Source organism: Stegostoma tigrinum, chromosome 31, assembly GCF_030684315.1.
Source record: "Stegostoma tigrinum isolate sSteTig4 chromosome 31, sSteTig4.hap1, whole genome shotgun sequence".
Classification (NCBI taxonomy): domain Eukaryota; kingdom Metazoa; phylum Chordata; class Chondrichthyes; order Orectolobiformes; family Stegostomatidae; genus Stegostoma; species Stegostoma tigrinum.
Genome location: NC_081384.1, coordinates 17,854,550 through 17,926,638, shown reverse-complemented (window position 1 = coordinate 17,926,638; position 72,089 = coordinate 17,854,550).

Below are 72,089 nucleotides of genomic sequence, written 5' to 3'. Positions count from 1 at the left end.
AAAAGCACAGAAGGCTAAGGAGCTGAATGGCATACACCTTTTCCTATTTCTTATGGTCTTAACTGACCAATATGAAGTTCCTGTTGGACTGAAATAAATGTGGAGCTGGAGGAATACTACAGCCCAAGCTTCAGATTTTCTGAAGAAGGGTTTTGACCTGAAACATCAACTTTCCTGCTCCTCTAATGCTGCCTAGTTGTTGTGTTCTTCCAGGTCCTCACTTTGCTATTTCTGACTCCAGCATCTGCAGTTCTTGCTATCCCTGTCAGTCTGATCTTTTCAGGACTCATATCAATTTGTTATTTCCAGTACAAGAAACCTTTTCCCACATTTAAAAGGGAACGGGAAGCTTTTCCTACTTCATTTTTGATGCTGACAGAACTTCAGTAATGATACAATGTCAAATAGAAGAGAACTATAATGAAACAAGTGCTTAAGGAGAGATCAAGTGTTAAGATGCAGCTGACAGAATAATCTCAACTAATACTATTCGCCTCTTGGAAACTAAAATTAGATTAAAGGAAATGTAATGCATCATATTTTCTTGTGGCATCTAATCATCTAAAAAATATTGATTTTGATCAATCCTTTCTGCAAACCTGACCTGAATTTATCAATTTGATACACCTAATTTTGAACATTGCTCGGAGTCATGGTACAACTGATGAAAGATATTGGTAAAACAGCTTTTAAGACATGACAGATGCAAACATTCAACACATTAAGATTTTTCATTGCATTCATAGGCTGAGATGTTACTGGCATTTCTCCCTCGTCCTCAATTATCCTTACTTGTCCTTGAACTGCTGCAGCCTGATATGGTATGGAAAATTCACCGGTCTATTAGATTGGTTGCTCCAGGATTTAAATGCAGCAATACTAAAATAACAGCAATATATTTCTAAGCATTCCACATGATGAGGAAAGCTGAAGTTGGTTTTGGCCCAATGCACCTGCTGTCCTTTTTCTTCTTGGTGGAGGGCAATGCTTGGAAAGTGATGTGACAGAAGCTTTATTGAGTTGCTGGACTGCATCTTGAAGGTGGTATTGCTGCCATTGCGTACACTGGTGGCAGAGGCACTAAATAATTGACATAGCGTACCAGGTGTTAAGGAAGCACGCTGAATCTTCCTGGATACTGTTCAACTTTTTGAGTGTTACCGTAAATGAATCACTTCAGACATCATCTTCCTGTCTGCTGCCTTGTAAATGGTGGAGAGGCTTTGGTAAGTTACAAAGTTAATTTCTCACCGTAGAATACCCAACCTCTGACATGCTCTTGTAGCCGTGTTATTTATGTGACTAGTATAGTTTCATGCTAATGCCCAGGATGTTGGTGGTGGGAATTCAACAATGACTATCCCATTGAATATCAAGCAGAATTGGTTAAATTCTGTCTTGAATACTGTAACTGGCTTGTGTTGTCATGAGGCTTGTGCCTCGGGATTCTATTCTGCGTGCTGGAGAGGTAGCTATTCTGATTTCTGTTGGTATTTTGTGGTTTGTAAGTAGTTTGCTCATAAGACATTCCCTCCATACCAGGGATCAACCCAGTGGCCCTTCTCAGGGCTGCCTCCAATGAAATGATATCATTCCCTCTAGAATATTGCTCACAGTATTCCAGGTGTGGTCTCACCAGCACACTGACCATTTGCAGGAAGACTTCCCTACTTTTGTACTCCAAATCCCTTTCAGTAAGAGCCAACATTCCAATTCTGTGTAGCTGAACTATGTTATCTTAAAATGGTCTAATCCGATTGCTATTTCTTTAATTTACCTGTAATCTCTCTGCACAATACTACAAGGAGAGGATGCTGATATGTCTTCCCTCCTCGTAGTGATAATTTTGTGCTAAGTTGACTCCTTAGAGCCACCTCAGGACAAATGGAAACATGAGGAACATTTCAGTCAAACAAAGAAGTATGATGCTGGAGATCTGAAACAAAAACAGAAATCACTGGTGAAACTCATCAGATCTGGCAACATCTCTGGTGACATAACAGAGTAAATGTTTCAAGTCTGGTGATTCTTTATCAGTTGTCAAGTTTTGCCAGCAGTTTCTATTTTTGTTTATATTGGGAGATATTTTGCATTATAATTTTGCCACTGGATGACCATTCTTGAATTTTAAAGTTCTCTGAGAATTGAGCTTGGAGTTTAGATTGTTTTGAGATTTGTTTTATAATATTCCTGTGATTTGAGATTTTCCTTTAAAGGTCCTATATAAATACAAGTTGTTATTAAAATAATTTTTTTTGTATAAAGCCAATATTACAGCTTATCTTCAGTAACAATTGTGTTTAGATTTAATGTATTTACAACAAGTAGAAATATAAAAAGAAAGTCATGCATTTATTTAGAATCTTTTACAACAGCTGAACACAATAAAGCACTTTAAAACCAACTAAGTGCATTTAAAGTACGTCCACTAGTATAATGCAGGAAAGAGCTGCAAATTTGTAAACCCTGATGAACACCACGGTGATAATGATTAGATAATCTGCTATTTGATGTTGATTGAGGGATAAATAAATTATCGAGCAGGCAGATAGGACATTGGTTTAAAGTTTCACTAGATAGACAGCATCTTCTACAGTACAATACTGTCTCAGCACTGTGCTGGAATCAGGTCTTGTTTTTGTTTTGCTCTCATGTCCTGGAGTAGGAACTCAGAATATCATGATTCAGATAAGCAAGCCAGTTACTGAGCCATGACTAACCCTAACGCATTCAATCAAAACTGAACATTGGAATAACTATCAGATGTGTTATGGTGCTGAAGGAAGTTATCTGGTCCATAATGCCTGTACTGGCTTGTCATAACTGTTCCTCCATCAGTTCTGAAGAAGGGTCAATGAACTCAAAATGTTAACTTTTTTCTCTCTCCCAGACCTGCTAAGTTTCTCCAGTTTGCCTCGTCGGGTATTGCAAGCATTTTTACCTCATGCTCCACTTGTCTATGAGTTGCCCTGTAATTCATGACCTGAAGCAACTCACTTAAAATTGTTGTGATGTCATTGAATGAAATGTCTACATACAAATGTGTCATGATACTTTTTGAACACATATTAGAACTGGACCTTGTATGATGCTGTAGTTCCAACAGGGCGGCAGAGAATAACAACAGTCCGAATATATAAACAGGAGAGGGTTGCGCAAGAAAATTGTAGCCTTGATGCAACAATAAAAATAAATTATAATGCAAAAATGCCAGCAGAAAACATGTTAAATCATTACTTGAGAGAAATCCTTTTCTAGTTAGTACATACTTATTTTCAGGATATGGTACAGTAATTTCATTCACCATGCCTGCAAATGGAAAGTGTCAATGCCCATATTTGGATATCAAATGATCTGAATGATTATTAAGACAAGCATTGAGAGCTTTTGATTTGATAATAACAAATTACAATGTCTTCAATGCAGCAAATAGGTTTTTTCCCTTAAGTACTAGTACGTGAGATAATTTTGTAATGTATTCCAAAGATGCTGGTATTTCTGGGAATTGTAGGTTGACAATCCTACAGTGATTAACAATTGAAGACGGAGGTATAACAATAGGTATGCTAAAGTACAGCACTGCTACTTTAGCAAGAAAGAAGATAGTTACAAATTTGACAACAGACATCATTCAATTAGAATCATGCTGCACCTTCATATTAGCCTAGTCCCTTTCTGATTGCTGAATATCATTCTATCACATTCTTATTGATTAAATAGTCGTGGCACATAGACATGGCACATTTATTACACAACTGAACATTGGTTTCTACTGGGATTTTGAAAAAGACAGGACTCAAGATTTAGTTTGATCCCCATGTCAAATGCCTTCTTTGGTTTTTAAGGATTCTAGAGGGGCTTGTTTAATATAAAAATTAATAAGTAAGCAGTGCTTAAAGCACAATTTATTCTGAAAGAGTACTTACCTCTGTTCCTGCATAATCTTTGTCCCTGTTGCTTTCCATGAAACAAAAGCTCATATGACTCTGGTCTTCTGCAGTAGAAGCTGAAGTTGTGTCAACTACTTACTTTTCTCATTTTGCGGTTACAATTGCCAGCAATCCAATTTATCACAGCAGTTAAAATGACTTACTGCAGAAATTTCCCATCCCTGGAATGGTCTGGGCAATGGGAGGAAAGATGGGGAAAAAAACAATAGGATTGAAACAAGCTGATTCTTAACATAGAGAAAAAATGTGATTTTCTTCTCAAGTCTTAATTGGTTAATTCAGAATTTCACTGAGTGGTGAATACCCTATTTCCATGTATTTACATCTCATTAAAATCTTAACTCACCTTGTTTCCATACACTTCCAATTCTCTTCTAGTGAAATCAGGCAGCGCAAAATCCTGACTTGTCACTCTGGAGAGGTAATAGGAACTTCAGATGCTGGACAAGCTGAGATAACAAGGTGTAGAGCTGGATGAACGCAGCAGCCAAGCAGCATCAGCAGAGCAGGAAAGCTGACGCTTCGGGGCCCAGACCCTTCTTCAGAAATGAAGGGGAGCGGAAGGGGGTTCTGAAATAAATAGGGAGAGAGGAAGAGGCAGATAGAAGATGGATAGAGGAGAAGTTAGGTGGAGAGGAGACAGACAGGTCAAAAGGCTGGGATGGAGTCAGTAAAGGTGAGTGTAGGTGGGGAGTTAGGGAGGGCATAGGTCAGTCCAGGGAGGAAGGACAGGTCAAGGGGGTGGGATGAGTCTAGTAGGTATCAGATGGGGATGAGGCTTGAGGTGGGAGGAGGGGATAGGTGGGAGAAAGGACAGGTTAGGAAGGCAGGGACAAGCTGAGCAGGTTTTGGGATGCGGTAGGGGGAGGGGAGATTTTGAAGCTTGTGAGGCCCACATTGGGGTGTAAGGTCCCCAAGTGAAATATGAGGTGCTGTTCCTGAAACCTTCGGGTTGTATCGTTTTGTACTGAAGGAGGCCCAGGATGGACATGCCATCTGGAGAATGGGACGGGGAGTTGAAATGGTTTGTGACTGGGAGGTGCAGTTGTTTAGTGCGAACCGAGACCGGGAGAGGTGCACTAGGAGAGGTACCTGGTGGCTATAAGTTTGTAAGTGCTTGCCCCAGTCGTTATGCAACTGGTTCTTCCACGCTCCATGGTCACCATCATCCACAACCCTCCATCCACGTCAAATGGCATCGACAATTCACCAGCCTCACCAAACATCATCACACTTGCTCTTGAATAAAGTCAGATGCTGGCTCAGCCCTTCAGTGCTTCACTTTGGAACTTAGGGAGCCCTATGATTTATTGCTTCTACCAGTTCCCTCTGTATGAAGGGACACATATCCATATCCCATGCATCTTTTCTGGTTCTTACCTTGCTTGCCTAGTGCTCACTCACTTTGCACTTACTTGGAGGCGTCTGCCCACTTCTTGCTTTCTTAGCACACAGTCACTGACTTCAGTGCATGAACTTACAGGCTGCCAGCCTGAGTGGCTCACATTGCTTTGTTGCACAGAGGGAAAGACAGACAGTGGAGAGTGCTGATCTATCATTCAGACAAGGGGTGGACAGGTTGCTGTGCACACCATACTCCGTCAATGTCAGATGTGTGGCAGCATGTGTGATAGGTGGAAGTCAAAGGTGAGCAGTCCTCAGTGCAATGAAGAGGGATTACAATCAGTCAGGTTGTACCACCACTGTCAGTCAAGGGGCTCAAATAATTATACTTCACGCAGTTGGCTGTCAGGAGTTTTGACTACTTAATACTGTATGGAGTTCAGTTGACATTTGTAGCCTGTTGAAAGTGAAAACAACCAACTCATCCCTCTGCAACCTGACTGAGAAATACTTTTGAAAGTCTGGTGTGAGCGTAAAGTAAAGTATAGCCATTCACCTAAGAAGTTTCTGAAAGACATTTTCTCTACATTTCCCGAATGAATCATTCTGAAAAGAATGTGTTGAACTTCAATATGTAGATGACAATGTCACCTCTGCAGTCTCAAAAGAGAATCTTCAAGCCTCACCTTATGCCAAACCAAAAAACATCTGGAACACTTTAATTTTTTCCTCCTCATGAATGATCAGATATTTATCACAGAGTCATACAGCATAGAAATACACCATTCCTCCCAATGCCATAAAAATTTAATTCAAATTTCACCAACTGTTATAATGGGAATTGATCTGATTTGATTTATTGTTGTCACATGTAACTAAGCGCAGTGAAAAGTTCTGTCTCACAATCAGTACAGGTAGATTAAAACATTGAAGGACGTAGGGTGTTTAGACAGAGCGACACATACAAGATTACAACTGCTCAGGTGATACACAAAGCAAGATCAACATTAGATTTGAAATTAGAGAGGTCCATTTTGCAGCCTAATAATAGCAAAGAAGAAGCTGTTCTTGAACCTGATGATATGTATGTTCAAGCTTCTGTAGCTTCTGCCTGACGGAAGAGGTTGGAAGAGAGTATTACTGGGGTGGGAGGGGTCTTGATGATGTTGGCAGCCTTCCGCGGCAAGGAGGGACATGTAAATGGCGTCCATGGATGGTAGGTTGGCTTTTGTCAGGGTCGGGCTGTGCAAATAACTTTCTGTAGATCCCTACAGTCTTGGGCAGAGGAGTTGCCGTAGCAGACCATTATGCAGCCAGACAATGCTTTCAATGGTGCATCTGTAAAAGTTGGCGAGGATTTAAAACCATTTAACCTTGGACTGCTGGAGTACTAACTCAGACACCATCTCCTCCTCAAGGATTTGATTTAAACTTTTTAATGAAGTTGTTCTTGCAGAGAAAATTTCTTTATATTTTCTTCAAATGTGTGTGTTAGGTTACTTAGGTCACATTTCAAGCAGAGTTATTTAGTTTTGTATCTCTGGTGAATAAATCTTTTTTTAATAATAAATTAATAGATATTTTGTCCTTGAGGAGCTCCAGTTGATGGATTTGTATTCGGAAATGGACAGATTAATGTATATTATTGGTCATGTTGAGAAATGGGGAAAACATTTTTTCTAATATATGTTGTGGCTGGTGGAGTAGTGAGACAACAGGGAGACAGAATGTTCCCTCAGGTTCTGTCATAACATTACATTGAAATTTTCTTCCCACCTATCCAATAGATCTTTGGATATTATGTTTCTGAGGCTGGTTGCAAGTTCAAAAAAATGCGAGGCCCATTTTATTCTGGGAAGAGTGAACTAGAAACCTGGGCAGATATAACGTGGGGTGAGATAATGGGAACTGCAAATGCTGGAGAATCCAAGATAATAAAGTGTGAAGCTGGATGAACACAGCAGGCCAAGCAGCATCTCAGGAGCACAAAAGCTGACGTTTCAGGCCTAGACCCTTCATCAGAGAGGGGGATGGGGTGAGGGTCCTGGAATAAATAGGGAGAGAGGGGGAGGCGGACCGAAGATGGAGAGAAAAGAAGATAGGTGGAGAGGAGAGTATAGATGGGGAGGTAGGGAGGGGATAGGTCAGTCCAGGGAAGACAGACAGGTCAAGGAGGTGGGATGAGGTTAGTAGGTAGGAAATTGAGGTGTGGCTTGGGGTGGGAGGAAGGGATGGGTGAGAGGAAGAACAGGTTAGGGAGGCAGAGACAGGCTGGGCTGGTTTTGGGATGCAGTGGTGGGAGGGGAAGAGCTGGGCTGGTTGTGTGATGCAGTGGGGGGAGAGGAGGAACTGGGCTGGTTTTGGGATGCGGTGGGGGAAAGAGAGATTTTGAAGCTGGTGAAGTCCACATTGATACCATAGGGCTGCAGGGTTCCCACGCGGAATATGAGTTGCTGTATCAATGGTATCAATGTGGACTTCGCCAGCTTCAAAATCTCCCCTTCTCCCACTGCATCCCAAAATCAGCCCAGTTCCTCCTCTCCCCCCACTGCATCACACAACCAGCCCAGTTCGTCCCCTCACCCCACTGCATCCCAAAACCAGCCCAGCCTGTCTCTGCCTCCCTAATCTGTTCTTCCTCTCACCCATCCCTTCCTCCCACCCCAAGCCGCACCTCCATTTCCTACCTACTAACCTCATCTCACCTCCTTGACCTGTCCATCTTCCGTGGACTGACCTATCCCCTCCCTACCTCCCCACCTATACTCTCCTCTCCACCTATCTTCTTTTCTCTCCATCTTCGGTCCGCTTCCCCCTCTCTCCCTATTTATTCCAGAACCCTCACCCCATCCCCCTCTCTGATGAAGGGTCTAGGCCCGAAACGCCAGCTTTTGTGCTCCTGAGATGCTGCTTGGCCTGCTGTGTTCATCCAGCTTCACACTTTGTTATCTCAGATATAACGTGGTTTAGGTATGGTCCACTTGTTCAGAGCTGGAAAAGAGTGGTAAATAGAGCATTTAAAACAGGCTGCATTATCCCTAGGCAAGGAAGAGCAAAATGGATTGCCACTAAATGACAACGACTGGAAAATTTTTGCATTTTAATGTCAAGGAAGGGTGGAGTTCCTTGTGTCTACAATGATCAACGTCATGAAATAGCTTGATAATACTCACTGACTTGCTCCTGTGAAGATTGCCTGATTGGGCAAAGCACCTAAGAAAGCCCAGTGCTGGAAGAATTGTACCACAGCGGAAATCAAAGTTTTTTAAAGAGGAGGAAAGCAAAGAAAAAAAAATCATCAAAAGAAGAAATGTGTTTACAAGGAAGTGGTTATGAAAGGTCAGTGGCTGGTTGCTGTGGGATTTTAACTTATAAAAGCAAGCATCAACTTCTAAAGAGTTGCATGTTTCATTAATATCACATCCTCACTCTATATATTGGACTCCCTGGGAAAATTGTGGCTGATGGAAATAGAACAGCTTCTGCAGTTTTTGTTCATAAATATTTAAAATGATTGCTTTAGCTGTATATTCCTCAAACACCAACAGAAAAGTTATCATGTGTGCCAGATGTAAACTGAGGCCTATTTAATACAAACCCTGATGAACAGTTTCTTCTTCACCTTAGAGAGCCCCATCAAAGAGTAAAAAGGAGATGGAAGGAGATGCAAGCTGAATACAGAACACCCTAACCAAAATATCCTCCAGCAACAGACATACTTGTTGGAGAATTGTATATTGCAGGCCAGTGATCTGCACAAAAGGAAAATTTAGAAACAAATATTTAAGGTTTGCAATGCAACTGAGAATCATACAAAGCTAATAAAACCTATCGTGAGCAATGTAATGTGGAATTAATGGTAAATGTACATATTGTACAAGTGAATGGATATTGATATTGCTCAGGATGCCTAAATATGTTCCCCATGAAATTATCAGTGGGATCAAAGGCTGCACACATTGAGCATGAATGTTTAACTGGCATGATTAGCATTATGCCACTGAAATAAATATAATGCGTGTCAATTTCTACCCTGCAGCATATGCCAGTAATGAGACAGGACGCACAATTGGTTGCATTTTGTGGGAAACATCACAGCCATGCCCATTTAATTGCAGGAGAGGCCAGATGTCAGTCTTTTGGGGGAAACTTGCTTACTTACAGTGGAACATCAATTAGGCTCATTACTGAACCATTTTACACCAATTATCACTGATTCCACCAGAATCTTTTTGGTGGCTCTGGGATTAAATAAGATTGGCACTGCATTGCTGTGCCTCTTGAAGGCTACTCAGGAAACCTGGTCAGTAAAATTGCATCAGAGATAATGGGAACTACAGATGCTGGGGAATCCGAGATAACAAAGTGTGGAGCATCCTCTTCTATCCATCTTCGATCTGCCTCCCCCTCTCTCTCTATTTATTTCAAAACCCTCTCCCAATCCCCCTTTTCTGATGAAGGGTCTAGGCCCGAAATGTCAGCTTTTGTGCTCCTAAGATACTGCTTGGCCTGCTGTGTTCATCCAGCTCTACACTTTGTTATCTCAGTAAAATTACAGCTTGCCTCTACATTCTACATTTGGGAAGAGGCCCATTTCTCAAAGGAATACTGAGCTCGAGGGAAGGATCTGGCATCAGGAATGGGGTGGTCGGGTTGACTTTGCCTTGGAACCTCCCACCCCTCCTCCACCCTCCCCCATTTTTCCTTTCTCTGTGCCCCCTCACCATGATGGCCTGAGCTTAGGGAACCCAAAACTACCTCTGGTGAGGAAGCTAAAGCACGCCTGGCAGCAGCTTCTGGTTCTGGTAATGCCATTTGCAATGGAGAGCATCTAATCCGTAGAGTCACCGCAGTGCAGAAGCAGGTCTTTCGGCCCATTGAATCCACACCGACCCTCCGATGCGCAACCTACCCAAACCCACCTTCCAACTCTACCCCTGTAACCCTGCATTTCCCATGGCTAGCTCATCTAGCCTGAACATGCCTGGGCTCTATGGGCAATTTAGCACAGCTAATCCACCTAACCTGCACATCTTTGGACTGTGAGGGGAAACCGGAACACCCAGACAAAATCCACACAGACATGGGGAAAATGTGTAAACTCCATTCAGACAGGTGCGCAAGGCTGAAATTGAACCTGGGACCCTGGTGCTGAGCTAATAACTGACCAGTGCCTTCAGTTCTCATTGGATGCAGTTTAGAGTCATGAGTCATAGAGATGTATGGCATGGAAATAGGCCATGGAATACAGGGACATCTAACCATTGGGGTATGGACCTGGCTCTTTGGTAGAAGACAGAGGGTGGCAGTGGAGAGTTGCTTTTTAGGTTGGAGGCCTGTGACCAGCAGTGTACCACAAGGGTCGGTGCTCGGTCCACTGCTTTTTGTCATTTATATAAATGATTTGAATATGAACATGAGCGGCATGGTTAGTAAGTTTGCAGATGACACCAAAATTGAAGGTGTAGTGCACAGCAAAGAAGGTTACCTTAGCGTGCAATGGCACCTTGTTCAGATGGGCCAGAGGGCAAAGAAGTCGCAGATGGAATTTAGTTGCAATAAATGTGAGGTGCTACATTTTGGAGAGGCAAATCGGGGCAGGACTGATACACTTAAAGTCTTAGGAGTGTTGCTGAACAAAGAGATCTTGGGATGCAAGTACAAGTTCCTTGAAAGTAGAGCCACAGGTAGATAGGTTAGTGAAGTTTGCATTTAGTACGCCTGCCTTTACTAGGCAATGCATCAAGTGTAGGAGTTGGGAGGTTATGTTGAGGCTGGATAGGACATTGGTTAGACCACTTTTGGAATACTGTGTGCAATTCTGGTCTTCCTGCTATTGGGTGGATGTTCTGAAATTTACAAGGGATGTTGCCAGGGTTGGTGGGTGTCAATTATAGAGAGAGGTTGAATAGCCTGGGGCTATTTTCCCTGCAGGCTGAGGTATGACATTGGAGAAGCTTATAAAATCATGAAAGGCATGGATAGGGTAAATAGTCAAGAGCTTTTTCTCAGAGTAGAGGAGTCCAAAACTGGAGATTTTAGGTTTACGGTGAGAGGGGAAAAAGGGACCTAAGGGGCAAATTATTCATGCAATGGGTGGGGTCTGTATGGGATGAGCTGCCAGAGGAAGTGGTGGAGACTGGTATGATTACAACATTTAAAAGGCATCTAGATGGATATAAGAAGAGGAGGGGTTTAGAGGGCTATGGGCCAAATACTGGCAAAATTTCTGCCCTAAATGCTCAGGAAGCCACCCCGCTGACTGGGTTAAGGACCAGCTTAACAGTTCCTTAATTTGACCAGGATTCCCCCCCTCAGAAGTGACCCAGCTTTGCCACGAATATTTCACGTGGTGGGCTGGACCTGTATCAGTTACGTTAATTTCCATTTATTATTGCATGTTATTTATACTCTATTACTGCAGGTCAGTGATAACTTTAAAAAATTTGTTGTCAGCTTTTGTTGGCCATCTCTAATTGCTTTGAGCTATGTGACTTGCTTCGCTGATTGTGGGGCAGGCTCGAGGGGTCAGATGGCTTACTCCTGCTCCTAGTTCTTATGTTCTTATGATTAAGAAGGTGGTTAAGAGTCAATACGGCTGTGTATTTGGAGTCACATGTCAGCCAGACCAGATAAGGATGGCAGATTTCCTTCGTGAGGATATTAGTGAAGGAATTAGATGGGATTTTACAACAATCCTGTCATTTCATAATTACTACTAATGATATGTGCATTTAGCAAAACCATCCTATCAATTGTGCGGGTTATATTTCTCAGTAAACTCGAATACAATAAATCTCCAAATGGCAAATGTGATAGACTTTGTATGCCTAGTGTGAGATGGATGTACAGTGCATGTTTTCTACCGCACAAAGTAATTCTTGATTTAATTATTTTTAATTTTTTTTGTGGATAAGAACATTTGCAAAAGACTAAAACACAGAGTGCAAGACCTGATTGTGTTTCAAATGCATTTATTTAATAATTACAAATTTTCCCAATTTCTGTTGAGCCTGGATCATTTGCCTGGCTTCTGGATTACATGTCCAGTATCATTAGCATTATGCTGCTGCCCCTGCACGTCTTACCTAAATGATTCAGTGGGGAAGTTAGCTGAATTGAATTTTTAAAAATATATTCAGTGAGTCATTTCTTGTCTGCAAGTCTTGTTTCTGATGGCCAGACTTCAGTACTTCCAAATATTGCAGGGGGGCAAAGAGAGAGTCTATGATTTACACCCGGGGAGATAAATGCATAAATCAAGATAAAACAATTTTTAAAAACTTAAGTCATCTGTCTCATACAATGTCTAAGAATAGCGGTAATATAATGACCAGCTCAATTGTGTGAATTGCAGAGCTACCCATTGTGCAACATTGCCAAACCAGTTTCCTGTTTTGTTTACAAACTTGGCTTCATCATTGCGTCATTACCATATTGGACTGAGATGTGTAATGATCATTTGGCAACATGCAGAGAACCAAAGTGCAATGAACTTCGTCTTGACCTAAATTGGGATGATTAAAGCATTGCTAAATGCTTACTGACTCTATTGAAATTAATGCAAAACATATTTATTTTTAAATCTAGTGTGAGCTATAGTGCAAACTATTTCATTCGACAATTGTTCAAAAGAAACTAAATTATATTGAATCACAAACAGTGGACATAAAGCCATTGACCGGAACTTTTCATGGAGGTAGAGGCCTTTTTCCACCAGCTGATAAAACGAGAGCTAAGCCTTCTCTCATTTGACTGGGGCACCATGGCAGGATTTCACAGAGGCCACTCTGCTGATTTCTTGTGAACGTGGCTTCCACCATGAATTTCAGAAGTTAAAGTTGCCATAGCACCACCAGGAGGAAGGCTACTAGTCAGACTGCAGTCAGTCCCCCGTGAGGAGTCGTTGAGGAGGCCAGTTCGGGGAACTTTAGCTGGGAGCTGTTAGGCAGACTCCAGTGAATGGATGTAATTGGGAGCCTGCTTCATGGTGCAGCTGGGGTGGGGTGTGTGGCTGAGGGGTGTGGTTAGCAGATGAGAATCAAAACATTTGGACCATTTCTTGAGGAATAAGGGGAGGTTATGCCTGACAAACCTGTTATAATTCTTTGAAGGGGTAACAAGTAGGTTAGACCAGGGAAACACCGTGGATGTTATCTATCTAGACTTCCAAAAGGCCTTTGATACGGTGCCTCACGGGAGGCTGCTGAGTAAGGTGAGGGCCAATGGTGTTTGAGGTGAGCTACTGACATGGATTGAGGATTGGCTGTCTGACTGAAGGCAGAGGGTTGGGATAAAAGGCTCTTTTTCGGAATGGCAACTGGTGGCAAGTGGTGTCCCGCAGCTGTTCACTTTATGAATTAATGATCTGGATGAAGGGACTGGGGGCATTCTGGCGAAGTTTGCCAATGATACGAAGTTAGGGGGACAGGCAGGTAGTACTGAGGAGGTGGGGAGGCTGCAGAAAGATTTAGATAGTTTAGGAGAGTGGTCCAGGCAATGGCTGATGAAATTCAACGTGAGCCAATGCGAAGTCTTGAACTTTGGGAAAAAGAATACAGGGACAGACTATTTTCTAAACGGTGAGAAAATTCATAAAGCTGAGGTACAAAGGGATCTGGGAGTGCTAGTCCAAGATTCTCTAAAGGTTAACTTGCAGGTTGAGTCTGTGATTAAGAAAGCGAATGTAATGTTGTCACTTAACTCAAGAGGGTTGGAATATAAAAGCAGCGATGTGCTTCTGAGACTTTATAAAGTTCTAGTTAGGCCCCGTTTAGAATACTGTGTCCACTTTTGGGCCCCTCACCTCAGGAAGGACATACTGGCGCTGGAGCGTGTTCAGTGGAGATTCACACGGATGATCCCTGGAATGGTAGGCCTAACATACGATGAACGGCTGAGGATCCTGGGATTGTATTAATTAGAGTTTAGAAGGCTGAGGGGAGATCTAATAGAATCATACAAGATAAATGCATGGCTTAGAAAGGGTGGACGCTGGGAGGTTGTTTCTGTTAGGTGCGGAGACTAGGACCCGTGGGCACAGCCTTAGAATTAGAGTGGGTAAATTTAGAATGGAAATGAGGAGACATTTCTTCAGCCAGAGAGTGGTGGGCCTGTGGAATTCATTGCCATGGACCGCAGTGGAGGCCGGGATGTTAAATGTCTTCAAGGCAGAGATTGATAATTTCTTGATCTTGGAAGGAATTAAAGGCTGCGGGGAGAGTGCTGGTAAGTGGAGTTGAAATGCCCATCAACTATAATTAAATGGCAGAGTGGACTAGATGGGCTGAATGGCCTTACTTCCACTCCTATGTCTTATGGTCTTATGGAATAGCTTCTGTTGGAAATTGAATGCCTGAACAAGGTGGCCTCGCTCACACCACCTGGAGCCAATGGCTTATCATGAAGACCACTCTTGGTGTGATCATAATGTGGCCATTAACGAGTCATTGAAAGGCCTCAACTGGCTCAAGAGTGAGTGGGCTGCCAACACCCTACACTTCCATCTGGGAGGTTCTTGTGGCACGGTGACAATATTCTGACTTTGAAGCTTGACAACCTGGTTTCAGGCATATAAAACATTATTGAGCTGGTTGATGAGAGAAAATAGCTTCCCTACTGCTGGTAAAATCTCAGTAAGCCCTACTATTACTATTTGATTTAATGGCCCCCTCCCTTTCCCCCCATCTTCCAAATCACCTATCTGCTGTTTTTGGAGGTGGGGTAAAATTACAAAAATATGTGTTGCAACTCTGTAAATGCAGCTCTAAAGTTTATGGGAATTCTCCTAGTGCTGAATTTCATAGAGCTTGCCACCTCCTCTCTAACGCAAGATTTGACTGGCACCTGAAGCACCAAAAAATGCTTAAGAAAGTGATTTGCACTGAGACTGGAAACAAAATCAGAAATTGTTGGAAAAACTCAGCAGATTTGCCAGCATTTGTGGAGAGAATGCAAAGTTAACATTTCGGGTCCAGTGACCCTTCTTTGGAACTGATGCAGACACGAAACATTAACTCTGCTTTCTCTCCACAGATACTACCAGTCGTGCTGAGTTTTTCAGCAATTTCTGTTTTCCAGCATTGGCAGTTCTTTGGTGTTTTTGACCACTGAGGCTGGGGCGACTGAGCCTCAATGGGAGGAAGGCCTATAAGAGTTTCCAGCTGGTCTGATTAGTTTAACAAGTCAATAGTCTCAGCAGTGCTAGAACTGTGATGTGGGCACTCCTGGAATAGCAAGCAGACCCCAAGCAGAAGAGATGATGCTGGAGATATACTAGACTGGCCTTTATTGGCAGAATGGGATTGGGCACCATAGAAGTGAGCGAGAAGTGTTTTGGAGGCCATGGAGGAGGAAACAAGGTGGAGTGGTGAGGGTAAGATCATTAGGCATGCCTCTGATGTCTAAAGGGCATCTCCTCTCATTTTTACATTTCTAAAAACATTTTTTTAGAAAAACAGCCTGTATCCTCTTGTGGGCTTGCCCAGTCAACCAGATTATGGCATGGACAGCATGAAACATAAGCATATCTGTTGGTAACATCTTGAAGAAAGCTTACAAAGAAAAAATTTGCAAGATGATGCAAGAACCAAGAGGATGCATCTGTCGAAAACTATAGAACAAACTGGATAAATAAAAGATGGCCAGCAATGGATCCAGTAAGATGAAACGTTGCTGAGAGATTGCGTGTGTGAGACTTGTGATATAGAGTTGCTGAAGCAGTAGTATAGGTGCATATGAAAGGAAGCTAGACAAACGTGGGTGGCACGGTGGCTCAGTGGTTAGCACTGCAGCCTCACAGCACCAGGGACCCAGGTTTGATTTCAGCCTCAGGCAACTGTCTGTGCAGAGTTTGCACATTCTCCCCATGTCTGCGTGGGTTTCCTCCGGGTGCTTCGGTTTCCTCCCACAGTCCAAAGATGTGCAGGCTGGGTGGATCGGCCATGCTAAATTGTCCATAGTGTCCAGGAGTGTCTGGGCGGGATGCTTCAAGGGGTGGTGTGGACTTGTTGGGCCGAAGGGCCTGTTTCCACACTGTAGGGAATCTAATCTAATCTAATCTAATTCTAATTATAAATGCAGCTGTGCCTCCGATTTCAGCTTCTGCCCAGACACCCATCAAGTTATGGGGATAGGGTTGGGGTTGGCTGGACATGTTTTGCTGCTTGTCATGCTTTACATGAACCCTGCAAGAAATACACCTGGAGAGGGGTAGGTGTGTAAAATCCAGCCCCTTGCCTCCCACAATGCCTTTAGTGGGACATTGATTGAACCCACTAGTAAATGGGCAAAGTCAACGTGCTACCACAGAAAGGCCAATCCTGCTAAATGTGATGTCCATGGGATGTTAGAACATAGAACATAGAACAGTACAGCACAGAACAGGCCCTTCAGCCCACAATGTTGTGCCGACCATTGATCCTCATGGATGCACCCTCAAATTTCTGTGACCATATGCATGTCCAGCAGTCTCTTAAATGACCCCAATGACCTTGCTTCCACAACTGCTGCTGGCAACGCATTCCATGCTCTCACAACTCTCACAATGTTAAATGCCAATTTCTTAATGTGATCATTGTGATGCTTGAATTGCAGAACAAAAATAATGTTTGACATTAATTTCCATTGAGTCCACAGCTCAGAAACAGACATTTGTTTCTGCTGGCCCATGTCAGTATTTACGTTCTACACAAGCATTCTTCCCTCCCTTTCCACCATGTCATTAAACCAAATCAGCATAACCTTCCCCTTTCATGCACTGAGCTCCCTTTCAGTTAAAGGAATTAATCTGTCTTTGTGGTAACACTAGCATCAATTTCACCCCAAGCTAATGTTTGCTGATCATAATTATTTTTTAACGAGGCATGTGTGTGTGTGTGTGTTTGTGTATGTGTGTGTGTGTGTGTGTGTGTGTGTGTGTGTGTGTGTGTTTGTGTGTGTGTGTGTGTGTGTGTGTGTGTGTGTGTGTGTGTGTGTGTGTGCGCGCCTGTTTCACCCTTGGTATTGGTTCCTGTAAAATATTGAACCCTACCATTTTTTATCGTCACTAGAAGGATTTAAGTCCCTCTCTCAGAAAATTGCACAAGCAGTGATTGCCCTTCAAGTGGCCAGCAATCACACTTAAACCTTGGTAATAAGTATCATAAGATAGCTAACACCAGAGATCATAGCAAATACGTCAAATCTGTTATCATGATACATGGATCCCTGCTACAAACAAATGTAAGACATTGCCCCATGTTGGTTCTTTCTTAACCTGCTACAGACTAGCATATCAGCCATGTCCTTCAGGATTCTGTCTGCCTGAACTGTGATAGTGCTAGTGAGCCAGCTTGGTGGTGAACACTGAAGTTCCACTTATTCTGAACAAGAATACACAACAGTCACCTGAAAACTCATTTTTAGTGTGGAAACAACGCATCTCTAACCATGAGGGGGCACCTAAGAAGAAGATAAAGTAATGTGAAGTTGTGGGTTTAGGCGGTGCTGCCAAAGCTGCTTTGGGGAGTTACTGTAGCATCTTGTGGATGGTAAATTCTGCAGTCTTGTTGGATCAGTGATGTGCCACACAATGTCCATCTCTCACTAGAACTTTCAGTACAAAATAACTCAAAGTCTGATCTCCCTCAAAACATAACATAAGTCAGGCATATGATGGGAAACACTCCACTTGCCTGGATGAGGGTGCCAATTGTACTCAAGAAACTTAAGGCCATCCTGGAAAAGGCAGCCTGCTTAATCAGCACCCTATCCAACTCTTTGGACACATACTGTTTCTATCATTGATCCAACAAAGCTACGGTATTTGCCTTCTACAAGATGCACTACAATAATCAGGGGAGGCAATGGCCTAATGGTGTTATCATTGGACTGTTAATCCAGAATCATAACCATGAATCCATTGTCAATTGTCAGGAAAAACCTAATTCACTAATGTCCTTTCGGGAAGGAAAGTGTCATCCTGAACTCATTTGGCCAGAGTTGTGGGTACGTGGAATGCGCTGCTGGCAGTGGTAGTGGAGTCAGATATATTAGAGACATTTAAGCAACTGTTGGGTCGGCACATGGAGCACAGTAATTTGTAGCATATGCAGGGTAGTTTGATCTTAGTAGGATAATAGGTCGGCACAACATTGTGAGCCGAAGGGCCTGTACTGTGCTGTACTGTTCTATATTCTACGTTCTATGTTGTATTTTCCATGGCCAAAATGTGACTCCAGACTCACAGTGATTGGGGATGGGGAATAAATGCTGATACTAGCCAGTAACCCCTCATCCCATGAATGAATAAAAAAACCCCCAAGACTACTTTGACAGCATCTCCCAAACCCATGACTTCTGTTACATAGTAAGGGAAAAGCAAAGGGCACATTGAAGATCACAATCCTCCAACTGATATTTCATCCTAATGTGTGAGTACAGTGCTGCTCTTTCATGGCCAGGTCAAAATCCCCACTAACAGCACCTTGGGTGTGCCTAAACACACATACTGTAACTTTGTAAGACAGCTCACCACCAACCTCTCAAGACCAAATACAAAAGGGCAATAAACGGTTTCCTTGCCAGCAATCCCCACATCCTATCAATAAATAAAAATCCTGAGACCCTCCAGTTTTATTCAAATAACTGGAGAGAAATATAAAAATAAAGCCAAGTCTTCACATGAGAAAACATTTTTGCATTCACACATCCCACAGTCACTCTACAGGACAGATAGCTTGTGGCAGAGAAATATTCAATGAAAGGCACCAAGTTCAGTTTTTAATTAAACTTTGGCAAACTTATGCTGTGACAGCATTCGCAGTTTTGATGAAAAAGGATGCTCTTAACAACAAAGCTGGATATGAAAAAATCTTTTCTGAAAGCAATCTTTTTACCTTGTTAAATTAAAACTTATGTTCCATTTCATAACTATTTTGCATGTCCGTTTGTTGGAATAGAAGGACCTTTCTTGTGTGGTGCAAGCCCTGACTTGTATTTAGTTTTGAACAAATTACATATTGACAGCTCTGAGGCTATTCTTACATAATGGTGTTGACAGCTTACTAATTCAATGTTGTAACTGTTTGACACAGTATGGGTTAACATAATAAATAAAATATCTTTGATACAGTAAACGATTCTTAAAAGGAAATTCATTGCTTACTGAGATCCCTGTGCTATGAGAATTGCAGATTTATGAATGTACAGAGTTGTGGCTTAATGATTGGAGTGGAAAATCCCAAACTGGCAGGGGTTAGAACATAGAACATAGAACAATACAGCGCAGAACAGGCCCTTCGGCCCTCGATGTTGCACCGACCTGTGAACTAATCTAAGCCCCTCCCCCTACACTATCCCATCATCATCCATATGCTTATCCAAGGACTGTTTAAATGCCCCTAATGTGGCTGAGTTAACTACATCGGCAGGCAGGGCGTTCGACACCCTTACCACTCTCTGAATAAAGAACCTGCCTCTGACATCTGTCTTAAATCTATCACCCCTCAATTTGTAGCTATGCCCCCTTGTTCAAGCTGAAGTCACCATCCTCGGAAAAAGACTCTCACTGTCCACCCTATCTAATCCTCTGATCATCTTGTATGTCTCTATTAAATCCCCTCTTAGCCTTCTTCTCTCCAATGAGAACAGACCAAAGTCCCTCAACCTTTCTTCATAGGGCCTGCGCTCCAGACCAGGCAACATCCTGGTAAATCTCCTCTGCACCTTTTCCAATGTTTCCGCATCCTGCCTGTAATGGGGCGACCAGAACTGCATGCAATGTTCCAAATGAGGCCGCACTAGCATTTTGTACAGCTGCAGCATGACATCACGGCTCCAGAACTCAATCCCTCTACCAATAAAACCTAACACACCGTAAGCCTTCTTAACAGCACTATCAACCTGGGAGGCAACTTTCAGGGATCTATGTACATGGACACCAAGATCCCTCTGCACAGCCACACGACGAAGAATCTTTCCATTGACCTGGTATTCTGCCTTCCTATTGTTCCTCCCAAAGTGATTCACCTCACATTTATCCATATTAAACTCCATTTGCCAACTTTTGGCCCAATTCTGCAATTTATCCAAGTCTCCCTGTAACCTGCAACATTCTTCCACACTGTCCACCACTCCACTGATTTTAGTGTCATCTGCAAACTTACTAACTCATCCACCTATGCCTGCGTCCAAGTCATTTATAAAAATGACAAAACAGCAGTGGTCCCAAAACAGATCCTTGAGGCACACCACTAGTAACCGGACTCCAGGCTGAATATTTTCCATCAACTACCACTCGTTCCTTCTCACAGAAAGCCAGCTTCTAATCCAAACTGCTAAATCTCCCTCAGTACCATGCCTCTGTATTTTCTCCAATAGCCTACCATGTGGAACCTTATCAAAGGCTTTACTGAAGACCGTGTACACCACATCAACTGTCTTTCCCTCATCCACATGCTTGGTCACATAGGTTACACATCTGTGAGACTGATCTACTTTAATTTGGGTGCTCCCAAATAATTGTCAAATAGTCAGGTCTTTGCTTATCTGTACATTTGGATCTGCTATCATTATCCTAGGTAAAGAAGAACCCCATCTCCCAACTTAATCTTACATAAAATCAAGAAAAGGAGATATGTAAATATTAGGCTGTAGATTCTGTTGTGAAAGTAACAGGCAGTAGGCACCGAATGCATGTAGTACCATCTAACCTCCCTGGTCTTCCTCAGCTGTCACCGAGAAATTGAGATTGTTATTGATAGCAGTGCAGATATAAAGACATCAGAATGGTTTCAAGAATATCTCCTGAGAACCCAAGAAACAGCATGTGGAATGTTTGTGGTATTAATCCTGTTGCTAAGCCTTTTTAACATGCAACCCTGACTAGTTTCCCATATTCCAATGTCCAAAAAGCTGAGGTTAACCTAAGCTCTCATGTCTGCATCTTAACTGAGTCTCCGTGCTGGCTGACCTATATTGGATCCTAGTTAGGCATCATCTTGTCTTTAATTTCAGTCCCTTATTGGCAAATCCTTTAATAGACTTTGTTCCTTCCTACCTCTATAACCCCCAACAGCACAATCTTTTGAGATACATTCACTTCTCTAATTTTGCCTTTTGGTGTTTCCCCAATTTTAATTACTGCTCCATTGAGGACTATGCCCTCAGTTGGCCACACCCAAGGTCTGAAATAGCATTTGTTAGTCTAACTTCCCCTTGAACTGAGTGAAGGGGCAGCTAAGAGTCAACCACTTTGTGGGTCTGGAGTCATGTGTGGGCCAGACCAGGTAAGGCAGGTAAAGGCAGACCAGGTAAAGCAGATTTTCTTCCTTAAAGGACATCAATTAACCTGATGGGTTGAAACTAAACTTTTAATTCCAGAAGTGACTCAGTGAGATTTGAACTCATGTCCCTGGATGGGTCTCTGGATTACTAGTCTAATGGCACACTACTTCACCACCAGTTTTCTTCAATTATGTTGGCTAATTTCTTAGACTTGCATGTTTCCCTGTTTTATCTAAAGTTCCCAAGTGTTGATATTTTGAACATTTTGAAAATGTGATCCATATTGGCCAAAGATTTTGCATAAAACCTCAGTTTGGTTAACACATCAACTCATTGTTTAGTAAGTGTGAGGAGCTGCGCTGTTTTGGACACCTTTCGAGATGTGGTAATCTGGTCTGCTGAGTTCACAACAAGCACCTTGCTAATGTTAAAAGGAAACAATATGCCATTGACCTAAAATGGTAAGTTGCTAATAATGCCTCATTACAAAGGGGAAGACTCCTTGAAATTGATTTCAAAAATACTTTTTGAAATAATATCGCTTATGTGTCTGCCTTTGTTCCAATGTCAAGTTATGTCTGACAGTAACAAAATGCATTGAAGGAGCTCTAGAAAGATAAAATGTTGTTATTCACAGGAATTGAGTAGTTAAGTCACCACAGAGATATTCCCATGGATGCATGTTTATTTTGTGTTGGACTTTTGATGTTGGACAGTGAGCAATGTCCAAGTGAGCCACTTGGGAAAAAAAATGACCGTGTTACTCTGGATCCCAACTCTAGCTGGAAATTTCCTATTGACATTGTAAAGGACCTACCATTTTAAAAAATAATCATTCACTAGGCCAACATTTAATACTCTAATGGGTCTGGAGAAGATGGTGATGAACTGCCTTCTTGGAGTGAAATTGGTTTAGGTTGATCTAAAGTGCCAGGAAGGAGGAACCTCTAGCATTTTAACCAGTAGACACTGAAAGACTGGTGATATATTTGCAAGGCAGGATGGTGAGTGGATTGGAAGGGAGCATGCGAGTGGTGGTTTTCTCTTGTAGTTGCTGCCCTTGTCCTTCTAAATATTAGTGGTCAAGGGTTTGAAAAGTGCTATTGAAGGAGTGTTGGTGAATTTCATCAATGCATCTAGTAGATAGTGACCACTACTGTTGCTGAAAATCATAAATGCAGGGAGTGAATATTTGTGGATGAGTAGCAAAGTGAGCAGGTTGCTTTGTCCTCGATGCTGTCAATCTTCTTGAGTATTGCTAAAGTTGCACATATCCAGGCAAGTGGAGAGAGAGTTTCCATCACATTCCTGACATGTGCCTTGTAGATTGTGGGCAGGTGTGTGTTACTTGCTGCAAGGTTCCTCACCTCTGACCTGTTCTTGTAGCTACTATATTTATATAGCTGGTCCAGTTCAGTTTCTGGTCAATGGTAATCCTCAAGACGTTGAGAGTGGGGTATTAATTGATGGTAATCCATTAAATGTCAAGGAAGATGGTTTGATCTTTCTTGTTGGAGATGGTCATTTTCTTGCACTTATGTGACACAAATGCTACTTGCCACTGGTTAACCCAAACTTGGGCATTGCTGAAGTCTTGCTGCCTTTGGACAAGTTCTGTTTTAGTATGTGAGGAGTTACGAACAGTGATGTTCATTATGCAATTATCAGCAAACATCCTCACTTCTGAATATATGATGAAGGGCAACTCATTCAAACAGCTGAAGTTGGTAGCCTTATAAGGCCAGCTGTACAGGAGGGCAAGATAGAAGCTGGGAGGAAGGGCAGGGCTCCCTCCAAGAGAAATTCCCACTTCCTGGGCTCTTAATAGATCAGTCAATAGATCGTTGCTGGTACATCTGATTCTGACAATTCTGAATGACTGACAATAGCAATGCAGCTTTAATTTTCCTTGGTGAAATGTTGTATTGTTAATTTATTCACAAAGAAGGTTACCAATTGAAGGTAGTGGCCATTCATACAGTCAAGATGTGTATATGCATCTTTTCTCATGAATAGCTTTGGAACTGTTGCATTCGATGCTGATCCATAAGGAAACTGGGCACTGAACTGTTTACATTTTAAACAATCCGACTTTTAATACAGCAATCTACAGAACTCATTCAGTGCATCTACAGGATTCCAAACAGAAAACAATGACGATTAATGGCAAAGACACATCCCTTTCATTTAATAGTATGAGCTGCAGTAGGGTATGTTTGATGTCCAATGTGAACACTAGTGTCTGGGTGGATTAGTGCGTGGTAGGGGATACACGGTAAATGGAGACAGTGACACGTGGGTGAATTAGAAGTGTTGAAAGGTAGTAGTTGGGTAGCGTAGCAGGTGGCCAGAGTGGATGAGGTGGGTTCTGAGTAGTTGGATTAGGAATAGAATCAAATTTGGGGTCCATTCAGGTGAGGTTGAGGGCAGTTAGGCAGTGGAGGTAGTTGATCCTAATAGAAGGGGCAATGGGCATGACTGGGTAGACATGGGTTAGAGTTCTACTGTCAAGTCCCACATGCATCTTGGGTTATAAGCCCAGTCTCTGGATCATTGTGGAAGTATACTTTTCTGTTTCACATTGGTATTCTTGTGATTGTCCTAATGATTGCAAGATAATAATCCTCAATAAAGTTACGATGGTTGAGGAACTAGAGAAGCCAATATTTCACTTTGTATTCCTGACCTTATGATAAGACTAGGATGATGCCCTTCAGGTTGGACCATCACAAATACCCAAGAGAAGAATAGAGAGAAAATCTTGGCTATCTCTTCTCATCAGGTACAAAAACGAAGTTGTTGGAAAAGTCCAGCAGGTCGGTCATCATCTGTGAAGGAAAAAACAGAGTTAACATTTCAGATCTGGTGACCCTTCCTCAGAACTTCACTTCTGGTACTGTCTTGAGGACACAGTCAGAGCCATTTTTTTAAACATCTTCAATGTTATTAGAGGACCTCTTTTCCCTTTGCTTCAGACCACTTCTTATTTCTGGCATAGGCTCCCTCCCCAGCTGCACCTGTGGGCTATCTCTGTTGGGCAGAGATCAGTCTGGCAATGGGCCAAAGTAATTGCTATGGATGAAAACTAAGTTTTCATGTTTTTGATTCCTTGAACCTGAATTCAGGGAATCAAAATCATACCAGCTCTATGCCAGCTCTTGAATAGATCTGTTGTGCCAAATACCTGAACGTATATGAAATAAGTTCAACAAGCCAGTGTGATGGCATTTCATAGTCCAGCTAGTGTGAGCAAAGAAAATATTTTGGTCTGTGTTGTTTTTACTTATATCTGTTGACTCCTCTGGGAAGCAATTGGACCAGACAACTGACAAGTAATATTCTGAATTTTTTTTTTTCCTTTTCAGACCCAACCAGAGTTGATTTACAAACACCAAGCATTGACCTTTTGTTATTTTTGACAGATTTTGTTTGATCAATGCAATGCTGTCCCAAAGATGATAATTTCCAACAGTTACTAGAAAAGTGCATGGATCCATTTAAAATACCTTCTCCTTTACTTAAACTGATTTAAAAACAAATCATTTTATTTATATAATCATTTGAACAGATGAGAATGAGGCACATTGAACAGAATAGGAATCAATCTGAAATTGGAGTTTTCAAGTGGAGGGGAGTTGGCAATTTTAACTTTTGGACATGATATGGCTTTTTGAGCAGACAATGGTGTCTAAGGATTTTTGCAGAGAGATTTGGCTGATTACAATGGATGGGCCTCATTCAATATTTCCTTGTCTCTTTCCTGTGTGTGACCTGTCTATTGCTATGTCTGGGCCCTTTAAGATTACCATGAGGTTGCACCTGTCTGCATCTTATATGACCTGCAGTGCACAACCTGCTATTTCTCATTCCTAATGTTTGTGTGGCCATGCACCTGGGCAGCTCTGAGGGATGTTTGGTCTCAATAGTGGGAAACTCACTAGCTCCCTGTCCATGAGAGCTAGGAAATTATTATGAAGGATATGTCCTATTTGTGGAGCAGTGGAAGGATTTTGAACACACACACACACACAATTGCTTGCCCCAGCTAAAAACCCACATTGTATTTAAAATTCTTTGCAGATGAAAATGACACTAGATAGTAATTTACTTTGACTGATAATCTACGATCTGTCAATTCCTTTCAAGAAGTAGAAAGCAATGGACCAAATGTTGCAGATTTGAATTATTTGGCTCACTGATTCCATTCCCTTGACTGGCACAAAGAGGCAGGTTGTTAGTGTTTTATTTGTCCCCAAAATGAGCGTGTCAGTGCATATCTACATCATCACTAAATTTTCTCATTTTCGCATTTTATGCCATTAATATTAAGTAGCAAAAATATGAATTAAGCATGGGAAAAATAATACTGCCACACCAAATGTACCCGTCATCCTATTTAATGTGAAAAATATGTTGCTGTCCAAAATCTACACGGTCTTGCTCAAGCCCTGTTGGGTGCTATGATTGATGTTCCCTGGAGGAAGTCAATCTTTTCATGGAGGAGGAAAAAAGCAAAGAGTGCAGTCTAAAAGATGAACCCATTCGCTGTGAAGACATGATTTAGTCAGCGGCATGTACAATCAGTGATGCTGAGTTGCAGAATTGCTTTGTCTCAGTGGGTTTGGGAGGGGGAGACTGGTCTTTGGACATGATAGCTTCTTAAGTCCAGTGGGAATGACTAACTTGAGCTTACAGTTATAATGGAATCTATTACACCACATTTGGCAGTGTGAGTGGCTGGTACCCACATCGGGGACCCTGACTTTCTTTTACTCCTCTTCATTTAATTCTTCTGCAAATGATATTTGGCACCTTTCTCTTCCTTGTGACTTGAATCCTTATTGTGATGGAATATTGGACAGAAGGCAGAATACTAAATATTGCCATATTGAAGTATTGAGTGATACTTTCAGATCTGCCTTGGCACGTGAAGTGCATTTTGAGCACAGTTGGAGTTCAGACTACTGTTTTTCCCTTATTTATAGGTATCAGTGATGGTGTTCTTCGTATGCCATCATGCAACTTGAAGAGGGAGTCATTTGCTTCTTGGAGCACTCTTTAGGCTCGCCTGCAGAACCAAAGAACTCCAGGCATTTAGACGCCGAGCCAGTAAAGTCACGGCAGTTTCTGGGAATACTGACTACACACCAGTCATCTGAAGCAATGCCCCAGCACTGTAGGGAGAAGTTTAACTACCTTCAACACTTGGTCAGCAGAGGTGCCACCATCTTCTCTCTCTGATACCTCATACCCACTTTAGTTCTGCTACAGGGTCTGCCTCCAACAAGGTTTATACTCTACCACTCTGACTGTTTCCTGCCATATCACCCATTCTGACCTGCAATACCACTAACCCTGCATGCCTCTGGGCTGTCTACTCACTTGCTTGGCACATTCCCACATCTGCACCAAGAGTAAAAGCCATGCCACTTATTTTCATCTCTCGTAATAACTGCCTCCCTCATTCCATGAAGAATACACCCCATAAAAAGGCAGAAAGTGTCAGACAGGTGGTGTGTAGTCCATCATTTGATTCCTCACCCTCTAATGGGAAAGAATCCTTAATCTGACCCAAGAAGGCCCTGGACTAAAATCAAATCATCCATGACTTTTTGAATGGCAGAACGGGTTTGAAAGGGCAAGTGGCCTACTTCTGTTCCTTGTTCATTTGTTCAAATGTTTGGTATCAGAGGTTGCCGGTGACTTACTGTGTCAGAAACTCCGGAACCAAAGCTATCCGCCCGGACATGGCTGAGACCTGCTGACAGCAACACAAGGCTCCTGGCTTGGAAATTGTCATGGGAATTCCATAGTAATTTGAGCTTGGCCAAGGGGCAAAGAACAGCAAGGCAATGCAAGACATGGATCCTGTGGACATCCAGGTAGGCTCAGGGTGAGTGAACCTTATGACAGCAGTGAATAACCCTGAGACGCAGCTTGGTCCAGTTCTTGAGCTGGGTGCATGTTCCTGCTGCAGCCTTACAATGATATTTGCTGGTGCAGGCTAATGTGCAGCAGCATTAAAGCACAGATACATTTTGTGTGAGACTGCAGTGGCATCATGAGGTTTTTTAGACCTGACACCTGTCAGATGCCAATGTCTGAGGATGTGGGGTGCGTTTGGCTGTTGCCCATGGAGTGTTGCCCTTAGACGTTTGTGCCCAGTTTCTAATGTGGAGGTTATTTGGAGCAAGCAGCAAGCTGAAACCGTCAAGCACCTGTTCTGGTATCCATGTCGGATTGTTCTAATGGCTATTTTGTTTGGAAAGTTTGGTAATGCTACAGGTGGAATATTAATCAGGCAAGCTAGGACGTTAACAAGAATCTTTACAAATGATAATCACTGCCAATTGTTAACTCACTGCTACCCAACAACAATCTCGCCACGTCTTTTATGAAAAACACATAAAATGGAGTGAAATGCTCTCGATGTTGTGATGTACCTTACCAAACATCTCTTCCAATTCTCATGCTCATGCCCCACAGCCCATATCGCTCAGACCCCTAAAGATTCCCTTTCATGTTTCCGTCAGGCATCTCTTCCACTTCTAAATACAAGTGGACATAAACTTAGACTATTCAATCCTTCTTCATAAGACAACCCACCCTTCTGATATTTGTCTGAGCTGCATCCAACACATTTACATCTTTCCTTCAATAAGGAGACCTACACAGTACTCCAGATAGACTTACAAATCCCTTTGTATAAGTGAAGCATAATCTCTTTGGTCTTCACTTTTCCTCGCATAAACACCAACATTCTTTTGGATTACCCAATTACTCGCTGTATCTACATACAGTTTACAACTGATACACTAGGATACTCAGATCTCTCTGCACCTCAGAGCTCAGTAATCTCTCCCCATTTAGATAATTTTTTTAAATTCTTCCTGCCAAAATGGATAATTTCACATTTTCACACATTTCCCTACATTTGTCGGGTCTCTGTCCATTCATTTAATGAATACATCCTTTGTGACCTCATTATGTCCTTCACACAATAGCAACTTTGACCCGACTATAACCCATCCGCTGCTGAAATCGTCATCCATATCTTGTCTACCCTGAGACGTGATTTCTTCAATGCATTGTTGGCTTGCATTCTACACTCAGCAAATTTAAAGTCATCTAAACTCTATTGCCCCCATGGTCTGATTTTTGCATTAGTCCCCTTTACCTACCTCACCTGACCTCGCGATGGTTTTACATCACACTTCCTTCCAAATTTGCATATTACACATTGAACTTGGCTTCTTTTCAAATTTGAGATTTGACTTGTCCAAATGCAATTACAAAGTGCTTTGAAAGGTGTCTTATTTCTATGTAATAATCATTTACAGTAAAAGGTATGACTTGAAGGGTTGATTGTTCATTGTTCATTGTTCCAGTGTAAAATTTCCAACAAAACAGCATGCCATCACATTAATTGCTTTTTAATGGTTCATCTTTAAAATGAATAAAAGCTTTATTCTAATCAGAATCCATAAATTGAAAATTAAAGTTGGTGTAATTCGAAAGAGTTGTGCACCTAATGAGATCTCCAGTTCTTCTGTGCTTTTTCTCTTCAAATTAGAGTCATAATTAGTGTGCATTATTTGAAGTAATATTTCAAAGTGTCAGTGAATGCACAAAACTTAATCTGCACATACAGTAATGAAGCTCGCCATTTTAATTGCTGAGATGCTACCCCTTTCACATCCTGTTGCAGATGCCTGAGGATATTCGATTGGAAGATTCACTGCATCATTACTTTTGACAATAACATTCTATATAATTCTCATGTGGTCAATCTGCAGAAAGGTTTGAATTATTGGACCCATTAGAGTTATAGAGAGTCATAGACTCATACAGCCGAGAAACAAGCACTTCAGCCCTATGCTGACCACCAAACACCAATTTACACTATTTCTATTTATTTGCACTTGGTCCATAGCATAATATATCCTGGCATTTTAAGTGTCCATCCAAATTCTTCTGAAATGGGTGACTTTCTTTTCCCCCAGATCTCCTCTAAACCACTTTACTCCTCACCTCAAATCATATTCCATCTGTGACCTAGCCAATGTTTTATAATATTGTAACAAGACTTCCGTGCTCCTATATTCTACGCCCTGGCTAATGAAGATAAGCATCCTATATGCCTTTTTCACCATCCTGTCTACCTGTACTGGCACCTTCGGACATCTGTGGACTTGGACTCCAAGGTCTCCTTGTTCTTCAGTATTCCTGAGGAAACCTACCGCGTAAAATATTGGCAAAGCTCTGTACATTCAAACAATGAAGGCTGCCAGTTTAAGTGGGACAAAGTAACCATAGTAGCCCAGGTCAAACATAGACATGTGCGGGAATTCCTAGACGCATGGTTCTCTACCCATACTTCAATCAACAAACAGATAGAAGTAGACCCCATATATAGCCTGTACAGATCAAAACTGGAAATGACAGTACTCACCATAACGGACTGGACAGTATAAATTCCAAGCAGAGTAGAATAACATTGCTTCATTGGAGGCTCCACTGATGATGTCATCCAGCACGGTGAAAAAATGTCTGATCAAAAACAAGCCAGCTCGGCAAGGAAGTCAACATCCTCAAACCTACCATTCATTGTGTATGAATCTTCCTTTATAGACCTCCCAAAATCACCCCATACCTATCAGGGTTAAATTTAACCTGCCATTGCTCTGCCCAATTTACAAGCTCATCAACATCAGATGTAGCCATTCTTCTCAATTTCAACAATACTACCAATTTTTGTGCCATCTGCAAATTTACTAATTATGCCTTCTAAATTCACATCCAAATTGTTCACGTACATAACAGCAGCAAGGGTCCCAGCACCGATCTCTGTCGTGTGTAGCTGGTCTTCCAAACACAAAACATTCCTGTCACCATCACCCTTTGCCTCATATTTGCAAGCCACTTTTAGATCCAGTTTGCTAACTTGCTGTGGATCCCATGATCTCTTAAACTTTGGACTAGTCTTCCATGTGGGACTTTATCAAAGGCCTTACTGAAGTCTACATAAAATACATTGACTGTACTATCCTCATCAATATATTTCATTACATTTCAAAAACTCAAGCCAATTAGTCAGACAGGATCTCCATCCGACAAATCCATGATGATTATACCTGATCAATTGCTGCATATTCAAATGTTGATTAATCCTGTCCCTCAGAATTTTTTCTAATAATTTCCCTTCCACTGATGTCAGACTAATCGGTCTGCAGTTAGTTGATTTATCTTTGCTGCTCCTGAAAAAAGGAACTTCAGTCATGTGGCACTTCACCTGTGGCTAGTGGAGTGTTAAATAAATCCACCAGGTACCCAACAATCTCCTCCCCTACCTCCCATGGCAGCCTGAGATACTTCTCATCAAGCCCTTTGGATTTATGCAGCTTTACGGCCACTAAAATATTTAACACCTCCTCTTTATTAATCATAATGTGTTGTGGAACCTCACCATACCAAGTGAAATCCCCAACTTCAATGTCCTCTCTGAATACAGACGAGAAGTGTTTATTTAAGACCCCATCCACACCTACTGGCTCCACACACTGGTTGCCCCTTTGGTTTCCAATAGGGCCCACTCTTTTACTGGTAATCCTATTGCTCTTAATATACTTAGCAAATGCTTTTGGGTTTCCCTTGATTCTATCTGCCAAAGATATCTGATGGCCCTAGTTTACCCTCCTAATTTCTTTTTTAAGCCACTCCATACTCTCTATACTTTTGAAGGGCCTCCTATGTTTTCGTGCACTGAACCTAACTATTTTTTTAGTTTTATCTTTTTTCATTATCAATCTCTGAATATCCCTTGACATTAAGTGTTCCCTGGGCCTGGTATTTTTGCCTTTCAATGTTAAAGGAAAATGCTGGCTCTGAATTCTCACAACAATATTTTTATAAAACTCCCACCTTCTAAATGTAGACTTAACTATAAGTAACCGCTCCCACTCTGTTTGTTATATCTTGTCTCATGACATTGAAATTGGCCTTCCCCCCAATTTAGACACTTAATTTCTGCACTGCCCTAATCCCTTTCCATAATAACTTTGATACTTATGGAACTGTGGTCACTATCCCCAAAAATGCTTGTTTACTGAAACTACAACCACTTCACCGGCTTCATTCACTATGAATAGGTAAGCAATGCTGCTTCTCCAGTGGGACTATCTGCATACTAGCACGCAAAATAATTCTCTCTTGGATGCACTTTAAAAATTCCACCCCATTTGATCCTTTCACATCAAGGAAATCCCAATTAAAGTTAGCAAAATTGAGATCCCTACAACTATATCGCTGTTTCTTTCACATAGTTTGGTGATTGCCTACATATATTTACAAATAATGCTGGAAATACTCACGTGAGACACTAGCTACAGTCAGAGAAAAGGAGGTAATAGAAGGAATCTTGTCAAGACAACCGGGTCTTACCTAATGGTTAGGCTGAACCAAAACCTGAGAAGGGTTCAGTCTGTGAGAACAGCTGAAGAGAGCAGTTGACTTTTCTTGATTGACATCTTTATGAACATATTCATTTCGTGCTTTTACATAATGATGTTGTTTTTGTCATCTTTCAGCCATCCTTGTGACCCAGAAATGTGGTGTTTGATATTTCCTTCTTGTGCCCTTTTTAAGTCTACAAACAAACTTATAACTTCAGCTAAACTAAGAGCCAGAGCAAAATGCCCCACTGTGATTATAAGGTTACTAACGTATGGCAACAATAATATATCTCCTTCACTGTGCTCAGTAACACTTCATTGCTAATACAAATGTTTATAATTATTGACACTGACTACTTTTAAATATTTTCAGTGTTTTCAGTAGACAAACCCTAAACGGATATTCTTCTATTTTAGGGAATGGTAAAACAATCTGTGTTAATATAGTGCATAAAAGATAACGGCATAAGCTCTTCCAATCACTAAAATCACTAACATGTCATACAATGTTTCTGGGAAAATATTCCAACTACTGCTATAAAATAAATGGGCAACAAGAATTTACCTGCAGCTCTTTATAGCTTTTTTTAAAAGCATGGAATCCCTACAGATGGGAAGTCAGCCATTCAGCTCATCAAGTCCACACCAGCAGACCAAAGACCATCCACCCAGACTCACCTCATCCCCATAACCCCTCATTTCCCATGGCTAGCCCACTTAGTCTGAACGTTCCTGGACACGATGGGCAATTTAGCATGGGCAATCCACTAAACCTGCACATAGAGCCATAGAGTCATAGAAATGTACAGAATGGAAACGGAGATAACGAAGTGTGGAGCTGGATGAACACAGCAGGCCAAGCAGCATCTCAGGTGAACAAAAGCTGATGTTTTGGGCCTAGACCTCAAATGGGCCCCAGCTATGCCTGCCTCTTTGTAGGTTACGTGGAACAGTCCCTCTTCCGCACCTACACAGGCCCCAAACCCCACCTCTTCCTCCAGTACATTGATGACTGTATCGGCGCCGCCTCTTGCACCCCAAAGGAGCTCGAACAGTTCATCCACTTCACCAACACCTTCCACCCCAACCTTCAGTTCACCTGGGCCATCTCCAGCACATCCCTCACCTTCCTGGACCTCTCAGTCTCCATCTCAGGCAACCAGCTTGTAACCGATGTCCATTTCAAGCCCACCGACTCCCACAGCTACCTAGAATACACCTCCTCCCACCCACCCTCCTGCAAAAATTCCATCCCTTATTCCCAATTCCTCCGCCTCCGCCGCATCTGCTCCCACGATAAGACATTTCACTCCTGCACATCCCAGATGTCCAAGTTCTTTAAGGACCGCAACTTTCCCCCCACAGTCATCGAGAACGCCCTTGACCACGTCTCCCGTATTTCCCGCAACACATCCCTCACACCCCGCCCCCGCCACAACCGCCCTAAGAGGATCCCCCTCGTTCTCACACACCACCCTACCAACCTCCGGATACAACGCATCATCCTCCGACACTTTCGCCATTTACAATCCGACCCCACCACCCAAGACATTTTTCCATCCCCACCCCTGTCTGCTTTCCGGAGAGACCACTTTCTCCGTGACTCCCTTGTTCGCTCCACACTGTCCTCCAACCCCACCACACCCGGCACCTTCCCCTGCAACCGCAGGAAATGCTACACTTGCCCCCACACCTCCTCCCTCACCCCTATCCCAGGCCCCAAGATGACATTCCACATTAAGCAGAGGTTCACCTGCACATCTGCCAATGCGGTATACTGCATCCACTGTACCCGGTGTGGCTTCCTCTACATTGGGGAAACCAAGCGGGGGCTTGGGGACCGCTTTGCAGAACACCTCCGCTCGGTTCGCAACAAACAACTGCACCTCCCAGTCGCAAACCATTTCCACTCCCCCTCCCATTCTCTAGACGACGTGTCCATCATGGGCCTCCTGCACTGCCACAATGATGCCACCCGAAGGTTGCAGGAACAGCAACTCATATTCCGCCTGGGAATCCTGCAGCCATATCGTATCAATGTGGACTTCACCAGTTTCAAAATCTCCCCTTCCCCTATTGCATCCCTAAACCAGCCCAGTTCGTCCCCTCCCCCCACTGCACCACACAACCAGCCCAGCTCTTCCCCCCCACCCACTGCATCCCAAAACCAGTCCAACCTGTCTCTGCCTCCCTAACCGGTTCTTCCTCTCACCCATCCCTTCCCCCACCCGAAGCCGCACCCCCATCTACCTACTAACCTCATCCCACCTCCTTGACCTGTCCGTCTTCCCTGGACTGACCTATCCCCTCCCTACCTCCCCACCTATACTCTCTCCACCTATCTTCTTTACTCTCCATCTTCGGTCCGCCTCCCCCTCTCTCCCTATTTATTCCAGTTCCCTCTCCCCATCCCCCTCTCTGATGAAGGGTCTAGGCCCGAAACGTCAGCTTTTGTGCTCATGAGATGCTGCTTGGCCTGCTGTGTTCATCCAGCCTCACATTCTATTATCTTGGAATTCTCCAGCATCTGCAGTTCCTATTATCTCTCCCACACTTTGTTATCTTGGATTCTCTGGCATCTGCAGTTCCCACTATCACTGAATGGAAACAGACCCTTCTGTTCAAATTGCCCATGCTGACCTGATATCCTAAATTAATCTAGACCCATTTGCCAGCATTTGGCCCATATTCCTCTAAACCATTCTTATTCGTATACCCACTGAGATGCCTTTCAAAGGTTGTAATTAAACCAGCATCCACCACCTGCTCTGGCAGCTCATTCCATGTGCACACTATGCGCTTTGTGAAAAAGTTGGCCCTTAGGTTCCTTTTAAATTGCCCCCTCTTACCTTAACCCTATGCCCTCTAGTTTTGGACTCCCCCACCCCGAGGAAAAGACCTTGACTATTCATCCTGTTCATGCCCCTCATGATTTGTAAACCTCTATAATGTCAGCACTTAGCAACTGACATTGCAGGGAAAATAACACCAGCCTATCCCTATGGCTCAAACTACAATAAACTTGTTACCTTACCAGTCAGGCACACAGAACCTTTTTTTTTGGTTAGAGGAAGAGGATGGGTGGGAGACACTACCCGAGTAGTGTTTCGGGTAACGCAACCACACAAATATATTACCTCACTCACTCACCAGTCCCGTGGGGAGGGGGGCCAGAGCACCCAGAGGAAATCCCACACAGACAGTCACCCAAGGGTGGAATCAAACCCAGGTTCTTAGTGCTGTGAGGCAGTAGTGCTATCTACTGAGCCACTGTTCTGTCCAGGACAGTAGTTACAGTATTTGGAACAGTGTTTAAAAACAAATTGTATTGTATTACTGCCTTTGATTGCTTTAAACTATCATTTACAAATGCAAGCATGTTCTGTTTCAAAGCAAAGTGACTACTTATATTCATTAATGCTGGATTAAACAACTGATGTTTCCTCAAATGGACACTAATTTATTTGAAATATTATGTAATCAGAATATGTCATGTGAAATGGTACTGACTTTCTGAACTCTTCGGGTAGGACTGCCTGAAGGCTCAAAATCTTTAATGGTTGTTTTGCAGTAATGGTTTGCTTTTTGCAGTAAGAGTCTTTGTTTGAAATGACATTGGATTAAGAAGTTATTTGTTACAAGCAAAGACCTTGTGAATAGGTGGAGGTAGGCTGAGCAGGAGCCGACACGGGACTGGTGAGTGAGTGAGGTAATATATTTGTGTGGTTGCGTTACCCGAAACACTACTCGGGTAGTGTGTCCCACCCATCCTCCTCCTCTAACCAAAAAAAAGGTTCTGTGTGCCTGATTGGTAAAGTAACAAGTTTATTTTTTATTCTTTATTTTTTAAGCCTTGGGAATTTAGAATAATGGGAACGGAGGTCAGGGCAGTTGAATGTTCCTCCTGCAGAATGTGGGAGGTTAAGGGTCACCACTAGTGTCCCTGCTGACTACATCTGCGGGAAGTGCACTCAACTCCAGCTCCTTGAAAACCACGTTAGGGAACTGGAGCTGGAGCTGGATGAACTTCGGATCATTCGGGAGGCAGAGGGGGTTATCGAGAGGAGTTACAGGGAGGTAGTCACTCCTCAAATACAGGAAAAAGGCAGATGGGTTACGGTCAGGGGACTGAAAGGGAACTGCTAGGCAGTGCAGGGATCTCCTGTAGCCATTCCCCTCAACAATAAGTATACCGTTTTGGATACTGTTGGGGGGGACGACTTACCAGGGGAAAGCAGTGGGGCACAGGTCTCTGGTTTGTTGCCCGTGCCACGTGCTAGTGGGGTGAGGAATAGGGAGAGGGAGGAGTTGAACACGTGGCTAAAGGGGTGGTGCAGGAGGGAGGGTTTTGGATTTTTGGATAATTGGGGCTCTTTCTGGGGTAGGTGCGACCTCTACAAGCAAGATGGTCTTCACCTGAACCAGAGGGGTACCGAAATCCTGGGGGGGAAATTTGTTAAGGCTGTTCGAGTGGGTTTAAACTAATTCAGCAGGGGGATGGGCACCAAAATTGTAGTTCGACTATAGAAACGGTTGAGAGTAGGGTGGTCCGAAATAAGGTTTCAGGGAAGCAAGATGGCACCGGCAAGCAAGAAGTTGGATTGAAGTGTGTCTACGTCAATGCCAGGAGCATCCGGAATAAGGTGTGTGAATTTGCAGCATGGGTTAGTACCTGGGACTTCGATGTTGTGGCCATTTCGGAAACATGGATAGAGCAGGGACAGGAATGGTTGTTGCAGGTTCCGGGATTTAGATGTTTCAGTAAGAACAGAGAAGATGGTAAAAGGGGCGGAGGTGTGGCATTGTTGATCGAGGACAATATTACTGTTGCAGAAAGGATGTTTGGGGACTCGTCAACTGAGGTAGTATGGGCTGAGGTTAGAAACAGGAAAGGAGAGGTCACCCTGTTGGGAGTTTTCTATAGGCCTCCGAATAGTTCCAGAGATGTAGAGGAAAGGATAGCAAAGGTGATTCTCGATAGGAGTGAGAGAGACAGGGTAGTTGTCATGGGGGACTTCAACTTTCCAGATATTGACTGGGAACACTATAGTTCGAGTACTATAGATGGGTCAGTTTTTGTCCAGAGTGTGCAGGAGGGCTTCCTGACACAGTATGTAGATAGGCCAACAAGGGGCGAAGCCACATTAGATTTGATACTGGGTATTGAGCCCGGCCAGGTTGTTAGATTTGGAAGTAGGTGAGCACTTTGGTGATAGTGATCACAATTCTGTTATGTTTACTTTAGTGATGGAAAGGGATAGGTGTATACCACTGGGCAAGAGTTATAGCTGGGGGAAAGGCAATTACGATGAGATTAGGCAAGATTTAGGGAGCATAGAATGGGGAAGGAAACTGCAGGGGATGGGCACATCAGAAATGTGGAGCTTATTCAAGGAAAAGCTCCTGTGTGTCCTAGATAAATATGTACCTGTCAGGCAGGGAGGAAGCTGTAGAGTGCGGGAGCCGTGGTTTACAAAGGAGGTGGAATCTCTGGTCAAGAGGAAGAAGAAGGCTTATGTTAGGATGAGATGTGAAGGCTCAGTTAGGGCACGTGAGGGCTACGAGGTAGCCCGGAAAGATCTAAAGAGAGAACTCAGAAGAGCCAGGAGGAGACATGAGAAGTTGTTGGCGGATAGGATCAGGGTAAACCCTAAGGCTTTCTATAGGTATTTAAGGAATAAAAGAATGATGAAAGTAAGATTAGGCCCAATCAAGGATAGTAGTGGTAAGTTGTGTGTGGAGTCAGATGAGATAGGGGAAAAACTAAATGAATATTTTTCAACAGTATTCACTCTAGAAAACGACAATGTTGTCGAGGAGAATACTGAGATACAGGCTACTAGACTAGGTGGGATTGAGGTTCACACGGAAGAGGTATTAGAAATCCTTCAGAAGGTGAAGATAGATAAGTCCCCTGGGTCGGATGGGATTTATCCTCTGGGACGCCAGGGAGGAGATTGCTGAGCCTTTGGCATTGATCTTTAACTCGTCATTGTTTACAGGAATAGTGCCAGATGACTGGAGAATAGCAAATGTGGTTCCCCTGTTCAAGAAAGGGAGTAGAGGCAACCCTGGTAATTATAGACCAGTGAGCCTTACCTCAGTTGTTGGTAAAGTGTTGGAAAAGGTTATAAGGGATAGGATTTATAATCATCTAGAAAAGAATAAATTGATTAGGGATAGTCAGCACGGTTTTGTGAAGGGAAGGTCATGCCTCACAAACCTTATTGAGTTATTTGAGAAGGTGACCAAGCAGGTAGATGAGAGTAAACTGTTTGATGTGGTGTATATGGATTTCAGCAAGGGGTTCGATAATGTTCCCCACAGTAGGCTATTGTACAAAATGCGGAGGAATGGAGTTGTGGGAGATATAGCAGTTTGGATCGGAAATTGGCTTGCTGAAAGAGGACAGAGGGTGGCAGTTGATGGGAAATGTTCATCTTGGAGACCAGTTACTAGTGGTGTACCGCAAGGGTCGGTGTTGGGTCCACTGCTGTTTGTCATTTTTATGAATGACCTGGATAAGGGCGTAGAAGGATGGGTGAGTAAATTTGCAGACGACACTAAGGTCGGTGGAGTTGTGGATAGTGACGAAGGATGCTGTAGGTTGCAGAGAGACATAGATAAGCTGCAGAGCTGGGCTGAGAGGTGGCAAATGGAGTTTAATGCAGTCAAGTGTGAGGTGATGCACTTTGGTAGGAGTAGCCAGAAGGCAAAGTACAGGGCTAATGGTAAGATTCTTAGCAGTGTAGATGAGCAGAGAGATCTCGGTGTCCATGTACACAGATCCTTGAAAGTTGCCACCCAGGTTGACAGGGCTGTTAAGAAGGCGTACAGTGTTTTAGCTTTTATTAATAGAGGGATCGAGTTCCGGAACCAAGAGGTTATGGTGAAGCTGTACAAAACTCTGGTGCGGCCGCACTTGGAGTATTGCATACAGTTCTGGTCACCACATTATTAGATGGATGTGGGAGCTTTGGAAAGGGTGCAGAAGAGATTTACTAGGATGTTGCCTGGTATGGAGGGAAGGCCTTACGAGGAAAGGCTGAGGGACTTGAGGTTGTTTTCATTAAAGAGAAGAAGGTTGAGAGGTGACTTAATTGAAACATATAAAATAATCAGAGGGTTAGATAGGGTGGATAGGGAGAGCCTTTTTCCCAGAATGGTGACGGCGAGCACGAGGGGGCATAGCTTTAAATTGAGGAGTGAAAGATATAGGACAGATGTCAGAGGTAGTTTCTTTACTCAGAGAGTAGTAAGGGAATGGAATGCTTTGCCTGCAATGATAGTAGATTCGCCAACTTTAGGTACATTTAAGTCGTCATTGGACAAGCATATGGACGTACATGGAATAGTGTAGGTTAGATGGGCTTGAGATCGGTATGACAGGTCGGCACAACATTGAGGGCCGAAGGGCCTGTACTGTGCTGTAATGTTCTATGTTCTATGTTAAACTTAAATAAACTAGCTCAAAATGAAAGACTGCACTAACCCTTCACTTTAATAAGTTGTGATCCAGTTTTAATTGGAACTAAAAGTAGTCTGCAGCGCTAAACAAATAGATGCAATCTTTTTGAGTTAGAACAATCATTTTCAAGCCCTAATCTGGATTTTCACAGTGTACAGTTTAACCATTTAATAATATATAATTCAAAATCAGCATGGACTGGCACAAATTGTGCCATAACTCATGAACTCAGAAGTTGTCAAAGCCAGTCAAGAAGAATTTCCTTTTGTGTAACAATTTAATTGAACATGTCAAACTACTTTGCAAACAATGAAGTATGTTTGAAATAATATAATATAATCTTATAATCATAGGCCAAACTGTCACAAGATGTTGATCAATGTTCCATGGTCTCCCATGTGATAACAAGATGTCCAGAGGGAAAAGAAATTCTCCTGAATTAAAATAAACTCCAACCTTTACTGCACTTGACTAATCCACTGTGAGAAATTTTTTCTGGAGATGACGTAGGATGTGTCAATTTGCAGAGGCTTGGAAAATGATAAGGTGCAGCATTGCTAGCCTTGATGTTGGCAGTATCACAGGCCTTTTGTGACATTGTTTTCTCTTCAAATCTCAAAAGAAAAACAGATGTTGTAAAGCTAGTGGTGTGAATCTCACATTTCAAATCCATGCAGTCAACTGGGAAAAATGGCAGAGCTGTCTAACAGCTTGAAAAACATCAGATAACTTAGATGCAAAAACCTGAAGAACAGGCTTAAAATTTCAGTAAAAAGGACAAAGACAGCAAGGCTTCCTGCTGTGATTGCAGTCTTACCATTACAAGGTGACAATAAATCTCTTTCAGAGATATAAAAAACTGCAGATGCTGCATTCCAAGGTAGACAAACAGGAGTCTAGAAGAACACAGCAAGCCAGGCAGCATCTGGAGGAAAGAGCAGTCAACGTTTCAGGTATTACCCTTCTTCATGTGGGGATAAGGGGAGCCGCAGGTAAAGAGGTGGGGGCAGAGGGATGGAGGAAGAATGGTGGTGATAGGTGGACACTGGTGGTAGGTATGACCTCGTTGGTTGATGAGAGGGATGAATCTGGTTGGTGGCTGGAAGGGACGGTCAGAAGGTGAAATGGAAGGGAGGAGTTGGGGCTGGAAGGGGAGCCGGGAGATGGGTGGGAAGGTTATTTGAAATTGGAGAACTCAATATTAAGGCCTCCAGGCTGTAGGGTGCCCAGGTGGAACATAAAGTATTGTTCTTCAAATCTGGTTCCCAAGTTGCTGCAACACTGGAGGAGGTGGAGGATGGACGTGTTGGAGGGGAAGTGGGGTGGGGAGTTGAAATGGGCAGTGACCAGGAGGTTAGGTTGGACAGTATGGGCCAGATGGTGATGCTTAATGAAATGATCACCTTGTCTAAGTTTGGCTTCACCAATGTAGAGAAGACCGCATCGGGAGCACCAGATGCAATAGGTTGGAGGAGATGCAGGTGAAGCTCTGTCACACTTTGAAACACTGTTTTGGGGCCCTGAATGGAGGCGAGGGAGGTGGTATGTGCGCAGGTATTGCAACTTTTACATTTACAACGGAAGGTATTGAGTGAGTTTGAATGGTTGGTGGGGAGTGTGGCACAAACTAAGGAGTGACGAAGGAAATGGTCCTTGTGGAAGGTAGAGAGGGGTAGGGAGTGGAAGATATTCTGGGTGGTGGGGTCTAATTGGACTTGGCAGAAGTGTTTGAGGATGATACTTTGGATGTGGAGGCTGGTGGGGTTGTGAGTGAGGACAAAAGCAACACTACTTTTATTATTTCAGAGATAGTAGGAACTGCAGATGCTGGAGAATCTGAGATATTCGAAGTGTAGAGCTGGATGAACACAGCAGGCCAAGCAGCATCAGAGGAGCAGGAAGGTTGACGTTTCGGGCCTAGACCCTTATTATGTTTGGAGGGGGTGGTGGTTAAGAGCTGTGGAGTCGGCAATGGAGGACGTGTGGTGGAGGGCTGTCTGGTTCACGGAGTGGGGAAAAGAGCTTTGTTTGAAAATGGCGGGCATCCAGGGCTCTGGGAGTGGAATGTCTCCTCGTAAGAATAGATGCAATGGAGTTGGAGGAATTGGGAAAAGACGATGGCGTTTTTGCAGGATACAGGGTAGGTGGAGGTGTAGTCTCAGTAGCTTTGGGAGCCTGTGGGTTTGTAGTAAATATTGATCCGCAAAAGGTCACCAGAAATGGAAACGGAGAGGTCAAGAAATGGGAGGGAGATGTCTGACATAGACCAAGTGAGTTGAGGGTGAGGTGGAAGTTGTTAGCGAAGTCGATGAAATGCTCCAGTTCAGCCGGGGTGCGGGATGCTGCACCAATGCAGCCATCGATGTAATGGCGGTAGATTTGGGAACACTACTGGCATATGCACCTAGGCTGAACTGGAGCAGTTCATTGAATCGCCACCCCTTTCTGCCTTCTGCGAAGACCATACCCTTCGCCATTCTTAGTTTGCGCCACCGTCCCCTCCAACCATGCCAACCCACTCGGTACCTTCCCCTGTAACTGTAAAAGATGAAATACCTACCCAAACGCCACCCCCTCACCTCCATGCAAGACCCCAAACAGCCCTTCCGAAAGCACTTCCTCCAACCTAGTCTATTGCATCCGGTGCTCCCAATGTGGACTTCCCTCCGTCAGTGAGCCCAAACGTAGACAAGGTGGCCATTTCACTGAGCGTCGCTGCCTGGCCCGTAACGGCCAACCTAAACTCCTGGTCACCACTGATTTCAACTCCCAGTCCCCCTCGGATACATCCATCGTCAGCCTCCTCCAGTGTCACAGCAACTCGGATTGCGAATTTGAAGATCAGCACTCTATTTCCTGCTAGGACACCCAACATCCTGGAGGACTCAACATTGACTTCTCCAATTTCGAATAACCTTCCCAGTCATCCCCAGGCTCGCCATCTAGCCCCACCTCTTCCCTTCCATTCCGGCTTCTGACCACCCCTTCTAACCACCAACTGGATTCATCCCTCCCATTGACCAACCAGTTTGTACCTACTACCAGTGTCCACCTAAAACCACTGTTACACAAACCCCCTCTCCTCCTTTATCTGCAGATCCCCCTACCCCTACATGAAGAAGGGTAATACCTGAAATGTCGACAGCTCCTTTTCTCCAGATGCTGCCTGGCCTGCTGTGTTGTCCAAATCTGTCATAGTTTGGTTGATAATGTGACTTGATCACGACCATTTGTACAATGGTGCTGTATGAACACAGTTCCTATTTATAAAAGGTTCGTTTCACAGGATGGTGAAATTCAGAAAATTGTATTTTATTTATGTAATGTAACATCTCCACAGTCCAGCATAAATGGGCATAGCGTGGCTGGAGTTCTTTTTTAGGCTTCTAGCCCGCAATAAGAATAGGATGGGTGGTACTGAATCTAATCTAAAATTTGATGCTTTGTGCTCCAAAAATAGTTTTGATAATTTTGTTTTGCACAAATCATTATCCTCACACCGTTTTTAAAATGCAGGAGGGTAACAGTGGCCATTGTCATTTGATCAAAATGGCCATGTAGATAACGAACAGCACAATTTACATTTTCTATTCTATGACTAAGCTTAATTAAACCTGACACAGGAAACTGGCAGCATCAGAGTCATCTCATTAAAGGCCAAAGATGCAGGCTGTGATCTTTTTAGTGGAAAATGATTTTCAGGTTTATCAAGAGACTTAACCTGAATATTTGTCAGTTATGATAAATGTTGCTAATTGCCATTTTCAAAATTTTCTATGAATGAAGTATTTCTTTTGAAATCTCTGATATCCAAAAGTGAGAATGGGCACTGCAGAATCAACCTGTCTTTTTGAATAAACCCAAAGAAAGTGCAATATTTATGCCCTGAAGAAGGAAGGCTGTTGCTCATTAGAATGTAATTTTGTTAGAGAAGCAGATCAGACCCTCACTATTGAGATTAATAAGCAAGCTCTCAATTCAGCAGAAAGGAAAGAATGAGGGCTAATTTGGATATCTTCCTTAGATGGTCATGGTTTCCCTAACTTGTGAGTAAGCCACACCAGTTAATTGTGACGCAGATGACATACGGACCCTGTGCTATGCACTACGATGATCTCTGTATGCAGTTTTAACTGCACTATTGATTAGCTGCATTTATTAAGCTTGCAGGTTTTTAAAGGATTGTGGCGGTTACAAGTGTCAGATATCTTTGAGAGCCTCTTTAGGGCAGTGCAAGTGTCTCACTTATTATTCTTTATTATTACTATTTATTGTTGTCCCTGAACACTGTGGACAGTCTTGCCATCCAGCAGACAGCCTTCTCTTTCTCTTTCTCTCTCTCACTCTATTATCACATCACAAGTATCTTCTCCAAACAGCTTTTCCTGTTCTCTGCAGCCCTGTTCATTCTTCCAGTCATGCTGCATTCTGGTAGAATGCCTACTAATACATTGAAAGGATTAAATAATTTCACCTAAAAATGTCTTTTGATAAAACGAAATATAAGGAGAAAGGAGCAGAACAGGACGTTGACAGATAAAGGAAGAGGCTAAGACAAAGAACCAGGCCAGGGTGTGCTATGAAATTGTAAGTTGTAATTGACAAGATTTGTGTTGACGATGTGTATGTGACATAAGGTGTTATAGAAGGAATGAGTACTTGTGGCTCTTCAGAGTACAGCCATGGATTGCCTAAGGCTGTCTCTCCCTGTCTACACTTGAATAAACATGACTTTTCGCTAGTAGAGATAGTAAGAGCTGCAGATGCTGGAGTCAAAGATAACACAGTGTGGAGCTGGAGGAACACAGCAGGCCAGGCAACATCGGAGGAGCAGGAAAGCTGACGTTTTGGGTCTGGACCCTGTTTCCGAAGAAGTATCCCGATCCGAAATGTCAGCTTTCCTGCTCCTCTGATGCTGTCTGACCTGCTGTGTTCCTCCAGCTGCACACTGTGTTACCACTTCTTCCCAGTGGTTTGTCAATCCACAATATGCACCGGTCCCTGTGAAAAATATGGTCTGAACAGTAGCCTTGATGTTGACAAAAAAGTTCTTTAGCACCTGCCCCATACTTTCTGTAGACATTTGTAACTTGAAAGAGCTGCCATAGGCACCAAATGCTTGTCGAACTGGAGCAATAGCCTTTAAGTAGCTGATGATCGCTTTTAAACAGTGCTGGTGGGATTGAGGATTGCTTCCTGCTGCTTAATGTGCATTCAGATGTGTGAAGTTAAGAGAGAACATCTGGTGGAAACTTGTGCCCCGAAATGATGCATTGATTGATGTCATGATCTGCCTGTTTTGCATACTGCCGATGAATGTTAGGAGCAGTCATGCATTAATACCCCCCCTAAGGTATGCAACAAATGTGTGGATGATATATTGGTTCCTAAATTTCCAGTCACAGACAGCAAAACAGGTGCTGCTGACGCTAATTTTGCCCCCACTGCTAAAACATGACAAATCCATTTCATTATTAAACAGATGGCCTCGAGCTTTCACTTTGGGAGGAGTTAGCATGCTGAGCACAGATTGTACCTTTATTTCAATGTGAACTTATTGTTTAAGTTTCATCCTAATTTCACTTGCATGATCACCTTTGATTAACCAATGCAATTGGTCTGAGCAATTGAACAAATTGATTTCTTTCCTTTGTATTAAACATATCCACGGGCATTTTTAAGAGTGAGAATCCAATGCTGTTTTATTAAAATGGCTGAAAATGGGTTTTTCATAAAATAAACATCAGGCCAACTATGAGTAACTTTTATTGAGATGATACAACAATGTGGTTTAATTCAGAATGATAACAAACAGATTCAGGCATATAGTGTTGATGGTGAACATTAAGGATACACTGCCAAGGACATTTGCCTGTTGTCACATTGTCAAGTGTTTCCATTTCTATACGGAAGTAAGTGTATTGCTGCTGCAGCCGCTATCACATTTATTCCTAAGTGGAGGAGAGTTTGTACCACTTTGCTGAGCACCGCTAATCCCAGTGCTTAGTGCATTGTCACATGTATTTCTTCAGACTGAACTAGTATAATTCAGCTCATATAAGGGCCAAAATTGCATCATACTTTCACAGACTGCAATACCTTTCTGTCCTCTTAAGATATTGAGACTTTGCACTAAACTTGTATTTCATAGAATCATAGAATTCCTACAGTGTGGAAGCAGGTCATTTGGCCCATCAAGCCCATACTGACCCGACGAAGAACTTCCCACCCAAACCCAACCCCACCACTCCATCCCCATAGCCCTGCACCTCTCATGTCCAATTCACCAAGCATGCCCATCCCTGAACACTATGGACAATTTAGCATGGCCAATCCACCTAACTTGCACACCTTTGGACTGTGAGAGGAAACTTGAGTACTGGAGGAAACCCATTCAGACATGGGGAGAACATGCAAACTCCAAACAGACAGTTGCCCAAGGGTGGAATCAAACCCGGTTCCTTACACTGTAAGGCAGCAGTGCTAACAGCTGAGCTGCCATACCACCCATTTGATATAACCAGAGAAAAGCACTGTCATATTTTCTCTTTAGCCTTTGACATGTAAACATCACTGGCAAGGCCAGCCTTTGTTGCACATCCCTAATTTCCCTCAAGCTGAGTGGCTTGCTAGGCAGTAGTAGAAACCTGTTAAGTCAACCAAATTGCAGTATACCTGGTGTCACATGAAGGCCAGAGCAGGAAAGTTGACAGATTGAGTAAACCTGTTGGGTTTGGCCAATTATTGATCATGGCTGTGATGAACACCATTACTGAGACTAGCTAAACATTCCTGACATACAAAATAAACATAATTTCGCTGGCTGCCATTTTGTTAGAAATTTAACTGTAAATTAGCTACAGCCCCTGGAATTCTTACTCAATGCAATTGCCACAAGGACTCTCTGTCCTCTGATGATTCTGATAAATACTCAAGAAACTTGACAACAAAATTCAGGACAGGAAAGTTTTCTTGTCCATTGTTTGCTTTATTTGTATCGTGCCACTGGACGCAATCTCCCCAACATCACTACGATTTGTAACAAACACTGCAGAAACTTGCCAAGTTTTCATTTTAATAGCATGTTTGTGGCTACCACCAAAGTTCTGAAGCTTCTACATCCTTTGTACTTTCGAACACACTTGAAATGATTCAGAGCTGAAATGTCCGGAACTTTGATCAGGGTTTAGCTAGAAAAAAAATGTGCAATATGTTCAAATGTTCATGATACTATAACTGAAAAATGACTGTCACCAAGAAGAAAAAGATGCTATTTTTAAAAAGTTCTCAATCTCTATTAAACTTAGCTCTGATATGAATTGTTGCATTCGGTTACATTCAGATTCTGGGCAAGGTTCTCCAAGTGATTATGGGTCCAGAAAGGATACTGTGAATTATCAAGATTTCAGGTTAGGAGGGTTAACTGACTTCCCTTCTTTATTCACCTGCCTCCTTAATTAGCTGCAAGATTAATTTACAAGGAATTCCCTCCCTTCTGGATATCTCTTTAGTTCAAAAGGGTCAATTTAACTTAGCTTTCTTGGGTTAACACAAGGTGTGTGCATTACTTACTAAACACAAGAATAACAATATAAATTGGTAATAGGAAGTGAGCCCAAAGCACAGATATGTTTCACTCTTTATGGCCATTCATGAAAAGTAGATTATAGAATGTTGATAGTTGAACAGTCAATTTGGAATTCTTGCTTTTGCAAATTAGCTAAAATCCTTTTCTCCTGTTTCCTTTTGATTACCCTGTTGGCTAGCACTCAAAGTGAAAGATTTATTTACTTGTAATGCATGGGCGAATAGTGGATGATTTTTAACTGCGACTGTTGCAGTGTACTAGCACGCAAGCCCAGGCTAGTACACATGGATACCTCAGCTCACGAGCACAACTTCTTCCACTGACACACACTGACCAGAATTAACTAACTCTCAATTCCTATTGTTGTGTATTTTTAAATGGTAAAACTTGAAATACATCTCTCACCCAGCTAAATGTTGATTTTCCCTCATCATATTCACAGTCTGACTCCCAAGGGATTACAGCTCAACTTATAACCCATTTCCGATCTTTGAAGCTTTTTTGACTGTTGGAGATATGACATTCCAGGGCTCCTCTCCTAACAGACACTTCTATCCACAGTCATATTGGCTGTGTCACTCCTCTTTGAAAAACACATGCAGAATTTAAAAGTTTGATATACCTTTAGGAGATCTGGGGTTGTGATTTATGGTCATGATGACCATTGCCAAGAGTAACAAGGTAAACAAAACAAAAGTTAGGTTCTACATAGATAGATGTCCCAAAACCTTATGTGAGATAATTTAAAAGTGTCAACATCTGCACAATTTCCTCAAAGATTTCTGGGTTACTGCCAGACTGTGCAGATAAGAGGGTATTAGCTTCATTTCAGATGAGATTAACAACTGCCTGTTCATTAGTCTGCAGGCTCATGCCTCTTTATTGTAACTTTAGCCAAACATTTTCAGACTTTTAAATGAAGTTTTAACTCCGTTTGTCTTTCCACAGATGCTGTCAGACGTGTTGAGCTTTTCCAGCATTATCTGTGCTTGTCTCAGATTTCCAGCATCGTGGAATTTTGCTTATATTCAAGTGGCATTTGGGGATATGGTCTAGGCCAACACTTTTCCGTAGTACTTATATATGACATTAAACTGAAATTCCAAGATATCAAAGATAAGCAGTGCAAATGTTTTGACCAATATTTATTCTTCAACACAACAGTTCCGCGGTAGCCATGCCTTGGGCTCTGGAGCTAAGTTCATGGATTGTGCTTCTACTACAGACTCTTGCCTGCCAGTTGGTAATGCCTTCATGGGGAGGCAATGGTCTAGTGGTATAATCCAGAGACCCAAACAACATTCTGGGGACTCAGGTTCAAATCCTGCCATGGCAAATGGTGGAATTTGAAATTAATCAGTACCCAAAATTAAGAATCTAATGACAACAAAAAATTTGTTGTCAATTGTTGGGAAAAACCCATCTGATTCACTGATGTTCTTAGGGAAGGAAACTGCTATCCTTCCCTGGTTTGGGCTACATGTGACTCCAGAGCCGACAGCAATGTAGTTGACTCTGAACTGCCCTCTGGGCAATCAGTGATGGGCAATAAATGCTGCCTCACAAGCGACACCCTCATCCTGTGAATGAATAAAGGAAAAAAAAGTTCTATAATCCTGGTTCTCTAGCACATTTGATATCTACTTTTACACTCTTAGAGGCAGCACTGTTGTATTAAACTATTACTGCTTTAAGTCTGTTGCATTCCTCATTTGTCCTCAGTGTAGGGGTTCCCTCATTTTCTGTAGTACTGTAAACTCCTTACTTACACTGATATGCATCATACTGTACACAGCTCACTATCTGTCTTCTGCTTCTCTTTCAGTTTGGATCATGTTTCTCTGGGGTCTTGCCAGGGTAGAATTATTTGCATCATTGACAAATTCATATTCCATTGTACAACTGCAACACCACAAGAATTGGTGCTTGTGGCCATTTTATGTAGAATTTACAGCAAGAAACAGGTCATTTGGTCCAAAATGTGTATGCCAGCTTTTACACAAGTGTGTTTCCTTTACCTTGTGATCTTACTTCATGTAATATGTAATGTAATATTCTGCTCTCGTGTCCATCATTAACACCTGTAGCTTGCTCTATAATTTACCTATGCTGTTCACTTCTTCTATCTCATTGCTTTTTGTAGAACTGAACTGTGATGGGTTTTACAGATTTATTCATTCTCCATTCCCTTTAGTACTTCTGGTTTAGAGTTAAATCAGGCTTCAAACATAATCATATTTTGCCTGGTATTTTTCTTTTCATTCTCTCATGTGTTTGCATTTAAAGAAAACTTACTGATGTCCAAAGAAGATTGTGGGCATTATAAGTGAGCTTACCCAGTTCCTCCATAAGAAATTTCAGTCCTGTGATGACATCCAAAAATTAAGTTAAGTGTTTTGGCGTATTCCTAAATTCCTTTTCTCACACATCTTTTCCTGGATGAGATTCAGAACTTTTAAGCACATGATCAAGCTGGATAATGAAGTTAGTAGCACTTAACTACCTCAAGTGTCAATTAACTTCACCCAACAGATACACTCATTTTGTAGACCAGACCTTCTCCTATGTCCCTAAAGCCATCCTGCCTGAGATTCACAAACTCAGGACAGATCAGAACATAAAGCTGGCACGCAGCTAGAAAGTAAAGGAGTTACTTGATGGTGATGTTTAAGGTGATTGAACAAAAACAAAGTTGCTGAAAAAGCTCAGAGTTCTGAGAAAGGGTCACCTGTTTTTATTAAACTAATTGAATTGGGTAGAAGGGAAAGCAGTCCAGATCAACTGGTCATAACGTTAAAGTTACAACTAGGATGATTCAGTGATGATGTCAGAAAGTACTTCTTCACACAAAGTGGAATTCTGGAAAAGTTTCAAAATTCTGAGGTGCTACCTCAATTGATTACTTTGAAACTGAGCTCACATAACCTTTGTTCAAGATAAATGCAGTTAAATGGAACTGAGTTAAAGATCAATCATGATTTAGTTTGACGGCAGAGCAGGCCTAAGAGGCAGAATAATCTATTCCGGCTTCTATGTTTCCCGACTTCAGTTTGGTGCATGTGTTACGACAATAATAGATAAGCTGGTCTCCTTTTATGATCTGGCTTGGCAGACCATAATCTTTTATAGAAAAAATTGCTAAGGTAGGATTAGAACAGCTAAGATAGTGATTTTAAACTGTATAGACTATATCTCCGCAATTTAGAAATTAACGTTCAGCATTAACATGAGGTAAATGAGTTAACTGACAAATTGTGGTGAAGCATCTCACAGACTGCAGTTTAAGTAATTGATGCAGGCAAGAAAGATCCCACTGAATTTGGTCACTCTATGGAGCAGGAAATTTCATCAAACCTTCCCAGCTTTCCCCTTTGAAGACCTTTAGAATGCCCTGAAATCACCTTAGCCCAGAACAGCCTTGATTGCTACTCTGTCTTGATAGTTCAATCACTTTTTCTACAACTGAGTTCTCCAGGATGTGTGAGACTGCTTCCAAGTTCCTAATTACTGAAAATATTTCAGCTTTCATCAAGCATCCAGATTTACTGAAAGCCACTGAATTTCCAAGCACCAATCTCTCTCAGCTGCATCAAGCATGTACTATTTGTGGGCTTTCCTTCACCTCACTCTCAGCTACACTGAATTTTAATAACTCCCAGAACTTCTTTCATGCCTCACCCTTTTTATTGCACAGAATCATTACTCCCTAGGCCTCTGCCTGAGAACTAATGGCCTGCGGCATGCTAACAGAAACACTTGCATTGCCTGAAGCCACTTCTTCGCTTCAGCACTCTAACTACCTCAAGAGGCAATTAACTTCACCCAGCAGATACACACATGTTATAGGGCCAGACCAACTCCCCTCAAAATATATAAAGAAGATAGTCTCTATTCCAACTCTTCCTTACTTTTAAAGGGAAGTGTATGGCATTGCGTTCGGGATATGATTCAAGAGGTCAGACTACCAGCTTGAAGCAAAACATACTTTATTCTTTCTCTATAGTTAAAATACAAACAAAGAATGAAAATATTGAAATAACAAATTAATTGGAAAATGTTACAGAGTAATAGATTATTTAAGTACAAACAGCAACTGTTCCAATATAGCAACATCCCATAAACACACCCTTGGCAAAGGCAAATTCATGAAAATAGATTGTCTCACATGCAATTCTCCAGTCCAGGAGGAAAGAACATCAAGAGAAAGCTCTGAGAGATAGAGATAGAGAGGTAGAGAGAGAAAGAGAGAGAGATAGAAAGAGATAACTCACATATTTTGATATAGCAGAGAGAGATGTATAGAAGCCTCAAAACCCCAACAGCAACTAAAAGTTAAAATAAAATCCTAGTTCTGTGGGAACTTGACCCCACCCCTTCATGCTGCTTCTATTGTTCCAACTTTAAAACAAAAAATCAAAGCTAGCTGCACTCAGAGCAGATAGTGTGGCTCCAAGTTTACAACACTTGCTTTCAAAAGAAATTGACAGAAAACATCCTTCTTTAAAGGCAAATCTCATAACACACATGGTGAATCAAAATTGAAGAACCTTCTCAAGCTCCACTTTCCAAGAAAATATTTCCAAGAAGATATAGACAGTTCTTTGCTAATCATTATCTGACTTTTAGGTTAAGTATTCCTTATTTACAATTTCTTTGATCTGAAAAAAGTAAATGACTTCAATAACTTTTATGTTTCACTGAATACTTTTACCTAATTTAGCTTTATTACAAATAAGATCTTTTGACAACCATTATATTAAAGATTGTAGGCAATGTCTCTAACAAAGCAAGCCCTCCAACTGTTTCTAATCTTACATTTCCAGCTTCAAATCTTACAAAGCAATGTGCTCCCAACATTCACATGTAATGGGCTTGCTTTGTTTCAGTTTCATTTTCCCCATTTTTTACTATTAACTTTTAAGTTCTAATACCAGAAAAATCTACCAACACACATAAACCATGAAATAAATATTTTCAACATGTTGGGCAACAGATTTTCTGAAAGCTCAAGCTGTTTTGAAATAACCCATTGATAGTTTTTCAATGGAAATGCTGCATAATTTATTTTGTTTACATGTTATTCTACTGAAAATCATGTGAAATATGCTAGTGACTATCTCTTCTAATGGTAGGGAAAAGACTAGGATGTCAATATTCAACTTCCATCCTCTGATTGTTTTTCCACTTTCCATGGAGAAAAAAAAATGTTCAAAAAAAGGTCAAGTGCTGACCTGGAATGGCTACTGTGATCACCTGACCAGAGATTGAAGCAAATCTGGAACTTGTATAGAATTCACAAAACTGTATCAAATTATCACTTTTATCAGGGGGCACTAAAATTTAATGAAGGATAACATAATCTCAAATTTGTGCTCCTTGTTAATTCAAACATCACATATTGTGGGATAAAATGTTGCCGACAACTATACAGCTTAGAATGAAACAAAAACACAGACATGAGAATTGACAAAAGAGCTGTACATTAACAGCAGCCTTTGAGGAAAGGATGGAGAAAGCATCATGGACTGAAAACAGCAAGGATGCTGAAAGGTTTACCTGCCCTCTCTCTCATTTTTAGAAGTCAGTGCCGGGTGACAAAGCAACTTGGATCGACAACCATTCACTGAGAATTCAAGATCTACAAACTTTGCTACTGTTGAAGAAACAAGACAACAGCTAAACAGTCCAGACTTGGGTTTAAAATTTAATACTTCATGGACTCCATTACACTTCAACCACCTTTACCTTCCTGACTCCATAGACGCCATCCCATCCCAACTCTATTTATACCTATTATTTCTGCTTCTGCATTTAATATTGCATTTTTTTCCAGGATAGCTTGACAATAAAATTCCTTTTTATTTTATTCATGAAACCTGACTCATTTGGATCTACTATTAATTGTGGTTTAATTGAAGCGTAATACACTTGCTCCAAAAGAAATTTTTTTGATTGATTAAAAAGAGGGGAACTTATTCTCTCTCCTCTCCTGTCATAACGCACCATTTTAATGGATGAGCAGCACCAGAATCCTTGTAGCAACTAACATTTACTATGGCAATCTACTGTGTATGTAGCATTTGTATACTGCTTAATGCAACAGTTAGGTAAGATGGCATTTCATATGCTAAATATGATTTGACAGTCAACTCAGCAGATAGTGAGGATGATGTATGGACAAAGTGACTACTTAAAATTACTTTTGCTGACTGATGACCTTCAGATTGTTTGACTCCATTAATCAATTAAACAAATATTTTGTCAAACATGGTTCATTTCACATGATTGATAGTTGGAATGAAAGTTCAGCAGATTGTTGGTTACACTGAAGCAATTTTGTTAAAAGCATGTTGTATTCAGGTTTTAATTTTTCAAACGTATCTACTTAATGGAGGTTAGAGCCACTGTACTTTTCACAGAGAGAGAGAAAAAACTTCAGCATGCCATATCTGTGAGCAGAGTGGAACAACTCATCCCTACAGAGATGTAATTTAACTTTTGTAAATTGAAAGCACTGATTCCAGACTATGGTTATCCTCAGCATTTGAAACACTTTTAGACAAGTAACTCTGGAATTTCAGCTTCACTGATCTCAGATCACTTAAAACACAGTGCATTCAAATCATCACTCCCCCCTCTCAGCTAGAAGTTTACTTTCCTCATGTACGGAAGCTAACAGCAAGATTATTTTTAACATTAACATGGCAGTGTGAAACAGAATGAATACAGATGCTCCTTAGTACATGATCACCAGAAATACTAACTTGGGTAGCTACATGGACTGAATGCACTGTGGCTCAGGGCCAACGACTGGCAGGGCTTTGAGTTGGTCAAAAGGACAGGAATATAAGGCATCGACCCAAACATCCAATGCTGTCCACACAGCAGCGAGAGGTTTTAAAAATTATTTTTTTGTCCTGCACTGAACTACAGTGAAAAGCTGAGTGTACAAGTGGTGCAGACACTTCACAGCAAGCAAAGGATGTACAGATGAAAAAAGACAGAGGTATACAGGTTACATTGCAGGTTGCATTATTTGAGGTCAGAGTCCATGTTGTATTGTGAACAGAGCAGATAAGGTTGTTCTTTGTGGCTTTAAAATTAGAAGCATTGCAATAAATAAGCAAACAAAATAATAGTCAGGAAGAAGCTGTTCCTGAACCTGCTTGTGCGTGTGTTCAAGCGTCTGTATCTTCTGCCTGATGGAAGAGGTTGTAGGAGATCATTTGATGAGTCTTTGATGATGTTTTGGCTGTCTTTCTGCAGCAGTGGGCCATGTAAACAGAGTCTATGGATGGAAGGTTGGCTTTCATGATGGTCTGGGCTGTGCACATCACTTTCTGTAGTTTTTTACGGTCCGTGGCAGAGTAGTTGCCGCACCAGGCCATTATCCACCTGAACAGTATGCTTTCAGTGGCACATCTGTAGAAGTTTCTTAACTGTCACATTTATGTGGGAAGTCCAGGATAGGTAATCAGTTATCATCACTTTGAGAAACTTGCTGCTCTTCACTCTCTCAACCTTGGTTCCATTGATATAGATGGGGGTGTGTCCGCCACCTTTCTTTCTGGAGTCGATGATCAGTTCTTTAGCTTTGCTGATGTTGAGAGACAGATTGTTTTCATTGCACCACATCTCCAAGCCCTCTATCTCCCTTCTGCATTTTGACTCGTGATTGTTAGATATTTGCCCTACCAAGGTGGTGTTGTCAGTGAACTTGTAGGTGACATTCATTCAGAATTTGGCAACACAGTCCAAGGTGTACAGGGAGTACAGTAGGGAGCTGAGGATGCATCCTTGGGGGGCTCCAGTGTTGAGTGTTATTGTGGAGGAGGTGCAGTTACCTATCCTCACTGATTGCAGCCTGTGAATCAGAAAGCTGAGGATCCAGTTGCAGAGGGAGAAGCTGAGACCAAGGTCATGCAGTTTGGAGGTCAGTCTGGAGGGGATAATGGTGTTGGAAGCAGAGCTGTAGACAATAGCAGGAGTCTGACATAGGTGTCTTTGTTGTCCTGATGTTCCAGGGATGAGTGCAAGGCTAGGGATACGGCATCCTCGGTGGACCTTATGTCGATAGGCAAACTGTAGGGGTTCGAGGCAGATTGGAAGACAGCTGTTGGCCATGACCAGCCTTTTGAAGCACTTCATGATTATTGAACTAAAAGTTATTGGATAGTAGGCATTACCGCACACTGCATGTGTTTCCTGTGAAGAAAATGCTGATGTTTGAAATGGGGGAGATGGTTTTCTGTATTCCATTATGATGGTCTATAGCTGATGTACAGCTATATAACTTCATACACCATGCCAAATAGTTCAGGTAAAGAGCATTTTCTAAGCTCTTGGCCTACTAACAGAAGTTTTATTGTACTGTGAGCAGAGCACATAAGGTTGTTCTTTGTGGCTTTAACATTAAAAGCATTGCAATAAATAAGCAAACAAAATGGAGCTTTGGCAGACAGAAATAGAATGGAAGTTATTTAAGGTCTTAAATGCAGGCCTGTGCACCCATGGCTGTAGTACAAGGTAAATCATTTCGATGTCTTTATTGTCTCACGTGTCTGACATAGATAAAAAATTAACAAATCTTAATCTTAAAGACATCCATTTTAAGATCATGGACAAAATGCCATTTAGCTAATGACTAATTCATTACATATGAAAATATTAATAAAATATAAATATTAATAAGACAGACGAACATAAAATAATTGAATAATTTTGCATAATTTAGTACTCAGTAACATACAGCTACAGCAATAGGTTCCATGCCTCACTTTGCATAATGAAGCAATGAAATGTTCTCCATTATTGAGATTATAAAGAAATGGAGCAGACAAAATGCTTATTCAGAATAAAAGTATTGTCATTTCCAACTCACCTGGACCCAATGCCAGGCAGGTGTAACACACCCATAGAGAAAAAGCACACTGACAGTGGAAGCCCTATATTGCATCAAGCATCCGTCAACAGATGCAAAAGGATTTGTCAAAGAATAAAACAATTGCTCCTTTCACCAGCGCTGTCAATTCACATTTCAAAAGAAGCAAGAAAATGTTCTCGGCAAAGAGCCTGGAAAGTAACATAAATTGGTGAGCGAAAGTGGGAGAATTCCATCACAACAAAAATGAAGTCAAGGTTTAGACAAGCACGCTCAAATGAGCCTTTAGGCATCTTTCGCCATAAAGGGGGAATCTTATAGCGGTCTGAATGAGGTGGGCTATTATGGAATTTGTGGCAGAATTGGACGAAAATTCCATCGAGGTCCATTTTGACATTGGGAGCATGTGTTTTTGGCAAATGGTGCAGTGAGTTTTTCATCAGTGAGCGGCAAGTTGTCAATTAAGGGAGACTATTGCTTAATGATGGCCCAACTCACTTCAATAATATTCAGCTTTACCAAAAGTGTCAAACAAGATAGACTTTGAGAAAAGCTAACATTGATGTCAGAATGGGTACCTGTCAGATTCAGATCCCTCCTTGGTCCAAACGACCTGCCTGCTGCTTACACAGCTTCCATTCAGGGGATGAACTATAGGCCCCAGTTGCATGGATATTCACACCCAGCATTTGCCAACTGCTCACAACCACAATGGCACTTCTCAAATATATTGGGAATCTGCTTATGGAGCACAGACTTATGTTTCAGGGCACACTGGTGACTAGTATTGAAGAGTTGCAGCAGGGATGCTTTACACAAAGAACAACCTTATCCAGTCCAGGGATTAGAACAGGCTGCATTTCAGAGCTGCCTTCTTGCTCTCATTGTGATTGCCTGTTAGTGCCTACCTGTGTCCTTGTAGCATCCATGTTTGCCATGTTATGCCATGCCTGTTAGCTTGTTTGCACTTCAGCCAGGGCCTAAAGGCTAACAGTGTTGTGATGCTCACAGACACACAGCCAACTTGCTCATCGAGATTGTCAGCAGGGATCTGTCCTGGGAAAGGGATACATCTTGATGTATGACATACTGAAATGTTAACTTTACACCTATCGCACATGCTAGCTACCCATGCTACAAGCCCACTGTGTGCTTATTCAGCCAAATGGCTCTGTTGGAAACTAGTGTGTGATACTCAACTGTCCAGCCAAGTGGGGCCCGGTGCTGTTGCTGCTGATCTGCATTCCCTGCCATCCCTGCCTGTTTACCAGGTGTGAAACGCTACTAGAAAATGCAAGAGCAGGTGAAGGTGGAGTTGGTATCACTTTGATGAATGAAAGTGTAGGATTCAGGTTTCCTGGCTGCTGGAACATTGGGGAAACAAACGGGTGATTCAGGCATTTTCAAACCTCAGCTCCATTTAAATTGCATCATTCAATTACCCATTTGTTATGCACACAGCATGAAGATGCTTTGGGTGGCAGGTGTTGGACAAAGCCAAATTTGCAACATGCCATTAGCACTGGCAAATTGGTATTGAGCATCTCAATGACGTTGAAGAGAGCAGTAATGATGTTATTGCTATTGCTGGCTGAAGGGGCACCGTTCCTCATGTCACATCTAAAGGTCCTATGTGAGCCATAAAATAACATTTCAACGTTTGTCACATATGCATAATGATGGTCTGTAGTAAACTCAGTGAGATATTGAATAGTTGATGTGTGTCAGTGATACAGAAGGGTATTAGAGCAGTGGCAGATATTCTCTTTGTGGTGACAAGTTGTTGCACAGGGCTGATCCTGAATGTGCATGTATGATTTAGACATTTCCCTTGTTATCTGGGCACAAATTGCTTCACTATATGGACTCAGCTGTCAGTTAAGTCACTTTACTGAGATTTAAGAATCTCTTTGCTCCTTTTGTTGATATTTTAAGTCTTTTCCACTGAGAGTCCAGTTTGCTGGCTCTTGGAGGATGCAGGAGGGCCATGCTGACAGCAAATACTGGAGCTGCAGCAGGCCAGTATGGAGGATTAGGGGAACACAGCTCAGGGAGAGCTCACTGTTGCAAGGCTCCTCAGGATTGCCTAGGGCATGCAGGAGGAGGCTTTGGGTTTTCCAGCCTCGATTCCATTTCCACGGAACGAGTGAGGTGTGGTATTGACACTGGCCTCTGTATATCCCAGGACACCGTGATGGAACAATGCTGGATGTTGGAGTGGGGCCTACAGGCTGCAAAAGTGGAAGACCATCCTCTCCATGTGATTGTGAAAGTGACAAGTGCTGTGAACTACAATGTGAGAGATTTCTCCGAGGGAGTGAAAGGTGGCCTGTGTGGATCTGTCAGTTATGCTCCCACAGATGTATCAGGAGAGTGGCTGATGCTGTGTAAGATTGCAGCAGTTCATTTCGATCCCATCTGATGAAGTCGGTGCTACAGCCTGGGCAGTAGGATTTGGGAAAACATTGCTGGGTTCCCCTCTGTACAGGGCTCCATCAACTGCAAACACATGGCATTGAGAGGGCCTTATCACAATGCAGTGGAATTCATCAACAGGAAACGCTTCACTTTCATTAATGTCTAGCTATCTCTGACCAATTTCATCACTCTCTGAAATGATAAAGCTGGCATGACTCTGAAATCCTGGAGCACTCTATATGAACAATTTGGCCTTGGACCTTGCAAGGCTGGTAGCTGGGCAGCAAGGGCTACCCACCATGGTTCATGACACCATTGCACAACCCCCTGAATAATGGAGGGCGCAGATACAATGGCTGCCTGTGTTTTGACTAGGGCAGTGGAGGACCATGATAGGCTTGTGGAAGGTGTTGTTCTGTGCTAGAACAATTTTGATCCTGAAATGGAATGATGATTGTGGAGATAATAGCATTAACGCAAAATACGGGTATCAATGCAACAACGTCATATGCAGGTATATATGAGGCCATAGATTCAATCAAAATCCAGCTTTGTCCCTCAGGGCTTTACTGTTTCAGCAGGGAGAGTTCTCTGTCTGGCATACATAAGTTGATTACAGAAGTGTTTGAACATGGATCAAAGGAGGGCTGGACAGCTGGCATTATGATTGTGACAAACATTGTGCACTGAGAAAGTATTGATAATCCCAGTAACTGTATATCAATGGTGCCCCATTGTTGTGCTATATAGTGTGGTAGAATACTTGGTAGATAACACCTATAATCCAATCAGGAGATACAGTTAACTCCTTTAAGAATTGTATTTTGGCCAGGGTGAACATCTGTTGACCAGGATAACCCATCCATTATCGAACCATCCAACATTCGGACCACTGTATTCAGGATAAAGGCAAAATTTAATTTGTTGAAATGTACAATTTTACTTATTACGCCACAAATGAATAGACAACACCTCTCTGGCTGTTGATAAATTATGCTTCATGGGTTCGATTCCAGCCTTAGGTGACTGTGTGGAGCTGCAAGTTCACCCTGTGTCCATGTTTGTTTCTACTGGGTGCTCTGGTTTCCTCCCACAGTTCAAAGATGCGTGAGCTAGGTGGATTAGTCATGGTAAACGTAGGGATTGGGAAGGGGTCTGGGTGGGATACTCTTCAGAGGATTGGCGGAGTCTTGATAGACTGAAAAGCCTCTTTCCACACTGTTGGGACTATAGAAATTCTGCCAAACATAATGGAGTATAATTTTTTTTTACATGAAATGCAAAAGAGATCAACAAATCAGGAAATGCGTTTCCTTTCCTATTGACATTGTCTTATACTTGAAGTCATTTCCATTGGTTATGCCAACCTGCAATCCCTCTGACCCAGTAGAGGAAGAGCAGCAGATACATGGAAACAGTACCTCTGCAAGTTCCCCTCCAAGATATACATTATTTTGAATTGGAAATATATCACTGTCACTTTACATTGTGAGGTCACAATTCTGAACTCACTTCCTAACCTGATGGACTGGAGTGGTGCAAGAAGGTAGCTGACAACTATCTTCTCAAGGGCAGTCAAAAGATGGACAATAAATGTTGGCTTTCCCATCAAAGAATTTAAAAATGCCTCTAGACTGATGTGTATTTGTTACGTCTTGAACCTGTCAAATTAAAATATAATAGACACAGAATCAATGGTTCCAATTATAAAACCTCTTCTCGGGCTTAGCATCAGTTCAAATGAAAGAGATTAATGCAGGAAAGTCAATTTCAAATAGAATGGATTTCTCTCTTCACTGCTATTTTGTAAGGAACAATATTCCTGAACAATGTTTTGTGATGCTGGACAATTAAGAACATTTCTGTTAACAGATTGCATGAGCTAGCAAATTTGATTTATTCTTCTAGAGCTGTGGGCTAGTTTTCTACCTAAGTTACATCAAAGTTTAAGAGAGATTATTTTTCCCTTCACTACGGCAAGCTGAGATTAACTTTAATTTACTTGATCCAAAGAATGGAGATGACCTTTTTCATTTCAGTCGAGTCAGTCAAGTTGTGTTCGGTCTTTGACACTAGATTGAGCCAAGTAATTGCTGATTCTGCTAGATAGAGTGAAATGGAGATGGCTCCCCACTTTCAGCATATTTGAATCAACAGGGAGCTCCTATCTATTTCAGTCAAGAAATGCTACTTCCTCAAAGCAGTATAGCTTGGGGCCAAGTGGGATTAATTTGAGTTTTCTTCGATGTTTATGGGAGATAGGATAATACTTTACACCTAGAATATTGAGTTTTAATTGTATGGTTTAATTTTCATATGGTAATTCCATTGATGAATTTCATAGTGCATTTAAAAAATCCTTAATTTTAAGAATAACAATCTTCAATTAAGGTGATATGAACTATGCAGTTTCTTCAATATTTTCCTTTCTGTAGAATATGAGAGGAATCAGGTGGCAAGGGCTTGGGCTGTATTTTCCCATTTAATTTTCATTCCACGCTAAAAGTACTATTTATTGTGGCACGACGTTGATTGAAGAAGTTATTGAAGCAGAAAGATCGGATGAAATTTTAATTCACTTAAATCATTTTCAGACAGATTTGAAATTAGGATCCATGGTCTTGGATCACATCTGATGTTATTCGATTAGATTTCAATCGAATTCAAGAATTAGACTGGGGCTTGGTCATTATTTAAACTAAATTGAGCAGTCTCCATGATTTTTACAATGAGCAGCTGCTCCATTATGACATTTTCACATTGGGGTGATCAACGAAATATCATTCCTCTACTTATTATATACACGCAATATGGTAAGATGCATTTACAAATTTCTCCAGTTCTGAGGAAGAGTCACCGGGCCTGAAACGTTAACTTTGATTTTTACTTCACAGATGCTGCTAGATCGGCTGAACTTTTCTGGAAACTTCTGTTTTTGTTTCCAATATGCTAAGTTGAAATTAACTAGGAGAGATGATAAACCTGTGAGTCCTTTGGTTAAATATTGTGTTCCGGAAAATTATCTAACTATGCAAAATGTAAGAGCTCACTAAGTTGCAAGTGGTCCATCACCTTAACATGACTTTGAACAACCAATCTCTGAAATAAATAAAGATTCAAGTAACTAGAGTGTACAAAGATTATGATAAGGTGAAAAGGAGAAAGAACAATGCCCCTCCCTACCTCCCCACCTATACTCTCTCCACCTATCTTCTTTCCTCTCCATCTTCGGTCCGCCTCCCCCTCTCTCCCTATTTATTCCAGTTCCCTCTCCCCATCCCCCTCTCTGATGAAGGGTCTAGGCCCGAAACGTCAGCTTTTGTGTTCCTGAGATGCTGCTGGGCCTGCTGTGTTCATCCAGCCTCACATTTTATTATCTTGGAATGCCCTCAGTTGCTTTGCTCAGATCATTAACATATAATGTGAGTAGTTGTAGTCGCAACACTGACCCCTGCTGAACTCCATTAGTCACTAACTGCCATCATTGACAAAGAGCCCTTTATCCCCATGTTCTGCTTTCTGCCATTCAGCCTATCCTCTATGTATGCCAGTCACGTCCCCAAAACCATTGGCACTTTTCTTGTTCAGCAGCCTCCTATGTGGCACCTTGCAAAAGACCTTCTGGAAGCTCAAATAGATCACATCTATTGGCTCTCCTTTGTCTAATTTGCTCATGACTTTCTCAGAAAATTCTAACCGATTTGTCAGGCGTGACTTCCCCTGGTGAAGCAGAGCTGACTCAGCCCTATTTTACAATCCAATTTCAAGTATTCTGAACTTACATCCTGAATAATGGATTCTGAAATCCTACCAACTATTAAGGTCAGTCTAACTGTCTTCTGCTTCCCTCGTTTCGTTAACAAGGGTGTTAAAGTCACCATTTTTTAGTCCTCTGGAATTCTCTTTGACCTCAATGATTCCTGAAGATCTCCACTGATGCCTTCCCAGTTTCCTCTGCTAATTCCTCTAGGATCCTGGTGTATAGTTCATCTGGTCTGGCTGATATATCTGCCATCAGACCTTTCAATTTCACCAGATTCTTCTTGTTAGTGATGGCAGCATCTGCGGACAGAAATGAAAGTCAATGTTTCAGGTCCAGTATCCCTTCTTTGAAACAAAGACAAAATTGTTGGGAAAGCTCAGCAGGGCTTGCAGCATCTGTAAATGAGAAAACAGAGTTAGAGCTGAGGAAGCGTCACCAGAACTGCAATATTAACTCTGTTTTTACCTTCACAGATGCTGCCAGCTTTGCTGAGATTTTCCAGAAACTTCTGTTTTTGTGCCACTACATTCACTTTTGCCCCTGACCATCTTGAAGTTCTGGTATACTGCTGGTGTCTTCCACTGTGAAATTTAATGCTAAGGACCTAGTCAGTTCCTCCATCCATTCCTTTGGTCTCCATTACTACTACTGCAGCCTTATTTTCCAGTGGTCTAATCTCCAAACTTGCCTCTCTCTTACATTTTATATCTCTGAAAAAACTCTTGCAATCTTCTATTACATTAATAGCTGACTTACCATTATATTTCATCTTCTCTCCCTAATTTCTTTTTTTAGTTGTTGTCTGTTGGTTTTCAAAGGCTTCCCAGTCATTTTGCTTCCCATTAATCTTCACTACATTGTTTGCTTTTGATTTTGCATTGACGCCATCCCTGATTTCCCTCATCAGCCATGATTAGCTCGAACTCCAATTAGTAGGTTTCATTGTCCTTGGGATAAATTTTTGCTATACCTTCCAAATTACCTCCAGTAACTCCTGCCATTGCTGCCCCACAGTCTTCCCCGATAGGCTTCCCTTCCAATCAACTCTGGCCAGCTCCTCCCTCATGCCTTTGTAGTTACCTTCACTCAATTGTAATACTGTTCCATGGTTCCACCTTGTCCCTCAAACTGCAGGATATATTCTATCATAATATGGTCACTGCTCCCAAGGGGTTTCCTCACCTATGCTTCCTAATCAAGTCTGCTTCATTACACATCACCAAATCCCAAATTGCCTGTTCCTTAGTGGGATATCTCACAAGCTGCTCTGAAAAACTATTTCATAAACATTTCCTTTCATAAACAAATTCCTTTTCTCAGGATCCACTACCAATATGATTTTCCCAGTCCATCTGCATATTGAAGACGCCTGTGATGATTGCAATAGTGCTCTTCTAACATGTCCTTCCTATCTCCTGATTTATTTTCCGCCTCACATCCTGACTACTGCTAGGAGCCCAATATATAAGTCCCATCAGGGTATTTTCTCATTTGTGGTTCCTCAACTCTATCCATACAGATTCTATGCCTTCTGACTGTATTTTGCTCCTTGCTATTGATTTAATTTCATTCCTTATAAACAAGGCAATTCCACTCCTTTTGGCCATCTGCTTGTACTTTCAATAGGACATGTATCCTTGGATATTTAGTTCTCAGCCCTGGCCCCCATGTAGCCATGTCCCTATGTTGCCCACAACATAGCGTACTCATCAATTTCAATTCTGAGCTTGTTTCATATATGACACGTATTAAAATATAAAACCATCAGTCCTACATTGATTGCTTCCCTTTTCGTAGTTATTCCCTTAACTGTTGTGCCTGAAGTTAGATTTCTGATTCTTCCCATACTATCTGTCCTAATACTTGTTCTTGAAACTTTAATAACCTCTCCCGCTCTCCCCACTTTAATTCATTTAAAGTTCTTGTGACCACCCTATTGAGCCTTTCCACTAAAATCCTGGACCCAGATTGATTCAGGGGAGTCTGTCCCAATGTTCACTTCTGTACTAATACTGATACCAGTCGCCCACAAAATGGAACCCCTCTTTCCCACACCACTCCTTTAGTCACGTTTACTCATTATCGTTCAGCCAATTTGCATGTGGGGCAGGTAACAATCCAGATGTGACTAGCTTTGATGTCCTTTTTATAATCTTTTTCTTAAATCTTAATATTCCCCAAACAGACTATGCTTAATGATATAATGATATAATAATATAATGATATAATTGGTGCCAGCATGGACCACAAAATCAGATTCTCCCCCTGCCTCTCCAGTACCCATTCATGCCGACTCAAGACATCTTTCACCTCGACACCAAGTACACAACAAAGCCCTCCCAGACTACTTCACCATGATACCATGTGCAGGGAAACCCTTTCCAGACTGCTTCACCATGACACCGACTGCAAGAACGCCATTCCCAAACTGCTTCTCTGTGACACTGATTGTAACAACACTCTTCCCAGAATGCTTCACCATGACACCGACTGCAAGGACACCCTTCCCAGAATGCTTCAGTATGACATTGACTGTAATGGCACCCTTCCCAGACTGGCTCACCAAGATACCAATTACAAGGACACTCCTACCAGAATACTTCACTGTGACACTGACTGTGAGGATACTGACCTCAGACTGATTCACATACTGACTGTGAAGACACCCTTCCCAGAATGCTTCACTGTGACACCAACTGTGAGGATACCCTTCCCAGAGTGCTTCACTGTGACACTAACTGTAAAGGAATCCTTCTCAGACTGCTTCACCATGATCCCAACTGTGAGGATGCCCTTCCCAGACTGCCTCACTGTGACACCGACCACAGGAATGTTTCCCAGGCTGCTTCACCACGATGCCAAGTGTGAGGACACCTTTTGCAAACCAAGTACGAAGCCCAAGCTGTATATAGTGCAACTTGAATATGATTTGGTTATATTGTGATCAGAAGTATGGATTAAGAGATGATTTTTGAGCTGCACAGGTATCTTAGGACAGGTGTGAAAATAAGATGAACAAATGAAAATTGGGAGAGGGAAATGAGCTGGTCTGACAGATTACCATACAAGCAGTGAAGATGAAGATTTCCCTCAACATGTTTTGATTGAGAAATTTGATATGCCATTCCCAAATTAACTTTTAATTCAGATCAAAACCCACATTACTAATTGCAATATTTAGGGAGTGTATATAAATGCAAACATGCAAATGTGTACAGGCAAAAATAACACGCACATTAACATCTGTAGCATACAGTCCCACTGATTGCAGCAATCAAGGAATACACTTCTGCATTGCAGCATAACATAAAAGATAAGAGACTCATTTTCATCTACAGCACTGGGATAAGTGCAAAACTTTTATTTTAACAAACACCCTTTTATTCAGTTCTGACTGCATATTCTCAATTCTCTATACACATAATTTACATTAACTCATTGTAAGTACCAGCATGCCAGACAATTCTAGTTTATTAAGTTAAATTTGATAAAAAATTCTCAGGAGTCTTCATGATAATCTCTTCGTAATTACAAAATATAATTGAATTTTAAGGTACAAACAATGGCTGAAGGTGATTCATTCTTCTTACAATGAGATCTCCCCAGAAAATGGGATAAATATGTCCCATTTTTGGCAGAAAATATTAGGCAGCAATACACTTTGGAAGGGAGTTTCTTAACTTAATACTTATCATAGTGAGAAATGGATCATAACCCAGGCTGTGAACTAGATACAGTCATTTCTTCAGTGACAGAATTACATATTTCTGGTCAAGATGGTGGCTGTGTAGGATGCTCTAATTGGAGCTCCTCCGCTCCTTCTGGGGACGGTTGGTGGGATGGAGGCTCAGGCAGAGTGTGGATGGTCAGCAGGCTGGAGGTCTGAGTGGAGTGGGGATGATCAGTAGGATGAGGCTCAGAGAAGGGACGGTCAGTGGGATGGAGGGTCAGGCAGAGTGAGGATGGTCAGTGTGCTGATGGTCTGAGTGGAGCGGGACGGTCAGCGGTTGGAGGTTTGGACAGAGTGGGGACAGTCAGTGGAATGGAGGCTCAGGCAGAGCGGGGATGGTCATCAGGCTGGAAGTCTGAGTGGAGTGAGGACGGTCAGTGGGCTGGAGGTTCAGACAGAGTGGGGATGGTCAGTGGGCTGGAGGTCTGAGTGGAACAGGACAGTCAGCAAGATGGAGGCTTTGGCAGAGTGGGGACGGTCAGGGGGTTGGACAAGCGGGCTGACTGGGGATGGTCAGTGGGATGGAGGCTCTTGCAGAGCAGAGTCAGTCGTGGGATGGAGGTCTGAGTGTAGCAGGGATGGTCAGTGGAATGGAGGCACAGAGTGGGGATGGTCAATGGGCTGGAGGCTGAGGCAGAGTGGGGGCGGTCAGCGGGATGGAGGCTCAGAGCAGGGGTGGTCACTGGGCTGGAGGCTTGGGTGGGAACGGTCAGCAGGCTGGAGGCACAGGTGGAGCAGGGATGGTCAGTGGCTGGAGGCTCAGGCAGAGTGGGGATAGTCAGTGGGATGGAGACTCGGGCAGAGTGGGGACGGTCAACGGGCTGGAGGTTTGAGTGGAGCATTACGGTCAGCGGGATGGACGCTCAGAGAAGGGACGGTCAGTGAGCTGAAGGTTTGGAGTGGGGACGATAAGGCACATGTGGAGCAGGGATGACAGTGGGCTGGAGGCACATGTGGAGCAGGGATGTCAGTGGGCTGGAGGCACGTGTGGAGCAGGGACGTCAGGCTGGAGGCTTATGCAGAGTAGGGACGGTCAGCGGGATGGAGGCTCAGGCAGAGTGGGGACGGTCAGCAGGATGGAGGCTCAGAGCAGGGACAGTCAGTGAGCTGGAGGCTTGGGTGGAGCAGGGACAGTCAATGAGCTGGAGGCTCGGAGCAGGGCTGGTCAGCAGGCTGGAGGTCTGAATGGAGCAGGGTTGGTTAGTTGGCTGGAGGCATGGGGTGGGGTTGGTCAGTGGGCTGGAGGCTCAGAGCAGGGACGGTCACAGGCTGGAGGCTTGGAGAGGTGACTGTCAGCGAGCTGAAGGCTCGGACCTGGGACGGTCAGTGGGCTGGAGGTTCAGAGCAGGGCTGGTTAGCAGGCTGGAGGTCTGAATGGATCAGGGTTGGTTAGTTGGCTGGAGGCATGGGGCAGGGTTGGTTAATGGGCTGGAGACTCAGAGCAGGGATGGTCTGGAGGCTTGGAGAGGGGACTGTCAGCGAGCTGGAGGCTCAGAGCAAGGACAGTCAGTTGGCTGACAGCATGGAGCGGGGATGGTCAGTGGGCTGAAGGCTCGGAGTGGAGCGGGTTAGTTGATGGAATGGTGACTGGTTGTGCGGTTAGTGGCATGCGAACCCAGGTAGCCCACGTGTGGAAGCCTCCTGCATTGATCGGGAATGCTTACCTTTTTAACTTTGTTCTCATTTTTCTAACTTGTACTGTGAACACTGTAAATAATGCAAAACAACTATAATATCGAGACCCTTCTTCAGAAATGTCAGCTTTCCTGCTCCTCTGATGCTGCTTGGCCTGCTGTTCATCCAGCTCTACACCCTATTATCTCAGATTCTCCAGCATCGGAAGTTCATACTATCTCTGTAAATAATGTAACTGCTTTTCATTTCTTTTTCCTTTTATTTCTGTATTTTGGATCTAAGATTTGTATCTAGGTACTTTGTACCTAGGATGGCACCATATGGGGTGACATTGTAAAGTTTTTACTGTACTCCCATACTTCTGTACTTGAGAACATGTGACTATAAAGGCTATCCTATAATCTATTCTATCTGCCCTCTCTTAAATAACCAAGAGTGTCAACTGCCCCTCTTCTAACACTTGACCCAAAACGTTAACTTTGATTTTTTCTTCAAAGATGCTGCCAGACCTGCTGAGCTTTTCCAACAACATCTGTTTTTGTTCCTGATCTATGCCCATAGCTGTTTAAATTCTACAGGTTGCTATGTTGGGATTTGAAGTCATGTTAGTAGATGTGTAGCGATTGGAAGCAGGGCCAGGTGAATCTCATTGACTGTGAGATCGTTGATTGGAATTGTTAGCCTGGGACAATCAGGGACAGAAACTGGAGATTCAGGGGGTCTCCTCAGTCTAGGGACTGGCTCTGTGCTGGCTGCTTGGAACCCATGTACAGTGCACATGTGAATAAAGGATGACTTGGAGCTGGGATACTAGTTTCTGTACAGTCATTTCAAACTGTAATAGAAACAATGTCATGGACAAACAAAATATAACTATAAAAAGGAAAAGCATAAGAATGCACTGCATAGCTAATATTTGAAATGAACTGTCAGAGGAAGTGGTGAAGAAAGATTCAATTGAATCTTTCCATATGAATTTGGTATTAACTTGAAGGCTAGCTAAAGAGGTCTTGCAGAGGTCAGCTTTGGACATTTTGGGCTGAATAGCCTCCTACTGTGCTTTAGATATTCTGTGACTGTGTTCCTTGAGCGGTGTTTGTACAGCTGTACTGTTGAATGATGATAGCCGTTCTTGGAATCAAACCGCCTTTAAGTGGTTAAATCATCCCTCCCATTACACTGATTCCCCTCATGCAGCCATTCTAACAAGCATTTTTGAAAAGTTACATTTTATTTCTCTGCTGTATTTCCTTCATTTTTTTCCACTTTAATTTACTGTCTTTAGCTTTCTTGTTAACTTGAACAGCTTGCCTCAAAATCTCCAGGGCTGCCTATGTTAAATATCTGCAGTTCCAAAAAACTCTTTTTGGTTATTTGTGTAATTTAGGACAATCTTCAACATCCTCCCCTTGCTATGACCTTGAACATTTTCCCAGCCATTTGCTCAGCCTATAGCCCTACAGCAAGAGATTATATCAACTAAATACCTGAAGGTTCATAAGGTTTCAAATCAATTACATGTATTTTTAAATTGTATAAAATGTGCAAACATTGCTTTTCTAGAAGCCCTTAGGCCATCTTGATTTAATTATATAGGGATCATTGAATACCCTGGAGAGATGACATTGAAAATGACAGATTGCACAGTATAATTATATAAAACATTATGAATACTTGGGACTGATTATACAGGAAACAAGTGATACCCAATGGCAATTGGACAGAAAACAATGAGACCTGGTTCCTAGTAATTTTTGATTCTATGCTGGTGAAATTGAACCTGACATGGGAGGCATCTATTATCAGTAATAAACTCTTCACGATAGCCAATTCTATTGAGCTGAACGTGAGATAGCAAGGATGATGGTGACAGATGCAAATCACATGTTTTGAGATGAATTTGTCTCCCACTGTTTCTAAATAATTAAATCATGTGTTGTGGATTCAGATGAACTGCTGCTACCAAACCAGAGCAGTGCTCACAAAGATGCATGAAATCATCATTTCTTTTATTGGCAATTTGCAGAGAACTAATTTGCCTTTGACCATAGGCAACTGTACTTGTGACTCAGGTTACAATATTCTAAAAACCAGAACTACTGTTGTTACAATTATATTTCAGGATTGTACCTATTTAGCAGTAACATAGCATCATATTAGTCAGAAGTGCCCATTTTCAGCTATGACTTTAACTTTTCTTTGTTTGGCATATGAATATTGAGAATTACCTGGTCAAATTCCCTTTTATCTATAATCCCAACCATAATCGTCTACCTTTGTGCTAGATATGATTCTAACGAGTTTTAGTTATAGTTTTCCACATGATTTCCCACCGACTCCAGTTCTTTCATCTAGGGCTCATTTATCAGGACCATTACCTTATACAACCATGTCCAGCATTAATTTAAATGTTTTACGAACATAATCCACTGAAAGAATGATTTCCATGGCACATTCAGAACAATGATAATGAAGAAACTAGCAACAACACGATTATATTATCTTTGAGCAGTTATGTTATTTTTATTAAAAGGAACTTCCCATCAAGAAAGTTCTAAAATGTCATTTTTTAAGGATTACTTCCAAAATGTTAGCTGCACCAATAATTTAATGCAACATAAATTGTTAAAAAAATAGAATTCAACCAAAATTATACAGGAATCGTCTGCTAATAATTAACAAGAATCACGGAAGACACATAATCTCAGAATATCAACATTTTCTTATTGGCAATTTATGTTGAAATCAATACAAATGAATATTTTGACCGTAGACAGAACTTATTTGAATAGCTTTCATATTTTGTTCATGGTTAAAAAGTAATGAGGTTTCCAAACATTCAGTTAAATAAAACTGATGGTGTTGATTTTAATAACAGAAGCATTAAATTTGACTGTTGGTAGGCGGCCACCTAAATTTGCCTGAAATGAATCCTGCAGCAAATTTTAAGGATGACAGATCAGTGTGGGAATTTCTTTTATTTTACATTAACAGAATATTTTGAATCAACCACAGAAAAACACTTTCAGTGGATTATGTGTGTGGAACATTTACATTCATGCTGTATACTTTTACATAAATTAATTGCTCTGATCAAGGAGCCTTAGATAAAAAAGCAAAAACGGTGTTAGTGAGAATCAAGGGGAAAACTCTCTGCCGGTTAAGAGTCATACCTAGCACAAAGGCATCAGTCATCTGACCCCAGATCATCACTGCAGAAGTTCCTCAAGGTAGCCTCAGGGCCCAATTATCTTTAATTGTTTCATCAATGACTTTCCCTTCCAACATAAAATCAGAGTTGGGGATGTCTGCTGATGATTGCATAATGTTCAGCAGGATTCATGACTCCTCAGATACAGATGCAGTCTTGACATTCTTTGTTCAAGACAACTATTAACATCAATGCAGCTCCCCAATAGAGTGGTCTATCATAGCACATACAAATAACTTTTGAACAGTATCCTTGAAAGTTTGAGCCATGGAAGACTCTAACAACGAAAGAATTAGGATGCCTCTAAATGAACCTTGCACATCGTTGATCTAATTTAGATATTTGCTGCTCCAATCATGTTGAGCACATGCAGAATGTGTGGTAGCAATAATGTGAATTTCTCCCTATATCCTCTCTCACCACATTACTCAAGAAATGGAGCATTGCATATGATAATGGTTTGTATATTCTATGGTTCAAAGTGCGAAGTGAACGGCTCCTGGACCTTTTGCAGATGATGGAACCTTGCAGCTAGGGTGAATTTTACACTTCACCTGACATTATTTGTGATTCACAATTATCATAATAGTCATAGAGTTACACAGCATGGAAATAGACCCTTTGGTCTAACCTTTGTGCTGACCAGGTACCCCAAACTGATCTAGTCCTATTTGCCAGCATTTCAAGGGGTGTAATTTGTAAAGTTGAATGATGTGGTCAGGATTGCTTGTGGCCAGGATTGCTAATTAGCACACATGTTCAATGAATGAGGTCCACATTCAAACCTACGCAATAATAGATGTCTTAAAGCTGTATAATGTTATTGACTGTTGAAGGACTGCCCATTGCATAAAAATAGAGTCTAATCCTTCAGAGGGAAAAAAAACGCATGGTTTTGCACTATCAACCCATTAAAGTGGCCATCACTGACGCATTCCTTTCTTCTCCCAGTGTGTATTGCCTCTCACCCTTCTATGTTAAATGACCTTTCCTTCTCAAATATTATCCCATTTTCATCTCAGTGTGATGCCTCAAATCTTGCAAATGACTTTCCCAGTGTCCCTACCACAGCACTAGACCCCAACAATCCCATTGATGATCAATGAACACACATCCATGGGACAGTATGGGGCAATTTAACTTGGCCAGTCCACCAAACCTGCATATTTTTGGACAGTGGGAGGAAACTGGAGCAGCCGGAGGAAACCCATCAAGATGTGGGGAGTATTGTGCAAACTCCACACAGACAATTGCCCAACGGTGGCATTGAACCTGGGTCCCATGGTGTTGTGAGGCAGTCGTATTGACCACTGAGCCACCATGCCACCCAAATGCATAACATAAATGCAAATCTTTGTTTTTCTTCACCCACTGTTCAGTAAAA